The 61402-nt window shown below is 47.1% G+C and overlaps 1 long non-coding RNA gene across 1 annotated transcript; it reads left to right on the top strand.

The window, feature by feature from the left end:
- Positions 1–15013: 15013 nt before the first annotated feature.
- Positions 15014–49200, top strand: LOC113604935 (uncharacterized). Its single transcript, XR_008289679.1, has 5 exons — positions 15014–16432; positions 36650–36781; positions 40923–41081; positions 42762–42859; positions 47689–49200. It is a non-coding gene; the product is annotated as an uncharacterized LOC113604935 (long non-coding RNA).
- Positions 49201–61402: the final 12202 nt, after the last annotated feature.

The following is a 61402-nucleotide window of genomic DNA, read 5'->3' as shown; positions in this document are numbered from 1 at the left end:
GTGTGTTAAGATTACTCCACAAAGAGATGGTGTGACATGATAGGAAGAGCACGACCAACAGAGAAACCAGAGCTCTTGACTGGGTCTATGGTCAGCTTTCCCTCTTGTTTAGGGGGCCCCTGTCCTCTCGGATCTCAGTTATACTTTTGTCTGCTCTTATGGTGAGTTGCTTGATGATTTCACTTGAACAAAGGTTTCTGCAGCTGGTGAAAAATAAGGTTAAAGGCACTCAGTTTCTAAGGTCCTTCTGGTTTGTGCGGTTTACTCTTCCAAGAGAAGTCACAAGAGAGCAAGTTTCGTTCAGTCTTATCTTGACTGCAACCATCGTAAGTAGAATCCTTAAGACACAGACAAACATTTACTAAGTGTTAAATGATCAGTAGCTTGTTCCTTTCCTCTCTTTTTCTTCCTGACACATTTTACTTTTTCTCCCCTAATCTGGCGAAGCTCGACTAGATCTCTTGGTCTCAACTTAAAATCCAATAAGTTGCACTCTTGAGCTGCAGTTACTGGCTCTAGGCAAGGACAAGTACGATTAACCACAACACCCTAAGTTTGGCCAAATAGAATTCGTTGGCTGTACCAGTATCCAGGAGGCTTCTGTCTCCACTTGCTGCTGAAGGTTCTGGTGAATCCACGAGCAAAGCCCATCTTGGGATAAACTCTATTTCTTGGGCATTTTGGTTTTGGAGGCGGGCGGTCCTGAGCTGGCTTCACTAGGACTGGCATCTTTATCCTGCTACTTTCGTGCTCTTCTCTGGACTATTTGGATGGGGAGCGGTTGCTCTGATTTCTCCCCAGAAATGTGGCTTGCTGTTATGAGCTGTTTATTCAGTCAGCCCTTTGAATATTGCGCGAATGTTTTCCATCAGTTATTATAGTGGATTGCTGGCCATTGGGAAGGTAATAAAATCTCTGACCCAAGGAAAGAATGTTTCACACATACCTAGCAACCAGAGAGAACTCGTAAAAAGTTCATTGCAAGGCAACACCACGGGTCCTGGTGTATCTCCCCATGAGCATTGCCGCAGAACTACTCTAGAGCAGATGTCTCTCCTCTATAGCTTCCAGAACTTTATGGACGTTCCAAAACTTCCCTTCATAAAGCAGGGTACTTCCAGAACTTCCCTCCTTTGTGAAACTTCCAGAATTGTTCAATTAAAATGCATGTAGGTCAAAGATTCTCTGCTTTTCCTAGCCATCATATGTCCTTCCATTTTTCCACCTCTCACTTGCTCTAGAGGACTACTAGATCTTTCCTCTTCCCCCTTTTTCTCTTCTTTGTTCTAATCAGGTTGGAAAGAAGAACATCTCAAAGGAGGCCAGTTTCATCCAGGTGAGCCCAAAGCAGAGGCAGCTGTGCTGGTGAGTGGCTCCAGATCATGTGACGGTTGAGAAGCTGTGAAATGTATAAATTGAATATTTAAGGAGTATATTGAAGCTTTGAAGTTTAATGTGCTTGACATAGTAAAAATAAGCTGAGCTCAGAAATGAAGGAGGAATCACCTCTGATGTGCACATCACTTTATAAAGTCTCTCTTGCCATCTTGATGATGATACACTAATCCATACATCTTTTCCCCACTTTCCTGTAAAACTTAAAGGAGTCTGCTTCCTCTGAGTAGGAAAGATATCAAGGATAATCATTACATGTAATACACCTCCCGAATGAGAGGCAGCCCATTGACCAAGGTTTTGAAAAGTCTCTTCAAAGGAAATGCCCTGATGGAGAAATGCGGCAGTGGTGTTTTCAATGGACATGTAACACAAGGAGTTTCAAAGAAGATTTCCAGGAGGAAATAATACTGTAAAATTTCATTGTAAAAATGTAATTGCTAGTTTATTGTTTTCCTAGGTAAATGTTTCTCCTCTACGTGGCTGTCTGATTTTTTGCCTTTTTTGTGAGATATGATCTTGTGGTTTTTCTTCTTAAGACTGTTAATGTGGCTTATGTCGATTTACTTTTGAATATGGAACAAGCTTTGCATTCACGAGATAAACTCCACTTGATAATGGTATGTTCTTCTTTTTACATATTCCAAGATTTGATTTGCTATTATTTTGTCGAAGATTTTTAAGTTTCTTTTCAAGAGGATTCTTGGTCACTAATTTTCTTTTTTAGTGCTGTCTTTGTCTGGTTTTGGTATCAGGGTAATGCTTGTCTTGAAAAATGAGTTGTGAAGTATTCCCTCTTCTATTTTCTGGAAGAGATTGTGTAGCATGGATGCTGTTTCTTCTTTAAACGTTTCTGAAATTTATAAGAGACATCTTCTGGGCCTGGACTTGTCTTTCATGGAAAGTTTTAAACTACATATTTGATTAATTTCATAGTTATATGACTCTTTAGTTTCTCTATTTCCTCTTGTAAATTTGGGTAATTTGTGATTTTCAAGTAATTGTTCCATTTCACAGAAATTGTTGAATTTATGTTCATAATACTGTTCGTAGTGTTGTCCTATTATCTTTCAAAGATGGGAAGGGTCTGTATTAAAATTCCCTGGTTTATTCCTGATATCAGTAATTTGTGTCTTTTTTGTGTGTATGTGAGAGTTGCCACGCATTTGTAATTTCTATCAATCTTTAAAAAAAACAGGTATATTGATTTTCTCTATTTTCTGCTTTCAGTTTCACTGATTTCTGTTATTATTTCCTGACTTCTGCTTGATTTAAGTTTATTTTGTTCTTTTGTCTGTGGTTTCTTAAGGCAACGACTTCAGTTATTAATGTGAGAACTTTCTTCTTTTTAAATTCATGTTATAACTTTCCCGCTAAGCATTGTTTTAACTGCATCCGACGCATTATCAGATGTTGTAGTTTACTTTTGTGCAGTTAAAAATATTTTATAATTTCTCTGAGACTTCTTCTCTAACCCATATTTCTAAGTGCAGTTTTAGTTTTCAAGTATTTGGGATTTTTCTGCTACCTTTTTGTTATTGGTTTCTGGCTTCATTTCACTGCGGTCAAAGAACATGTGTGATTTCCAGGCTTTTAAATGTGTTGAGGTTCGTTTGATGACACTCGATGGGGTTCCATGCATATTTGAAAATAACACGCATACTGCTACTGTTTGGTAGAGTGCTCTATAAATGTCCGTTGGATCCAGTTTGCTGAAGAAGTTATTCAGCTCTCCTATATCCTTGCTATTTTTTTCTGCCAACTTGTTCCATCTATTACTGAATAAAGAGGGTTGAAATTGTCAATGATAGTTATGGATTTGTGTATTTCTATATTCAGTTCTGGCAGCTTTTGCCAGTTGGGTTATTTCTTTTCGATAGATTCAGAAAATACCTGCCTTTTAATTGGTATGTTTAGATCCTTTACATTTAATGTGTCATCGGCATATTATTACGTATGCCTTTCCTTTTACTGTTTGTTGTATTTGTTCTATTTTTTTTTTTTGTTCCTCGTTTCCCCCTTTCTTGTCTTCTTTTGGGTTATTTGTACAATTTTTAGTATTTAATTTTACCTATAGTGACCTTTGGTATAACTCTCTGTATAATTTTTTTAAGTGTTCGGCCACATTTTTCTGTAAAGGACCAGACAGTAACTATTTTAGGCTTTGCCTGCCATGTGGCCTGTTTTGCAAACTACTCAATTGTACCATTAGAGTATAAAAGCAGCCTCAGACAGTATGTAAGTGAGTGATCATAGTTATATTCCAATAAAACATCACTTACAAAAAATGGATGGCAAGCTGGATTTGGCCTGTGGGCCATAGTTTTCCAACCCTTGCTCTAGGTATTATAATATTCACATTCAATTTTTCATAGTATGCTCTTAATGTTTTATCACTTTAAGTAGAATGTAGAAATTTTGCCACTACGTATAACCCTTTCCCCTTTATGTTATAGCAGTCTTAAATACTATATCAACATACTTTACAAAGCCATCAATCCTATGATTTTTCCTTTCAACTGCCAAACATATTTTAAAGAATTCTATCGGAAAAGAATGATTTCTCGCACTGACTCAGATATTATTCTTGGCTGTCCTTCCTTCCTTCCTTCCTGATGTTACAAGTTTCCTTTTGCTGTCATTTCTCTCCTATCTGAAGAACTTTAGCAATTCTTTTAGAGTAGGTCTGCTGTCAATGAATGCTCTTAGCTTTCTTTTCTTTTCTTTTTAATGTTTATTTATTTATGTTGAGGGAGAGAGATAGAGCGTGAGCGGGGTGGGACAGAAAGAGAGGGACAGAGAGAATCCCAAGCAGGCTCTGTGTTGTCGGTGCAGAGCCTGATGTGGGGATTGGTCTATAAACTGTGAGATCATGACCTGAGCTAAAATCAAGAGTTGGATGCTTAACTAACTGAGCCACCCAGGCACCTCTCTTAGTTTTGTATCATCTGAAACTGTTTGTATTTTATCTTCATTTCTGAAAGATATTTTTGTTGGGCATAGGATTTTAGCTGGCAATTATTTTCACTCAGCACTTTAAAATAATGTTGTTTCACTTGCTCCTGGCCTCCATGTTTTCTGATGAAAAACTCACAATTGTTTGAATCACTGTTTTCTGTAGGTAACACATTGTTTTCTTCCAGCTGCTTTTAAGATCTTTCTTTGTGTTTCATTTTCAAGAATTTGATTCTGATGTGTCTGGATGTGCATTTCTTTGAGTTTATCCTATTTAGGATTCAATTAGCTTCTCAAACATGTAGGTACATGTTAGATTGAGGATTTTTTTCCAGCTATATTGCTTCAAATACTTTTCAGTAATGCACTCTCCTTCTGGGACTCTAATGACACAAATGTAGACCTTTCTTATTATCTCCTAGATTCCTGAGGCTCTGGTCATTTTTTAAATACTTTCTCTCTCTCTCTCTCTCTCTCTCTCTCTTGTTCAGATTGGATGAATTTTATAACTCTTTCCTATGTCATCTCTATTTTACTATTCAGCGGATTCATGGAGGGTGTCTATTTTCTTATTTTATTTTTCTATAGTTTTTGGTTCGTCTTTATGCCTTCTGCATCTTTGCTGAGCCTTTCTATTATTCCACCTGTTTAAAAAGCATTATGATTGCTTTCCAGTACATTTTTGTAATAGCCACTTTAAAGTCTTTACAGATAATTCCAACAACTGTATTATCTTGACATTGGCCTTTGGTGATTGTCTCTTCTCATGTAAGTTGAAATTTTCCTGGATCTTCGTTTGCTGAGTAAATTTGAGCTGCATCCTAGACATTTTGAGTACCGTGTTATTTTCAGATCTTTTGCAGTAGAGTTTAGATCTGTTCTGTGCATGCGCCCCACCCAGTGGTCTTTCTGCAGTTTGGGTGGTAGTGTCTCTTCTTTTATTCAGCTCTTGAATTTTTTGGTATGCTGTTTAGGATAAGATCTGCTATACATGTGCAGCTCAGGGGCGAGGCACAGGGTTTAGGAACAACATAAGGGGGTTGCTTTCCTGAGTTCCTCTCTCTCCTATCTCTCTGGTATTGTCTGTTTCTTTGGGTCTCCTTGGTTTTGGTCCTCTGGGTAGAAAGCTTGTGTTTTAGTTATTCTCTTCTGCCATACCCTTCTGTATCTGTGCCCGCATTCAGGATCAAGTGGTGAGAGAACCAGAGAGAGAGAGAAAAAAAAGCAATTGGGGGGGTTTCCTTTACCTGTTTGGAATCATATCTTTACTGGGGAGAAAGCTTTTCTTCCCTTGGAGTCTGTTATTGCCACGGTCTCTGCAGACATGGGATTGCTTGGAGGCTGTGGCAGGAAACCCACGGATTTCAATACTCTCTTCAAGTGTTAGGAGCTCCCTCTTCTATTCCTCAGACCAGAACTAGAGGACTTCCTTTGGACCTTTCTCTGTTTGTGCCCTGTTCTGCACTTCTGGGTTGCTGACACGTATCCAAGCCAGGGGATGCTAGAGAAAAAAGATGGTAAACATACTGTCAGGTCAATGGTACTCTTACTTCTAATCTTCTTCCCCATTCTGCCTGCTATTCTTTACTTTTCAGTCTCACACAGATGTTCCATGAGTTCTGTCTATTCTTTGTGGCCGTCTTCAGCTGGGGACATGGTATTGTGTGCTTGCCCCGCCTGACTCAGAACTGGAACAGAGAAACTTACCAGGAACTGGGCTCCAAAACTGCCTGCAACTCAGGGTGGCCGGGGCCAAGTGTGACTACGTAGAAGGGGGGACAGAGGCTACTGTAGGAGGTAAACATGTGGATGATGTGTGTCAGATTAAGACATTTCAGCTTTCTACTGAAAGCTATTGGACGATACTCAAATTTTGTGAGCAGGTGATACAAAATTCTTTGTACTGAGTATGGCTTTGGCTTACAAAGTGTGACAGGTAGTCTCCTGAGAGGAACTGCTTCTATTTGGAGGGATCTTTCAGAACTTCTGCTGTCTCAAAATAGCCACTCTCATCTGAATACTCTGGCTGGCCACCTGGACCCAGGCTGTGCCATCAGGCATTTCTGCTTATCGCCATCAGGTCCAGCCTTTAGCAGCTTCCGGTGTCCTGGCAAGGGACGATTCACGTATTTCCTCTTTCCTAATCTTCTTTCCTCGTTACATCTCTGGAAGACATCCCGTTCTTTAATGTTTATTTATTTTTCAGACAGAGAGAGACAGAGCATGAATGGGGGAGGGGCAGAGAGACAGGGAGACACAGAATCGGAAGCAGGCTCCAGGCTCTGAGCTATCAGCCCAGAGCCTGATGCGGGGCTCGAACTCACGAACCGTGAGATCGTGACCTGAGCCGAAGTCGGACGCTCAACCGACTGAGCCACCCAGGCGCCCCAACATCCCGTTCTTTAATATCAGCATGTGTACGTGTGTACCAAGCAACAGAACAAATATTGAGAAAGAAACATATGTGGAGGTTGGTGGAGTAACCCAGTGGAGGCTGGCTGGTGTCGCCCTTGGGTGGGCATTTGCTCAACACTCTTGTTGGCTGGACCCCAGGACAACACCCTTCTGCAAGGCCTGGTGATCCCCAGTAGCAAGTCTTTCTCCCGAAACATTTCATGAAGGGGCTCAGTCAACTGAAAACAACCCCAACAAGTGTTCTGTAGGTATGATTTACTGGCTAAGGCCTCAAAGAGACCTTGGTTTGTCCAGTTGCTCAGTTAGTTGATTTGTCATGTCATGTGCCCTTTCTAAGCCTGTTTGCTCATTTTCAAGTGGGGCGAGTGATGGTACCTATAACTTTGGGTCTTGGTGCAGATTAAGTGAGAGGAGGTCTGTAAGGCTCTCGTCAGGAACCTGTCCATGATAATAGTGCAACAGATATGAAACACCCTTAGCGATGCTGGTGCATTTGTCGCTTCCCCGCATCGTTGTCAGCTTGTCTGCCTCTTGAGACGCAGATTTGTGCTCCTCAGAGAACTTTTTACAGGAACTAAAGGTGAGGCAGGAAGACAACGGGAGTCATTCTTTATCCTTCATTACCAAGAATAAGGACCTGCCCATTTTTAACCTTAAGATGAGATAAAAACCCATGTTGGTGTAGCTTCTGTCCATCAGCTCTAATTCTCCTTCTTTGGGTTCTGCCCAACACATCAGACCCTTTGTCCACACGATGGGTCCTTTGGACATTTTAAGAAAGTGAATTTCAGTCCTTATTACATCCTTCTTTACTAAACAAGCACTTTGCCTTTCCCGGTGTAGTAAGATTATACCAGGATTCGTCTCTAGGCTCATAGGTTTTATCCGCTTTTTAGGCTGAAGTATCTATGTTTGCAGCCTCCAAATTCTCTACAGAAAGGGCAAAACATAGTGACACATCAACCTGCATAAATGCACAGAGTGTCGCTATGCATGACGCATGTGTACGTGGAGAAGAGAAGTGGCCCCACACTTTATAACATCCGGCCGAATCCTTTGGGGTTGACAGTGGAGGGTGAATCTCTCTGCATATTTGAGGGGTGGAGGGGGATCAGGGTTGGAGGCTGAGGTGGGCCTCTAGGGTTTACAGCACCGGAGGGATGACACTCCTTCCTCTTAGAACCCCTCATCAATCATGGCTGCTAAGGCCACCAGTCAAGGCCACATCAGGGCCACTGCCTATTCTTTTCTCTTTGTTTCAGACTGAATGTTTGGTCCGTCCAACGTAGACCCAAGGGCAAGTCTCAAGGACAGGAAAAAGCGCCATCTTCCCACACTCTGTTTCTTCCTCAATGATCTACCTTTTCTCAAGACGATGGGATTTTTCTCTTCTTTCAGGGGATACTCTGTCCTACCCACAGGGCTGGAGGCCTCTCCTTATATTCTGAGCAGGTCCAAAGCATTAGAGCACAAGAGCCCAGCATCCCCGCAAGGACCTCTTGATTATAGTTTGGCTTTCTGTGTGTTTTCCAATGGGGGTAATGCGGTGGTCATACTGATGTGACCTTGAGTTTCTGATCACAACTAAAGTCCTTCTTATCATTTTAAAAGTTGACATTCTACCCATTCCAGGGATCTTGGTAAGTGTGATTCCGTCCTGAGAGATAAGTGTACTTTTGGTGTTGGCTGTAAAATCATGTTATTGTCACAAAACTGATGGCCAGGCCTTGGATCATAGTAAATTTCCAGTGTCAATATTACTCATGGCTGCCATTCTCTCTTTTGGACACATTTGTCATACTGTATGCTTTGGCTAGGACCAACCTTTTTCATTCCTATTTTAAACCTCTCCAGATATCATTAACCTCATTTTTCAAATGGGGAAATAGAAGCTTAGGGACATTGAGCAATTTCTTAAAAATCACATGGCTATGGTGAAGCAGGTTTAGAATCCAGGCCCGTCTGACTTCAATACTCAGGCTGTGTCTCCCTCAGAGCTGACATTCATCTTCCTCTTTGGGCCCGGTATCTCTCTTACAACAACCTAGCATTCCATGACATGTTCAGTGGTGAGAATGTTGCCTTCAGATGTTTTGGCGATGGACCTGAATTCCCACTCTTTGCAAATAGATACTTCCGTAGAGGAAAGATCAACCTCCATCTTTGTGATCATGTACAATACTGTGTCACCAAACGTAAGAGTGCAATGGCCAGGGTCTCATGACTAAAGGCATTTTCAGATAAGTATGTGAAGTGCGGTGGTTGGAACACGGAAGGCGCTCTGTCACTGGTGGTTCTTTTCCCGATGGAGGCAGAGGTATAAGAAGATAAAAGAATGTAAGTCAAGGACTCTCACAGGGGTAAACACCAACAGGGTCGGTTGCTGCATAAAAGGTGCTTAGAAAATCCTTCCCAATCATCCACCTCCAATAGACTGTTTGCTCCCTTGAGCGGAGAAGGCCAGACCAGACAGATAGGGAAGCGGCAATCTGTGAAAACCATCTGTAAGCGCTGACGGGACTTTGGCAGGGAGGCGGACCGGGATCTGTTCCTACTGATCTGTAAATCCAGCTTTCAAAACTGCTCCCCATGGGAGGCCTGGGATGGCTTAGAATATTTCGTGGGTCAAGTTCAGGAACAACTGAGAGAGTGTTGCAGCAGGGCAGGAGGAAATGCCCCTGGATCCACTGTGGAGGACATTCCTCAGGTCTCATCTCAGAGGTCACCTCTGCAGAAAGGTCCTACTTGCTAGGTTCCCTGCTATGAATTGTATTTCTCCATATATTTCAGAGATCAACCACCTGAATCTTACTTACTTACTTAGCTTCTCCCAGCTATGATGTAAGCTTCATGAGGGCAGAGACTTCATTTGTCTTTTCTTGTCTTTATAGGAGTAGAGAGTCTGGCATATGGGGGACGCTGTAGAAATATTTGTTGATTGGTTGGTTGCATGAATGAAGGAGCGGGCAGAGAAGATGGTGAGGGATGGTGGGGAACCAGTGAGTGGAAGGAGCCCAGCATTTGGAAGGATACTCATTTGCTCCCAATCTCGATCCTAAAGTAACTGACGCATGACCTCAACCTAGAAAGGTTTGTTTTCTTGTCTATAAAAATCTGTTTCATGGAATTATTACCAATGCCGAATGACAGAACAGCGAAGTGACTGGCACAATGGCTGACATACAGGAGTACGACTAGACATTAGTGTCACTGTCTTCCCTCCAAGTACATAAGCACAACCACACATCTACCTTATGATAAGTAAGGTTCAAGTCAACATCTACTTCTGGTCCTCCCACCCTAAGCCCTTGGGATCTGGAGATAAGTACGTTTCAACCTCTGGCCTCTACACGCTCATAGTACCATTTAGTTAGAAACATAAAAATCAAGTTTGGAGCCGTGGATACGGAGTGGCATTTTCCTCATTAGTTAATAATATAAGTGCCTACTTGATATTTCACGCAATTACTGAATTTGATTTTATCTCCAAACCAAGCCTAAGAGGTAGGTAGTATTATCTTCATTTTGCATATGAAGAAATCGAGGCTCAGAGAAGTGAAGTAACTTGTCCAAGGTCACTTGTCCTTGGACCTTGTCCTTGGCGTCCTAAGGGCCCCATACAAGTTCCATCAATGTCAATGTTCTTGCGACTGTGTTTTACACCTGCCCATTCCTTACAACTCCATCGGTGACTTTAGAGAAATTTTGGTTCTTTTCTCACCTATTTGCATGGGCAACGTGTATTCTCCTGATTCTAATTGGACCTTTCTTCTTGGAGTCCATGGAGGTTTTGATATATGCCTGCTTTCATTTAAGCTGCTGGCTGCGACAGCTTGGTTTATTTCATTTATTATAAAAGATGTGCACATATCATGTATTATGCTCTAGGGAAACTTAGTGAATCATCCTGTGATTCAAAATATCAAACGAGTGGTTTTTTTTTTGAACTGCAGCCATCATTTGGTGCAATCCTGGTTGAGCCGTTAGGAAGTTTTCCCTGATGGCCGTTATTGTTTTACGGTGACAACCCACAAGCTAAATTGAAAAATAATAATAAAATGCATGGAGGATAAACTACGCCCACATCTAATAGCATCACACAAATTAAATGCCGAGTCAAACAAGCCAGGTACAGAAGATTCCATTCCCGTATAGTTCTACTTACATAGAGTTCCAACACAGGCAGAGTTAATCTATGGTGAAAGAAGTCAAGAAGGGGGGGCGGGGGGTGGGTGGCATCCTGAGGAGGCAGGAGGAGAGTTTCTGGGTGCTGGTCATATGCCATTTTTTTTTATTTGGGTGTTAGTTACACAGACACGTTCATTTTGGTATATTCACTGAGCTGTCCACTTAAAAACTTGTGCGCTTTTCATATACATGGTATAACTCCATAAAAGTTAAGTTTTTGAACACCACTATCTGCTAAACCCTACAGCACGGTCTGCACAACCTAATGAGTTCACAACTCTAATCTTGACAGACTTTCCAAGTTGATCTAGTTTATAACTATTTAACGGATGTAGAAACCGAGGCTCAGAGTATAAATTCACCTGAGATCCCATAATGAATAAATGATAGAGCTGAGCTTTCAAATCTGAGAGAACTGACTGCACAGCAGGCTGCCTTTCTATTTATGGCATGTTGAAATTGTTTAGCGGTCGTTTTGAGAAGCTTACCGTTGAAATTAGTGATACGTGCAAAAATCCGGGTGGACTAATTTTTTTTAAATGTTTATTTATTTTTGAGAGGGAGAGAGAGATAGAGAAAACAGGGGAGGGGCAGAGAGAGACAGAGAGAGGGAGAGAGAAAATCCCAAGCAGATTCCGGACTGTCAGCACGGAGCCCAATACAGGGCTTGAACTCATGCACCATGAGTTTATGACCTGAGCCAAAAGCGAGAGCTGGACGCTTAATGGACTGAGCCACCGAGATGCCCTTGAATGGCCAATGTTCTTTTCCCTGTGCCTTTTCACGCTGCCTCTTTGTAAGTAAGAGCTTACTGTGTGGACGGCAGCCTTTTCCAGTTTTGAGCCGTGCACGCTGCCTGCTCATTAAACAGAAAGATTTCTCCTTGTAACTTCCAGCCTCTGGCCCTTCCTTGTGTCCTTCGGTGTCACCTGGAGAAGCACGATTAATAGCTATTATTTACACAGGACCAGCCATGTGCCAGGGACTTTACATATTTTCCCTTTGAATTCTCATTAGCATCCCTCGAATGAGGGGCTGTATTTTTCCCATTTATGGATAAAAAAGATTGAGGGTCAGAAAGGCTCAAGTTAGGTACCATTTTCTCCCTTCCAGTCTTCAAGAAAATCGAGCATCAGAGACGTTAATAACTCACCCGAGGTCACACAGCAAATAGGTGGCAGGTTTGCAACGCAGGTCCAAGTTCGAAGCTCATGGTTTTTGAATCTCTCCAGTGCGCCCCCTCTCTTGCCTTGGTCAGTCTGTTAAATGCCGGACGAGCTGCCAGCATGTCCTGACCCCCCACTACCATCCAAAGTTTTTACTTCCCAGCACATTCTCCCGTGGACACCTGCTAGTTCCCTTCCTGCTACCTGGCTCCCACGGGAGCTGCCATATTCGTACGTGACCCTGTCCCTGGTCACAGCCAATTGGTTCATGGGGGTTCCTGCTCCAAGCGGCTCCTGGCCCCACCGGGGGCGAGGTCAGAGGTCTGCACAGAGAAAGGACCTTCTGAGAATTCAAATCAAACATCGAAATACATGAATGGAAACTAGACTTGCTTCAGAGTGTTTGGTAGTGACCGGAAACGCCCGGGTGAGAGGTTTCAGCTCAAAGGAAGCATTTTATCACAGCAAGAGAGACCCAATGCCTGGGAGAGGAGGGAGCTCCGGCGTTCTGATGTTGGCTCAAAGGCGGGCGTCCCCTTGGACGCCTGCTAGACGGGCCAGTCCAGCCAGCCAGGCGATGGGCTGAGCTGCTTTTCGGCTTCCAGGCTTCCTTGAACGTGGAGCACGTGAGTCCTTTATCACAGCTGTCCTAGCCTGCTCAGGCTGCCACAGCGAAATGTCACCGCTGCGGGGCTTGAACAGCGGAAATGTATGCGCTCCCGGTTGCAGAGGCTGGGAAGTCCAGGGTCAAGGTGCCAGCAGGCCTGGTTTCTGGTGCAAGCTCTCTTCTTGGCGTGCAGACAGCTGCCTGCCTGCTGTGTCCTCACACGGTGGGGACAGAGTCTGGTCTCTCTGGTCTCTCTTTTTTTTAATTTTTTTATTATTAAAAAAAAATTTTTTTTAACGTTTATTTATTTTTGAGACAGAGAGAGAGACAGAGCATGAACAGGGGAGAGGCAGAGAGAGAAGGAGACACAGAATCTGAAACAGGCTCCAGGCTCTGAGCTGTCAGCACAGAGCCTGACGCGGGGCTCGAACCCACCGACCGCGAGATCATGACCTGAGCCGAAGTCAGACGCTTAACTGACCAAGCCACCCAGGCACCCCTCTCTGGTCTCTTCTCATAGACACCACTTCTAGCAGATCAAGGCGCCACCCTTATGACATCATTTAACCTGAACTGTCTCCTAAAGGGCCACATCACCAAATAAAGCCCACCCTGGGGGTTAAGCTTCCGCGTCTGAATTCTGGGTGGGGGGCTGGTGGGACGCATTTCAGTCTGGAGCAACGATCCTGTGGTCTCTCTGTTTACCGGACAACTGAAGCAAATGTTTCACAAACACACTTCTGTTTTGTTACGCCTTATTTTATAGTATTTTTAAAATTTTTTTTAATGTTTTTATTTATTTTTGAGAGCGCAAGAGAGCAAGCAGGGGAGGGACAGAGAGAGAGGGAGACACAGAAACCAAAGCAGGCTCCAGGCTCTGAGCTGTCAGCACAGAGTCCGACATGGGGCTCGAACCCACGAGCCGTGAGACCATGACCTGAGCTGAAGTCGGACACTTAACGACTGAGCCACGCGGTGCCCTTGTTCTATAGTATTTTTAAAGTTTATTTATTTTGAGAGAGAGAGAGAGAGAGCGAGACTACGTGTGTGAGTGCGTGAGCAGGGGAGGAGCAGAGAGAGGGAGAGACAGAATCCCAAGCAAGCTCCAAGCTGTCAGCACAGAGCCCGACTCGGGGCTCGAACTCACGAACCATGAGATTATGACCTGAGCCGAAACCCAGAGTTGGATGCTTAACCAACGGAGGCACCCAGGTGCCCCTATTTTATACTATTTAAAAACATTCTCACCATGACCATGAAACTGAGTTCACGTTTACTTTGAAAAATACCGTGTTAGCTGGTGATGGCAATGATGATGACGAGTGTCACAGTCACACAGCGGTAGTGGTTAATAGCAGCTGCGGACATTTTTTGTAGAAGCGAAGAGCTTCAAAACAAATGTCTCCCTTGTGCGCAGTAGGTCTGCTTTCATCTTATGGACGCCATTAATCTTGTAACTGACCAGGTTTCTCTCTTTGCCTTGGCCACTAGGAAACTTAGAGCAAAGATCGCTCATCTGTGATCCAGGATCACATGGCATGCAGTCATACAGACTGGTCTTTCCCCTGCCTTTTCTCTTCTTATTCAAGGTTTCTCCCCTGTATTTATTTTTTATTTAAAAAAATTTTTTTCTTTTTAACGTTCATTCACTTTTTTTGAGAGACACAGAGAGACAGAGCGTGAATGGGGGAAGGGCAGAGAGAGAGGGAGGCACAGAATCCGAAGCAGGCCCCAGGCTCCGAGCTGGCAGCACAGAGTCCGACGCGGGGCTCGAACCCACAAACCACGAGATCATGACCTGAGCCGTAGTCGGACGCTTAACCGACGGAGCCGCCCAGGCGCCCCTCTCCCCTTTATTGTGTATTTAGTTTTCTTGCTGTCCCACTTCTGTTGATAAATGCTTAACACTTTTTATGGTGTGGCACCAACCGTGGTTAAAAAAAAAGAAAGCTAAATAACCAGACATTCCCTAATGTAATTATCACAGCAGGATATGATGAATGTGTTATGACTCTCATTTTATGTATAAGATGATGAATTTCAGAGAGGTTGGGTGCCTCTCTCTAGTGGTACAGCTTGTATGGGGGAAATCTTGGTCTCAAAAACGACTGATATTTCCCTGGAACTATCCAAGGCTCCCAACGTCCTCCTTGACGGTATCTTCTAGCTTTGAGAGGGTAGTATTCTTGGTCTACCTTTAGAGGGTGGGTGGCAGGTCCAGGTCCTTATTTGCAGTCATCACTGAGCCCCCCACCCCCAAGCAGCCCCTTCACACCCCACCTGTTCCCTCTCCTTGCATGCAGGGACCCTGGGGCTTGTGTGTTTCCTCCAGAAGCAACCATGGGACTTCGGAGGCTAAAAGAGTGTGGGAGCAACCTGCCCGCAGGTTAGGGTAGGGGCTCACATCTCTGCCGTTGTTACCTCGTCTGGAGCTACTTGGATCAAAGCAGAATCTTCTCTACTTCGCTTGATCCCTGAGCAGACGGTGGGCAGCTCCCGGGTGGGAGAGTATCTCCACCTCTGGGGTCTAGTACAGACCGGGGGCAGGTCAGTCTTCAGGGAGAGCATCAGTAAGCAAACAAGGACACCTCTCGTCGTACTAATGCCAATAATGTTGACAACTAACCTCATCGCATAATTGCCAAACGCCAGCTCTGAGAGCTTCCTGGATTGCTTTCGTCTAATTTTCATGTTAACGTGATGATGCAGGTCTTATTTTGATCTCCATTACCAAGTTTTTTTTTTATGTGTTTTATTTTTTATCTTTGAGAGAGAGAGACAGACAGACAGACAGACTGTGAGCAGGTGAGGGGCAGAGAGAGAGAGGGAGATGCAGGCTCCGAAGCAGGCTCCAGTCTCCGAGCTGTCAGCCCAGAGCCCGACTCGGGGCTCGAACCCATGGACTGTGAGATCATGACCTGAGCCGAAGCTGGCCGCCCAACTGACTGAGCCACCCAGGTGCCCCTTGATCTCCATTTTAGACATGGGAGTACTCAGTCACAGAGGGGTTACATAACCCACATGCTCCCTTCCACACGGCTAACGAGCGGCACCCAGAAGGTAAATGCTGGCACCCTCGCTGTAGAACCCGAGATCCTCACTGCTGTGGACACAGCCTCCTCTTTCCCCCCAGGCTCCTATCCTGGGTCTCAGGACTGGGCTCAGGGACCTCGGCTACGAGTCTAGTAGAGTTTACGTTGACCCTTCCGATACTCTGGCATTTCTTCCTGGGTATTGTATAGATTGGATGCAGTTCTGAGAGCCTCTCAGCGCCCTGATTACATTGTTGGTTTATGCTGCTTTGGTTTCAGGTCATGAGGCAAGAAGGAAACCGTCTCGAACTCCCGCCAAGCCGTTCTGCCCAGCGAGCCTCTTCCCACAAGCGTGGGGCTCCGGGCGCGCCCGAGGCCCCCGCCAGCCGAGGCGCTTTCCTGCCTTCAAAGGCCCACCTTGAGTGCATGCCAGAATCCGGCAACAGATTCTGGTCCAACTCATGCAAACCGCAGAACTCCAAGGCGGTTGAGGCCACGGAACACTGAGTTGAGATCAAGTGGCTTAATACCAAAAGAAAACATCTTCAAAGTTTTGTCGGAGGGAAAGCCAAACAGAGATAATGTTGAAGTCTCCAGCTTGCTAGTTCCTTTCTGTTTGGTCAGCGCTTGATAGGATATGATGTCTGAGTGCCCACAGCTTTATCGTCGGAGAGGTGAGCGCGTTTACGTGGACCAAGTGGACCCCAGAAGGGGGGCTTGGACCGCCGGGGATCGCCAGAGGCGTTTTCCATTCCAGGTCCGCGGGGCGCTGATTTTGCATTGTTACTCTTTGTTCCTCCTCAACACTGCTCTGTAGATTCCAATCTTTGGGGCCACATTTTATAGAGTTGGGAAGTGGAGTTCGCGGGAGAAGGAAGGAAAATAGCATTTCACTGATGGTGGTAGAAAGTGGCAGGGCTGGAGCCCAGATGGCATGTCCTGGTTCCAAGTCCGGAGCTTTGGAACCATGTCTCAGGGTCCGACACATTCCCCCCCTTTGCCGTCGGGGAGCCTCGCACCCCCACGGGGCTCCACGTGGGGTGGGAGCGTGGGGTCAGGAGGAGCATGCCCATCGTGGACAGCACGAGCAGAGTGCTGTCTTGGCTCCTGGTGCCGGGCCACCCTCTCTGGGCTTCTTTGTCACCAGCCTCTGTTTGTGCCCACGCAGCGTGAGCGGACGTGACGTGAGCGTATGCATTTCGGGGGCCTGGGGGGCAGAGTCCGGCATAGAGATCAGCGTGGGGGAAGTTTATCCATGAGCCCTCTTTAGATTAAGAGCAATTGGAAAAAAAAAGAATGAAAAAAGAAAGGAGCAATCAAAAGGAAGGACAGGAGCAGGGCAGGCAGATGGGGAAGTTCGACCGTGTTAAGCCGCAGAGGTTTGGGATTTGTGACCCAAAGCAGTTAGCTCTTACCTTAGTGAGGGCAGGAAGACGAAGAGGTTGAGGGACACTGGGCAGAAGTGGGGCGTGCAGGGTTGCGGTGTAATTGCACAGATGGGGGGGGGCCCGGGGACGACCCCCGAGGGCTCTGTGCAGTGGAGAAGATAATGAGGAAGCCGAGGTGGAAACCGAGCCCCTTCTCTTGCTAACCGGGTGGTCTGGGGCCGGTGTCGGGATGACCGATGGCTCTAGTTGAGGGGAGATGGCTCCCTGAGCAGCGCAGGGGGCCGGGCTCTACCCGGACCGACACCAGCTTTCCGGGGCAGGACCGAAGCTACAGAGTCTCAGTCGTCGGGGAGGGGGTCGCGAAATACCCCCAGTGGGTCACAGGGAGCCCTCCTAGAAGCCACGCTACGCTAAGTGGGCGGCTGAAGGTTAAGCTAATGCTTTTCCCTCCTTAGTGTTCAGAGTCCCAGCTTCCAAAGAGGAGCTGGAGGAAGGAATCCAAACGGGTCACTTGGCAGAAACAGCTCGTCTTCCCGGGTGCCCGCAGCATGGGGGTGCGCAGTGTGGACTGGCGGGAGACGAGGCGGGCGCATGCACCTCGCGGGGGGCTCTGAATGCCGTGCCAGTGCGTCTGGACTTGGGCGTCCAGCCAGCCTGCGCTGCCTCAGAGCCAGAAAGGTGGCGCGGGGGTGGCCTGTGACCTGAGACGGGCACATTTATAGAGGGCAGTGCCTCCAAGGTGGAGGCAACGAGGACGTAAAGCAAAGAGCAGCAGGGTGGCTTCGGTGCTGTTGGACGCAGGACACATCGCAGGTGAGGGATGGTCAGGGCTTAGCAGCTGATTTCGGGGGCGCGAGGAGGTGCAGGGACGACACGGCCAGCGACTGAGGGTGAGTCCAGGGTAATTAGGGTGGGAAATTCTGCAGCGTCCTCTGGGCCCTCCCTCAGGACAGAGGCCGTGCCTCTCCTGGCTCCGCATTGGCAACGCCTTGCCGAGCACGAGCTGGCGGAATGCAGCGAACTTCAGGAATGCCATCAGCCCCCGTCTCTTGCTTCCCACGGCCTCGACTGGACCAGGTGGCTCCTTCCCTCTGCCCGAGCCTCGCGACCTGACTGTGCCTGCCCGAGGTTCCCGGACTCCTGGACTCCAGATGCCGAGGACTCCTTGGCTTCTGTCCAAGCGCAGCTCCCAGCGGCCTGGGCAGGTGGCCTGGGGACGCGACGAACAGCGAGCGTCCGGTGTTATCGGTTGGGGACACGGGCCAGGTCGCGGGGGGCCGGAGTTAGCGAAGCAAAATACAGGGCCCCCGGTTCCGTTTGAACTTCGGACACAAAGGGAGTGCGTGTCAGGTAGTGCACGGGACACACTCCCTTGCCAACATCTGAGTTTCAGAGCTCCCTGGGTGTCCTGGGTTTTCCTGGCAAGCCTGCCTATGTCCCCTCCCCACCCCCCGGCCTGGTTTGCATGCACGGAGGGGACTTTGCACCTCCCGGTCCCCAGGGGTAGCTCTACCGATGGCACAAAAGGAGGCAGCAGACCCCCACCCTGGCCAGCCCCCGTCCTCGCTGCCAGCGGCCGTGTGCCTTCATTGGCAGCTGGGCGGGCGGCTGGGCCGTCATCCATCACGCCGCCACCAAGGCGTGCTAACAGACCGCTGTGGTTCCAGCACATTGATGACGGTTACCATCCTAATGAAGATTTGTGGCCCTGCCCGAGGAGTCCGTTTGTTGTCTCCAGCAGATGGGACGACGCCCTTGGGAGTGGCTGACAGGAGGGGAGGTTCCGGGCACGGGGGTGGGGGGGAAGGACACAGTGGCGAGACGAGTGCCTCTGCTCAGGATCCTGGTCGTGTCTTCCGCTGTATCAGGATGCCAGGCAGGGAAGGTTCCTCCAAGGAGTCAGCTGGAATCCCCTGTCCCCACTTTCTCTGTCTTCCCTGATGGGTTAACGCTTCGATGTTAACGCTTCGATGCCCTGCTTCGACAGGGCAATTCACACACTCCTTCCGTTGAGGGAGGGAGACCGTGCCAGGCTGAGCGCGCCAGCCCTGCCTTTGACCCACTAGGTGGCCTTGTGGAGGTCGTGCCTCCTCCTTGGGCCTGTCTCGCCCGCTCCAAATGCGGGCGTTGGACCGCACAGCCACCAAGGGCCCCTCGAAGCCAGAGACTAGATGGTGAAGTTCAATCCCATCGCACACTGGGGCAACTAAGGGCCCCGGACATTGAGCCCCAGGGCTTTCGGTGTAATCGAAGCATAGAACCCAACTGTTGGCTGTGGTCCAGGGTGAAATTTTGGTCCGAGCCCACGGCTTGCTCTGAGCAGCTCTTTACCATTCAGAACGGAGGTCATGATTCAACCCACGACGACATTACGGCTAAGGACATTTTGCTGAAGCCGCGTCCTGACTTCATAGCACAGCAGAAACCCAGATCCACAGGGAAGCAGCTGGAGCACGATGAAATTAGACAAGTTCTGCTCCGTGTGACCTTGGGCATGCCATTGAACTTAATGAGATCTCAGTATCTGCATTTGGAAACTGGAGTTGTCAATTTGTGAGCATTAAGGATCCACAAATGCAAAATGCCCAGGAGAATGTTTGCTTTGTGGGAGGGGCTGGCTCAGCAGGCGACAACAGGCCCCCCCGCCCAAAGGTGTCTCCCATTACTCTACCCCCATTCTCTGGGTTCGGGCCCTCTGGCCTCACTTCTGGGCTCACTGCTGTTCCGGGACCGTGCTCGCCCTGAGTGCTGTCCTATCTCAGGACCTTGCACTTGGGTTGCTTCAGCCCAGAGCAGCCCTCTCCCAGATATGTGCACGGCTCATTCCTCACTTTCTGTAGGTGCTCACGGCCACACCACATCGTCCAACCTCTCTAACGTGTCATTCCCTTGTCACAGTGCAACTTACTGTATGTTTCACATACTTATCTATTTGCCTGGTTACTTCCCCTTGGGTAAAGTGTAAGCTTCAGGAAGTTGGGGTTCTGGATGATTAGAAAATTTTTTTTAATGTTTATTTATTTCTGAGAGAGAGAGAGAGTGAGACAGAGCATGAGCGGGGGAGGGCCAGAGAGAGGGAGACACGGAATCCGAAGCAGTCTCCGGGCCGTCAGCACAGAGCCCGACGCGGGGCTCGAACCACCAACCGTGAGAACATGACCTGAGCCGAAGTCAGCCCCTTCGGCTGAGCCACAGTGAGCTCACGGACTGAGCCACCCAGGTGCCCCTGTAGATTTTTTTTTTTTTAATGTTTATTTATTTTTGAGAGAGAGAGAGAGAGTGCACATGTGTGAGGAGGGGAGGGGCAGAGAGAGAGGGAGACAGAGCACCTGAATCTCATGAACCCTGAGATCATAACCGGAGCCAAAGTCAGATGCTTAACCAACTGAGCCACCAGGCGCTCCCTCACTTATTTTTATCACTAATGAATCTCCACTTAAAACAGTGCCCAGCACACAGAAAACACTGGCAAATATTTGTTGAATGAGTGAATGAATGAAGGAATGCACAAGTGATGGGAGGGAAACGCTCTCGAAGCAGCCGCATGGAGGCCAGCATTGGGAGGTAATGACTAGGAGGCAGGAGGCCACAAGAGTCATGCTCTGCAGGACCCTCAGAGCAGGGAGGGGGCAGTGGGGTGACAGGGGGTGGGATGGGTGGGCCGCTTTCTGGACACGGAGGTGATAGGATAAGCTGAAGTGTCACTTGGAGGGGTGACAGACAGGGACGTGTCACAGAGGACTCCAATTGTGGGTAAATGCAGGTTCTGAGCTGGAGATCGCCTTGGGGGGCAGGTTTGCAATGGCCACATCCGGGGGCCTTTCTGACAGGGGATACTGGAAGGAAAGTGAACTGTACCTCCCTCGGAGGAGCCGGGTTCTGCTTCAACCTTCAAGGTGGGGCCACCATTCGACCTGAAGCCATGCGGTTCATCTTCCAGGGCTGCGGATGGTTCCATCACGAAGGGACGGGGAAGGTGTGATAGAGCCCATCGGAGGTCCGTGGGTCCGTGTGGCACCCCGGGCAAAGCTAAGCTTTAAAGTTAGACCAATCTGGGGGCTCCTGGGTGGCTCAGTTGGTTAAGCGTCCGACTTCGGCTCAGGTCGTGATCTCATGGTTTGTGAGTTCGAGCCCCGCGTCGGGCTCTGTGCTGACAGCTCGGAGCCTGGAGCCTGCTCCGGATTCTGTGTCTCCTTCTCTCTCCGCCCTTCCCCAACTTGTGCTCTGTCTCTCTATGTCTCTCAAAAAATAAATAAAATGTAAAGTTAGACCAATTTGGTTTCAAAGCTAACCCTTGTCACTTACTAGTTAAATTTCACTGGACTCCGTTTCCTCATTCTCTAAAATGAGACAGTAATTCTGACCTCATAAAAATGCGAAGTTCACGTGATGCCATGTCTCAAACCCTGTGCCAGGCACACAGTATAGAACGAATAATTCGCTCATTTCCTTCCTCCTGTTCCTGGCTTTCCATAGGACACCCAGATCCTGATTTCTCTGCCCCCACTAGCCACTCACCCCTATGCTGATGGAGTTGCATGATACAAAGCTTATAATGCTCTTAACCCGTTCACACCTAAGAAACTTAGTATTTCCATGCCAACGTGCCCCACGGATTATGGCGGAAGGCCGCTGAATATGTAAGAGGAAAAGCTATTGCTTTGCTCGGTGTTGCTTGACTGGATTACATAGAAAGGGTAAGAATTCTACCCTTCTTTCTCTGCCATCACCTTTCTGTTAGATTTTTCTCACACCAGGTGTCCAAATCCCAGAGAGAACTCCTCTTCTTCCCCGTCTGACATTTTCAAATGTGTTGATACTTACCCAACGGAGTGATTCTCCTGGAGACGGTGCCACTCAAAGCTCCAACCTGAATGAAGAAGCCCCCAGAATTCTATTTATGTCGTAAGGAACATGTTCCACCTCAGAGCGTCAAAGACTTTGTGAGCACACCTGCCGCAAAGAGCGCAGTACGGCTCCAGAGTGATTCGAATTTTCCTTCCACCAAAAAAATAATTTTGGCAGCTTGGGATCAATATCTTCCCTCCCATATGTTTCATAGTCTCTGTAAAGTATAATTGAAGACACCCTTCTCAACAGCACTTTTCGGTGTGAATGCATTCCGAAATCCTAAAAAGGTAATTTGAAAAGGAAGGAAACTAACGTTTGGCTTGTACCTAGCGCGCAGCGAGATAGTGTTATTATGCACCTTGCATTTGCGATCTCATTTAAGCTGCACAGCTGTGAGAGAAACATAGTATCAGGCTTCTTGTGCAGAAAGGGAGGCTGAGGCTCTGTCAGCTTAGGTTACTGGCCTGAGGTCCCACCGTCAGCGGTGGCGGGATCAGGATCCGAAGCCCGTGTTGTCTGACTCCAAAGCTCGCCCTCTCTGAACGTGGCCTTGGACTCTCCACACCGCGTTCCGAATTCTCCACCCTTCCTACCTTCGGGCCTTTTGTTTTCACCGAGAACAGAAACTGAATCAGTGGAGGGACCCGAATCCTTGAGACCAGATTTTGGAAGAACGTTCTTGGCCCACACTTCCAGGCGGACCACGTCCAGTTCGTCTTCACTTAGACGGCATTGGTGTCCTTATTTCCTGGCATGGAAATGGAAGCCAAGTTGGACAGGGGAGCCCACGACCTTGGACTGAAAGAGATTTGACTCTATTCTAGGAAATGCCTGCCTTTCTCCGGGAGGTGAGAGGGAAGCGGTCCCCGCCAGGGGAGACGGATTCTTTCCGCTGTGGCTCTGACAAGCCATCCTGGCAAATGTCCCAGCCAAACTTTCTGGGCTGCTTTCGTGCTCCCCTGCATGATTCCTTGGTCGGGTAGGATTTGGCTCCGTGGCTCCCTCCGCCCATCAATCTTCATTTTCGTTTGTTGCTATAAAGATACATCTTGAAACATTCAAGAGGCGAAGGAGGAGTTCATCCGTGTCACAGACAGCATGCTTCAAGGGTTGCTGTTTTGTCAACCTGGCCAACTTGAATGTCAAAGAACGTGCTCTGGGAGGAAGTGGCCTTGGAAACCTTCCTTGCTTTGCATTCTGTCCCCGTCCCCACCTCCAAATTTATCCAGAGCAGCAATGACCCATTTTATTGTTGTGGCCGTGACCACGAGGACAGGAATGCCTTCTGTGGCCCTGGGAGCTGGGTGATCCTTTGACCCCGTGGTATTCCCAGTTGGCACAGCCCCAGAGCGTGGCCACCGTGTGACGTCTGCTTCCTGGAATTCAGTGGACTTCTGTCGGCGGCTGGGGGATTTCTGCACGACTCGGCAAACGCACTGGCAGTTCCCTCAGCGTCCACACAGTGATGATGTTAATTTCCTTAGTGCCAGGACCTGTGTGACTTCTAACTCTCACGCATTGGTGAAACTGATGAGTGCCACCAGTTGTTGACTGTCCCCTAATATGTCCTGCGTTTCTGGTCGTGAGGAACTCCAGATAGAGGAAATGTTCTGACAACTGGAAACTTAGTTGCATGCGTAAGCGCTTCCTAGGAAGTAGAGAACTTCTCACTCAGGAGAATGGGAGCCCCTGTGTGCTGCGCTCCTGAAGTTTGGCTTCCAGGGAAATGTCTTCATGGGGGCCCCGAAGAACAGGGGATTAACATTAACTGAGTTCCTGCAGTCGAGCTCCTATGTTTGTGACCTCTGCTACGTACTTTATTTACACGATCTTACTTACTTTCTGGCAAGCAAATTCCTATTCTACAGAAAAGGAAACTCGTGCTCAAGGAAGGCAAGGGGGTGATAGTGTTGAACTTCCAAATGGGACCATACGCAGAAAGACTGAGCAAAACCCCTTGTCAGTCTGCTAAGATGTTTCCCAGCGGGGTGAATCCTGAGGCTAAGTCTCCATCGTTTAAGGGAGGACCTTTAATCGTGTTTTAGTTCGCCAAGATTGTGCTCTATCCCTCGGGACAGACTCGCATTAACCAAACTCATAAGGCTGATATAAAACACACATCCATTGCCAATATATTAAATTAGTACGGGAGGCATAACTACCACAGTGGCCAAGATGCTTGCAGTGGCCCAAATGGCACCTTCTCTTTTTGTGGGCAAGTTGCACGGGAAAGCAAATTACAATTGGAAAGATCCTTCGTAGAAATGCATTCAGGGTGTGCATTATATGCTATGCAATTTAAGTGTCCTGTGGCCTTAGACTCTAGAAGCTTCTTCCATCAGTTTTCAAACTAGAGCCAAACTTGCCCCAGAGCCTGGACAGGCTGAATCCCTAGACCTGGATCCCTCTCCCTTGGCTACTGCTGGCATGGGCACAGCTTGGTGACTGTCCCTTTCTCTACTTCCAGGAATGACCAAGCTCCTCCAGCGTAACTTTGTCAATGGCTCCAGCCGCAATAGCTTGGCTTACAAGCCATTCTGGTTTTTTATTTTTTCTGCTAAATTTTAATATCCCAGCTTTGATCTCGTGTCTGTGGTGCTATTATTAACTCTCTGTTATTAACTCGATTTTTTTCTAATTTCCAAGTTGTTGGCCACCCCCATAGCTGTTTCCCTGCAGATATAATATCAAAGCTGTAGGATTTGGGGAAGTCTGAATTAGACAGCATAGAGGAATGAGTCCAGCATGAGGCAGCTGGTTCATTAATTCCATGCCTTTTTTTTTTTTTTTTTGCAAGAGGGTTAAAACTGACCAAAATCAGCTACCCAGATCTCTCTCTCTCTCATTGACCTCAGAAGACAGTGTTAAATCATCATTTCTTTTTGCCATTCATCCCAAACTGGGGAGCAGGGGCAAATTTTTCTTTAAAAAAATTGTTTTTAATGTTTATTTATTTTGAAGGAGAGAGAGAGAGAGAGAGAGAGAGAGCATGAGTGCGGGAGAGGCAGAGGGCTATGGAGACACAGAATCTGAAGCAGGTTCCAGGCTCTAAGCTGTCAGCACAGAGCCCCATGTGGGGCTCGAACCCACAAACCATGAGATCGTGACCTGAGCCAAAGTCGGACACTTAACCGACTGAGCCACCCAAGGTGTCCTGCAAGTTTTTCTTTTAAAAAAGACTTTTAGCGGCGTCTGGGTGGCCCAGTCAGTTAAGCATCCAACTCTTGATTTTGGCTCAGGTCATGATCTCATGTTTCCTGAGATTGAGCCCCGTATCGGGCTCTGTGCTGACAGTGTGGAGCCTGCTTGAGATTCTCTGTCCCCCTCTCTCTCTGCCCCTCCCCTACTTGCTCTGTCTCTGTCTCTCTCAAAATAAATAAATAAACTTAAACAAAAAGACGTTTTGCTCATAATAATGGTCTATTTTTTCCACGAATGTGACTTTGATTACATACCATAGAATCTTTGAGCTGGAAGCCATCTTTCTCGAACTCCTTTCCTCAAAGTTGGCTACAATGTCATCAGAAGAATAGAATCCACATCCCTGGGGAAGGAGAACTTGGTACTTCCTTCTGCACACACAGTAGTTTTGAGAAAGCCTTTACGGCTGTCGGACTTCAATCTCCATGGTGGTAACTTAAGTTTGGCTTCAGTGGGGGCAAGAGCAAGAATGATGCCATCCAATCGTCCATACAAGGCGTCTTGGTATTGGCCAAGATGGACAGCCAAGTTTTCTGTGCATCCTGGACTGTACTTGTCTCCCTAAAGGGTGAGAAAATGATTTCGTGATTAAGAACTAACATTTCAAAGTGTTTTGTTTTTGATCATCACATTTGACCCCTGATGAGGGGGTTATTGATGTGGTTCCCATTTTGTAAGTTAAAAAACTGACAGCACATAAATCGTTTGGCCAATCATTTGGCATATAGTGCATGTCTCTATTGACTTGAAATTCAGGACTGTTAGCAGGATTCCATGATTCTTCCTAGTTTCTATGCTTGAGTTCACCTCTGGCCCTTAGAATGAGTTACACATCACAATTAGGAAAGAAATAACCATATGCCACTGTGGAGGTCAACTTAAAAAATTTTTTTTTTATGTTTATTTGTTTTTCGAGAGAGACAGAGACAGAATGCGAGTGGGTTAGGGACAGAGAGAGAGGGAGACACAGAATCCGAAGCAGGCCCCAGGTTCCGAGCTGTCAGCGCAGAGCCCGACGCGGGGCTCGAACTCACGAGCTGTGAGATCACGACCTGAGCCGAAGTCGGACGCTCAACTGACTAAGCCACCCAGGCGCCCCTGTGAAGGTCAACTTTATGTGTCAACTTGGCTAAGCCACAGTACTTAGATTTGGTGGAATATTATTCTAGAGGCTCCTGTGAAGATATTTTCTATATGAGACTAACGCTTAAATCAATAGACTTTGGGTAAAGCAGATTGCTCTTCATAATATGGTGGACCTCATCCAATCAGTTGAAGGACTTAATAGAAGACTACTGACCTTCTCCTGAGAGGAAGGAGCCCTGACAGAGACCACATTTTAGACTCAAGCCGCAACTCTTTTTTTTGGGTCACCAGACTGCCAGCCTACCCTGTAGATTTTGGACCTGACAAGCTTCCACACGAGCCAATTCCTTAAACGAAATCTGTTTATGCACACCCTCTTGGTTCTACTTCTCTGGAGAACCCTGGCTAATATCGATTTTGGTGCCGTGGAGTGGGGTGTTGTTAACAGGTACCTCAGATTACTCAAGTGGCTCTAGAACTGGGTCGTGGGGAGAGCTGGAAGAGTTTTGGAGGTGCCTGACAGGAAAAGCCAAGGTTACCTTGAAGAGACTCTTGACAGAAACAAGAATGTCAGTGGTGCTGCTGGTGAGGTCTCAGGTGGGAATGAGGAACATGTTATTGGAAACTGGAGGAAAGGTGGTCCTCGTTACGAAGGGGCAAAACGCTTGGCGGAACTGGGTGTGGTGTTTTGTGGAAGGTAGAACTTGTAGGTGATTCACTGGGATATTTAGCAGAGGCGATTCCTTTTTTTTTTTTTTAAGTTTATTTATTTATTTATTTTGAGAGAGAGAAAGCACCAGCAGGGGAAGGGCAGAGAGAGAGAGAGAGAGGGGGAGAGAATCCCAGACAGGCTCCGTGCGGTCAGCGCAGAGCCCGAGGCAGGGCTCAAGCCCACAAACAATGGGATCGTGACCTGAACTGAAATCGAGAGTTGGACGCTTGACCAACTGAGCCCCCAGGCATCCCTAGCTGAGGAGATTCCTACGTAGAGCATTGTGGCTGCTGCCTGGCTTCCCCTTGCTGCCTGATAACAAAATGTGACAGGAGAGACATAAATTGAAGAAAGAATTGTTAGGCCAAAGGGAACCAGTACTCGAAGATCTGGAATGTTTCAGCCTATCTGTATGGCCCCAGATGAGAACGCTCGGTCTGGAGAGAACACCGAGCATGTGGCTGGACAACCATTTGGCTATCAAGTGACTACAGGTATGACTCATGGATCCAATTAGCTGTCTCAGCAGAAGGGCTTGGACCGAAGGGCTTGGCCAGCTCGGACGGAAGGGGATGGAGACAGGACACGATGAAGGAACGCTGCTGGGCTTCTGAGATTTTGCAGGACGAGCCAATAGGGCTCTCTGGCTGTGAACGTGTGTTGTCCTTCCAAAAAACACGGAACTCCTGCCCAGGGCCTCAGGGCAGGGCTGCCTCCCTGGGGGACCAGAGGGTAGAAAAGGGAGCCAAAGAGGCTTATGACCTCAAGCCTTTCATCTTCTTGACTTTTCCCCTTTGAATAGTAATGTCTGCCCTATGCCTGCCCCGCCGTTGTGTTTTGGGAGCAGATCCTTTGTCTGGCTTCACAGAAGAATTTTGCCTCGGGACGTGTCATACCTTGAGTCTCACCCATATGTGACCCAGTTGGTATTTCGATGAGATCGTGAGCTTGGAGTTGGTGCTGGAGTGGCTTAAGGTTGGGGGGCTGTTGGGATGGGGAGAGTGTGTTTTACATTTTAGGGGGCCCAAGGGTGGCATGTTATGGGCTGCACTGTGTCTTCCCAAATCCACATGCTGAGGTCTTAACCGCCCCCCCCCCCCCCCCCAGTTACCTCACAATGTGGCCACGGTTGGAGATCAGGCCTTCCCAAAGGTGATGAGGTAAAATGATGGTAAAGTGAGGCACAATGAGGTTGTATGGTGGGCCTAATCCAATAGGACCAGCGTCCTTGCAGGAAGAGATTAGAACCCAGACACATAGACTGAGAGGCGACCACGTGATGACACAGGGAGAAGGCAGCCATCTGCGAGCCAAGGAGGGAGGCCTCAGAAGAAACCAAACTTCCCAACATCTTGATCTTGAACGTCCAGCCTCCAGAACTGTGAGAAAATAGACCTCTGTTGTTGAAGCCCTGTGGTATTTTGTTATGGCGGCCCTAGTAGACTAAAATGGGCACCAGTATCAATTAGATAATTTAGTGGCGGGGTGAGGGGGGGGGGGCGCAAGCCACACCATGTTGTTGGCGTTAAGAAGATAGATCTTGGTTATTTCACTGATCTTGTTATTTTAAAATTGATATTGTGTAGACTCCACTTTGATTACATGTTCCTCCATCTCTGATTTTTTTTTTTCCATGTAAAATTACTTTCTCTTTAGTCTATTGCCTTAATAGCTTGGGGGGAAATATTTGCTCCTGAGGGTCATGGTTCAAATCTGCTTCATTTTGGTCAGACTATCTTTCTTTCCTTGTAAACAAAATTACACTGTGATTTTAAGTACAGAAACGCTTAGAAGGAAAAGTCTTCTTTGGATTCCAAGAAAGTTTCCTCTTATTATATTATTATATTTCATCTTTATTGTAGACTTCAGGACTCCTATTTTGCTTCCAGACACTCCCTGGAACCAAGCTCTCCCAAACCAGTGTCTTCCCCCAGAAAGAATCGTAGGACCAAGGACAGTCCTTGGTCCCCCCCTCCGGCTTCTCCCCAGGAACACTCTAAAGAATCCCACTTTTATTTGCCCAGATTCCAACATTTAAGCACACCTACATATGAAAAAAATAACTGAAAATTCCCAATTGGCATCTCATCTTCTGGCTGTAGTTACCAACCCTGAAAGAAGAGAAGTAGCCGTGAAAAGGTGAAAGAGAATCCCGCCAATATTTGTCGATAGACTCAACATCGTTTCTGCGCAGTAATGACACGAGTTCATGAACATCTCCTCTTGTTAATTTACTTGCCTGGTTAACCAGAAGATCTCTCTTGTTTCACCTCAAAAAAAACTGTCAATCTTGAAAAGTTCCCATGCTAAGAAAACTCCGTGTTCAATAAAATTGATTTTTTTAAATGATTGTTCTCTTGGCTTTATATTCCTGTTAGAACGATAAAAGCTTGTCCAGAAGAGTGTAGGAGATTGAAATGCTCAGGCAGGAAATGGGGGGTATTTCCATTTGCCTGGGATGTTATTTTTTCTATCTTTAAAGTAGAATGTTCCCCCAAACTCCTCTTTTCCCCTGCAAAGAAAAAAACATAAACAAAACTAGACCGTTATAGATCCTGGTTAAGTGGGTTTCAGGAGATTTTGAACTTCCGGGATTTTTGTGCGTCGTTATAGCTCTGGTTGATGGTACATTTGATGGACAGGTTGCAGGTGAATGACGGAGCCTGACTCTGTCACATACTCGCTGTGCATCGAGGCCAAGTCATTCCGACTCCGAGCCCTGATGGGGGAACCATAATATCTGCCTCACAAATTTTCATGTGCATCAAATGAGATAATGGATGTGAATTTACTCTTGAAACCATAACGGGGCTGTGCAGATGTTAGTCATTATTTTCAAACAGCATCTGTGACCTAGTTTTGATTGTGGTTTACTTTTGGAAGGAAGAGCATTGTAACTGCAGCTTGGCTCTTCTGGAACGAAACTAATTCAGGGACCTTAACTACCAGTGATCACATTACAGGCAGATACCCTGCTGTCGAGGTAGACTGACCCCAAGGATGATTGTTCCTTGCTAATTAATGATCAGAAGCATCTCTGTCAGCGTACTAAATTCTGAAAATCCGTTTAAATAAAAATCATACTCGTCCGCAGAGCATCGCCTCCAGATGCGGTCGCTGTGCTCTGTTTAGAGAAGGAAAATACTCGTTGGAGGTTTTCCATGTTCAAATATTTCCATCGTTTGTAAGAACTTGCTTTTGTCACTCGTGCATCCTTTCTCAAGCAAATTTTTTGATCGTTCTTTCATCAGGTACATTTTCCTATTAGATGGTTTTATAGAAGGGACTGTTTTTTATTGCCTAATTGCCATATGGAAGAGATTAATCATTAAAACAAAAATAAGAGGGGCGTCTGGGTGGCTCAGGCAATGTCTCTATTGCTTTCCTGGCCCAGGGAGGATTTGGCCTTTCTGGCTTGCCCATTGAGTTGACCTTTGCTTTCTGGGCATAGTTTAATCCCGACACCTTTTATCCGTCATCAGGAAAGTTAGTTTTGAGTCTTTTACGGTCACATCGTTTTTGCTGCCTTCCCCAGATCTTATCCTACAAATCAGCACTGCCTTTTCTTCTCTTGGCCACCTGGTGTGGGTGAACCTTCATGAAGCAATCCTTCCCGTGGGGTTTGTCTGCTTGAAGAGGACCTTGTGTGGTGAAGAGAAAGGGAGGGGGCTGGGCTCCGGGGAACCCGGGTTTCTGCCCCAGATTAACTCCAGAGTGTTGCCAATGTGGCTGGCACGCTCTGGGCCTCTGTTGATTCCTCTGAAAAATAAGCCATTTGGAGGAGCTGTCCTCCAAGATTTTCCCCCAAATTTAGCTTTTCCATAGTTCTTGGGCATGTAGGATGTGGAAAGAATACGTGCTTCAGAGCCTGGCAGACCTGAGCTCCCAACGACTTTGAGAGAAGTTACTAAAGTTCGTTGAGCCTCAGTGTTCTTGTCTGTAAAATAGTGTCGATCACGCTCACCTCAAAATTATAAGCATTAAATGTACAGGAAATACTTCAGTATGGAAAATGCCACAATATGGAAAAGAGACAACTATCGTTTCCCTTCTCCTCTTCCCATCGCCTCCTAAAAAATTAAAGAAAAGCGACACATGGAAAGGAAATCGGAAGCTATCGGCATATTTTGCTGCAGAGAAGGAATGTGCCCGAGGACTGGCCCTTGCCCCTTGCACGCTTTTGGAGAACGCGGGGCTGGGATGAGGCTCGCAGAAGCTTCTGGTCCACTGACCCTCTAAGAGACGCTGGGTGGAGCATCATTTGAAGCTTCTCTAGTAACCGTTGCAGAAGGAACGGGGGACACATGATCCGACAGAGGACACGGGGAACGTGGGTAGCGTGAAGACAGAGAGACGTGGGAAACATAGCGACAACTGTGACTCCTAAGGACGTTTTTGGTGACTCTTGCAAGACAGCGGAGCAGAGAGAGGATCAGAAAACTGAGGCGGCTCCAGGAAGGGGCACCTATAGCCATCGCGCCTCGGTGGCTTTCTCTCCTCCAGTGGAAATCACGATTAGGTTCCAGGGTAACACGAGAAGGTCAGAACTGACAGCGGCCTTTGGAAATCTGGTCTCACCTAAAGTCCACGTTTTATTTCCTCCCCCATCTCCCGATGGCGTAGTGCAGAACCGCTCTGTCTGCCTTCCTCTCAAGGGGAAGCCGGGACACAGGAGTTCAGGGGTGGCGCCTGGAGCGTAAGCCTGGGGATGAAATGAACGTAGCGGTGGGAAACGCAAGCATCTAAATTTAAGTAAAATGGAAAATTAAGCCCATTGTGCTAGTGCAGTTTGGCAGACATGGGGCTTAGCAGCGTAGCTGTGAAATAAACGTCTCAGTGCTTTGAGGTGCCTGTGCACTCTCTATAAACCAACCATGCGACACGGTTACCAGAAAAGTAAACTCAAGAGTAAAATGCATTATCAGAGGATTTTTGGAGCAGACAGAAGGAGAGACAGAATTCCAAGCAGGCTCCATGCCAGCAGTGCAGAAACCCCATGCGGGGCTCGAACTTACCAAGCGCGAGACCATGACCTGAGCCGAGATCGAGAGCTGGACGCTTAACCGACTGCACCACCCCGGTGTCCCTCCGGTGTTGTTTTCACCGTCAAGGTTACAGATGAAAAGGAAATGGGGGTCATACTGGCCCAGGAGGATCACTGGGGGTTTGCCCACGCCGGTCACTTTGGAATGCCTCTCCCAGGCTGGTGCTCAGGGGGGCGTTGTTCCTCCTTCAAGACCCTCGCGGACATCTAGACCTTCTGTGCGCCAGCCCATGCTGTACGGTAATCCACAGCGGTCATTCACACACAGCCCCTGTTCAAGCCAGGACTCCGGGGGGCACAGACCATTTGTCGTTAGCCTTGCATCCCTGTGGCCATTCGGGAATACCATTAGAGCTCTCTACCTGTTTGTCGAATACCCTGATTAATGAGAAGATTTTCATAAGCATTTAATGATTCATCTACCTGTTTAACAGTACTGATGGAGCTTTTACGAGGGTCATGAGGTGACTGCACCAGATTAGATCATGCACAGACCCTATCTCAAGGCGCCTTGGTCCAGCCGAGATCCGTCATACTAAGAGCGGCTGGAGGAATTGGGGATACTTAACGAGGGTACAAAGGTCTTAGGAAGAGCTCGGCAGGGCTTGCAATATTAAAGGGCTGGAAGGGAGAGCGTGTGCAGCCTGGGGGATTCCAGAGAGAAAAGTCGGTGGGAGTTTGAGGGAGGGAGATTCCAAATAGCAGGAAGAGTCCCAGGGGTCGATGGAATGGTTTGCCCTGCAAATGGCAAACCGCGCCAGAGTGGCACTGTTTGTGGCCGACACCTGTGACGCCCACCTGACCGGAGGGGATGTCTGCTAGGAAAGAAGATGCACAGCCAAGCCCTGGGGGGGTCTCCTCTGGTCCCAGAGAGTCTTGTGTTTTCCCTGGAAGAGTGGTTTCACAGAGCGGATGTTTGGTCCCAAGCTCTTACCTTTTTCTGCTAAAAATAAAGCCCAAAGGCAAAAGGCAACGAAAGGTCTACATGTTGAGGAACATTTCCAGGGGCTGCTCCAGTAAGACCCAAGAGAGAGTTCAGTGGCCTGCCTGACATAGACTCACAGGGTCTCCTCGTTTGTCTCTGCTTCTCCGGTAGCCGTCAATCTAATGGGTGTGAAGCTTTATGTATGGACAGAGCATCCTTCACAGGGACCATGTTGCTGTGCAAACTGCAGTGGGTTTGTCACTTCTCTGGGCTTTAACGAAACAGCCCTCGAGGGCCCTGCTAGCTCTCACACGCCAGCCTTTGTGTTTTATTCCAAAATGTCTTCTCTACCGACAGGGAGGCCGCTGACTCAGTCAAATAATGCCCTCGTCTGTGTATTCATGAAGATAAATGCAATCCCTTGCTCACCCATGTAAATCGGGCTCCGGAAATAAATGAGTAAGACGGTTTTGATGGCTATTAATTCTTCTTCTTCAGGTACCTGCAGAATTATGGAGAGTTTTACATTTGCTGGAAGGGAGAGAGGTCATCATTTATTCTTTCTCGCCAGCCAGATCTACGAATTCTTTTCCTCTTCTCCCTGGATTGTTTTTCTGGCATTTCCCAACTCCAGGAAACACATGAAATATGTTATTTGAGAAATTTCGCAGGCGCGTTTCAAAATTGGGTGGACACAATGTAGAAAAGGATATCTTTGTTGATTCGGAAAAATAAGTGGGACTTGGAGAAGCAGAAGTTATTTCGGATTTAAGGGTTTGAATGACATTCCTGCGCAACAACCTGGCCAGCTCCTTTCTGTTTTTTAAATTTTTTTTGGCAAAGGTTAAGATTTTGAGCACGTAGACTTTGAATGCAAAAGTCGTCTCTTATTTTTGTCCCAGTTCAGATTATTGACTCTGATAGGCCCAGAAGAGATGGAATTGATAAAAATAGCAAATTGCTGTTGTTTTTACATCTCGGAAAGGACAACATCTATGGCTTCTGACAACTATTTCCTAGAAGGAGCTGGACCGCCCTAGAGCAGCCTTGCGAAGAGCTGCGCCAACACTGTCAGGTTAACCGATGGCCGTTTGTGGACTTTGGAACCTAAGTCGGCTTGATGTCTGTGGCACCACATAGACATCTACACCATCTTAACAGCAATTTGAAGTACGTTCACGTCCATCATCTACTTTTCATTTTGAAGGTGGCACCTGTTAATTGCATCAAATTTGGAAATATACTCAACATGATGCCCATAAGGCCGAGCAGCAGAGACTTAAAAACAACAACAGATGCAGCCATGTCAGACTACTTTATGACTTTATATGACTTTTGAGGGCTTTGAGACCAAGCCACATTGCGGGGGGCAGAGTAGGGGGTTCCCCACTGAGGGAATGTTCCGGTGCTTAATTATTCTGGGATGATGTAAATCTTGGAGCAGGGAAGGAGATGGGCCTTGCTCATGGCTTACAAATTAATTCTTCTAGGACAAACTCTCTGGGGTCAGAGGTCAGCCTGGCCCAGTTTCTGAAGCACAGAGCAATGTGGTGCGGGATAGTGGTCGGTGACCTGCCGTTGTCCTGGAGGGTCAGATTGGCAGCCAGTCACCTGGGAGATGGCCCGGGAAGGTGGGTGTGGACCCAGGACTGCAGACATAAATGCTTTTGTCCACACCAGTTCCCCTCCATTGTCCCTAATGCTCTGTATCTTGTTGTGCATAGCAATCTGGGCTTGGGGGTGATCGTCGTAGACGCGGGGGTAATACCAGCAGTCGTAGTAATGACAATGACAATTAGACTCCCGTCTAGAGCGTGTTACATTCTAGGCACTATTCTGAATACTGGGCGTGAACTCATTTTGTCCCCACGGCACCGTTATGAATTAGGTACTGGTATTTTCCCAGTTTGGCAGATTAGGGAACTGAGGCACAGGCAGGCCCCGGCAGGGAGGGTCCCGGAGGTGAGCGCTACACCGTAGAGGCTCTGCGGGGACCGGACCCCAGGGAGTGTGCCGCAGTACCAGGAGGGCTAAGTGATGCGCTTCCCCCGGACAAGAGTGGGGAGAGGTGGCAGCTACAGGGGTGGGGGAAAGGGCGCAGCCAGCTGCCGCGGAGGCCGCCCAACAAGGGTGTGGGTGTCAAAACAGAGGGACCTGGCCCACCCACGGTCAAGGCAGCATCGGAAGCAAGCAGCGGCCGCTTCAGGAAGTTGAGATTCTCGCTAAAGAGTTGGGGGCAGGGTCACGGGGTGTGGGTAACATATCAAGTGTATAAAACAGAACGAAAAGTCTGGGGCGCCTGGGGGGCTCAGTCGATTAAGCGTCTTGACTCTTGATTTCGGCGCAGGTCATGATCTCACGGTCCGTGAGTTCGAGCCCCACATCGGGCTCTGCACTGACGGCATGGAGCCTGCTTGGGATTCTCTGCCTCCCTTTCTCTCTGCCCCATGAGTGCGCGCTCTCTCTCTCTCTCTCTCTCTCGCTCTCGCTCGCTTGCTCTGTCTCTCTCAAAAGTAAATAAACCTCAAAAAATAACAGTACGTAAAAATCACCCATAGAGTCATCCCTGAAAGGTAACGACTGCACATTTTGATATATATACACGTTTGTGTGGACATGTGCATAAAATGTGTCTCCCCTCGATTTCATATTATAAAAAGTTTTCAAACATATTGCACAGTTGAGAGAATTATGGACGAACGATGCTTTTTCATGTGGTTTTACACGCTGAGCCTGTTTCTCACTGAAATTTGTTATGAACATGGTTTTTAGTGGCTGTGGAATACTTTATTGGGGAGCTCTCCCACAGATGGCCTTAGCAAAGGGAAGAAAACTTCCCAAGCTCCTCTCCCCACTACTCTTGCCCACCCTGGGACCCCTGTGCCCCTGCGCTCTCCCCTCTCTGTTGTAACCAGGAAAGAACTTCCCAGAAGAACGGTTGACCTGAGCAGGTGGGCAATACATATTTATGGACTAAATGAACTTAACCAATGCCTGTTTTGGCAACATTCACCGTCCCCGGTTCTGTCCATCATCTACGTAAGCCTGGAAAGGAACGTACTGATTTGCATTTTTACCCTGTTTCATAAGAATGATCTTTCAGGGGCCCCTGGGTGTCTCAGTAAGCGGAGCATTAAACTCTAGACTTTGGCTCAGGTCGTGAGATTAAGACCTACGCTGGGTCTTATCTCTTAAGATTCTCTCTCTCCCTCTGTACCCCCCTTTCTCCCTCTCTCTCTGTCTCCAAAAAAAAATTATCGTTAAGAAGTCGTTAACTATTAAATCAAGGGTTAGGAGCACTTTAGAGACTTCTTGCTGTGTTTGGCAAACCGTTTGTAGAATGCCTTTGGGAGAGTGCTACTGTCCTCTATCTTTGCAGGATTTAGTTTTATCAGCGTGGAAGCACTCATCAACTCAGCTAGCCGTATTATTCAAGATGTCATGTGAACTTAGCTGCAAAGAGCAATGCATTGAGTTGGGAGTAAGTGTAGATACTCGGCTGGATTTTGAAAAGTGGTTCTCCTGAGTGATTTCTCTCTTCTCCATTGCAAACCTGCTTCAAAAAGAGATGCTACCTCTCTCCTCGGCGGATTCTCGGTCTGGGCTCACATGAACTTGCCTGAGTGGGACCCAGGGATTCCGACCTAGAATTCCTTGTAACCAATCTAATCTCTTCGTCCACAGCCTCTGCTTTGCTGGGTCCAGGACGAGGGTCATTCCAGCTCAGCAGTGAGTGAATACTCTTGACCATAAAACTCTCTGCCAACGAAAGACATTGTAAATATAGAGCAACGCAGTCTGGTGGTCATGGCTAAGGTGAGTAGGAATGCTGATATGATTCTGAGCAACATTCTCAGTGCCTCAGTGTACAAATGAACGGGATATTGAATCCCTGAAGATCAGAAGGCTTCTTAAATGCAATGATCTATTCTCAATCACCTAGCAGTGGGAGGCCAGGTATTAGACAACTGAACTCTAAATATGATTTCACACACTCACGTCACTGCTCAGGTGTCATACCTCTCTCTTTACCAAACTTTTTTTTTTTTTTTTTTTTTTTTAATCTTTTCTCCAAAGCTCTCAAACCACACAATTCAGCTCCTAACCGAGGCTCACCTTTTTGGATTTCCCCTGCTGTACTGTGGTCGAGGTGCTAATTAGCAGGGAGAGGGCCAAATGGCAGGTGGCCAGAAGGAAAAGAGACGTCAAAAGACCCGCACAAACCACAAATGGGACAGCCTGTGCCCTTGTAAAGTTGAGACACGCCTCTTAGGAGCGAAGCATAAAAGTCCCCCGCCGCCCCCCGCCGCTTCCGAACATGGTCAGGTTCGGCAGCGGGCTCCAGCCTCCTCACTGGTAATTGGGGATTGGAATAACACCCCTCCTCCAGCTTGCCAAGAGGAGTAAATAAAATCAGATAAGGGGCAGCAGGCTAGGAAGCGATCCCCTGTTGAGCACCCCCGTTGTGCCAGACGGTTGGCAATGCTTTCCATTTAGTTCTCCCACCGGCTCCGTAAGGCTTGATGGATGGGCCAACCATGGCGGGGACACCTGCTGAATGTCACATACGAAGTGGCCGGACCTCACTGCAAAGCCTTTGCTCTTGCTGCTGAGCCATGGTGAGGTGCGTGGCATTTTGTGGACACTCGGTCATGTCTGTTATTATTGGAGAGGACGGGAAAACGATGATCCCCTTGTTATGAATGAAAACAACAGATATTTAAAGCTGTTGGGAGCCTTTGCGCTCTGGGTTTCAACATGGGATTTACCTGTCCTATTTTAACCAGTTCGCATGAGCATTTGTTGTATAACCAGCACATGCTGTTCCTGCATATAACTTCGGTTACATAAGTCTAAAGCCTGCTGACTGCTGGCGATCTTTAAAATGTAATGAGCTGAAGGATTCGTTTTGAGCCTTGGGGCAGGATGGCTGTAACCATTCCCCGAGCTCAGCTTTTAGGAGGATAAGTTTGCTGCATCTTTGCCATAATCCAACTGAAGCCTGGATTCCAAGCAACAGTGGATGAGATTTAAGTCTCTAAGAACGATATAAACTTAAATAAAACAAGGCTTAAGCGTAAAGTCCCTGCAAAGTCCCCGTGTCCACATTCCATCAGGATGACGTAATAGAAGTTTGGAAGCAGGCAGCCTCTCCCTTCGGGTCCCCTGACCGCTCCGCAAGACGGAAGTCAACGGGGTGGTGATCCGTGACTCTCAGAAGCCACAGATCACGGTGGGCTTTCTGAAGCCGGGCGTACTTGGCTGTTGGAGGGTTTCTCAACTACAAAGAAGATCTCTGTTAAAAAGAAAAAAAGCGAACTAGGAAGAGTTTTGGGTAATTGAAATCAAATTTTGTGTCAAAAGAGGAGCGAAGTACGAGTTAGCTTTCTTCTCATTGGAGAAAAATCTCTATGTGGATAAAAACATCCTGACGTTTAGTCTCGTCTATTTTGCTGGTGAGTCGAAATCAGAGCAGTGAGATCCAAGGAACGGAAAGGATTTGGGAGCTTTCTCCACCCACCCCCCATCTCCCATGGGATTCTTTCTCCTCCATTGGAGCCAAAACGCAGCAGATCGTGGCCATGTGGCCCCCAAGCTGAGGACAGATGTCACCTCAGCCTCCTGTTGTTCATTCATATGAAGAGATATAGGGTGCGACCTACACTGGGTCACTCAGCCCCTCCGTGTCTCACATTTTTCATCTGCAGAATGGGATAATAAAAGTATCTACCTCAATGGGTTGCATGCAGATCAAATGGGTTTTAAACATTAATTCAATGTGTAAGTTTAAATTAAATGGGCAACTCTCTCAGAACGGACCCAGGCACATTGTAGGAGCGAAGGGTTTGCGATTCTTTTGTCGTAAAGACGAGAGCGTGGTCCTGGGTATGTGTGAAGTCTTTGGAATCCACCTGACCTGCCTCCAAAACCCAGTTCTACCATATGCCTGACCTTGGTTGGCCAAGTCGCCTGAAGTCTCTGAGTCTCTTTCTTTCTCAAATTTAAAAATGGAGGTGTCGATTCCTAACACTAGTAGCATTTTGAGGAAGAGGAAAGGATTGCATTTGACGATACGCGATGAGCCTGGTATCTGGCCCATGGCTAATTCTCTTACGAAGTATTTGTGGAAGAAAGTGCCCCTGTGGCTGTAAGCACGTATTCCCACACACATCCAAGTACAATCATGTTGCACTACTTTCCCTATTTCGTTTTTAACTTTTGGATACTTTGTAGAGAACCCAACTTAACATCCCCAACCCGGGGAAAACCTAGGTTTCCTTTTTTGGCAAATGACCTCAGAAAAGAAGTGTATTAAGTCAGCTCAGGCTGCTATAAAAAACACCAGAGACGGAGGGGGCTTAAACAGCAGACATTTATTTCCTCAGCTCTGGAGACTGGAAGTGCAAGGTCAAGGTGTGTCCGGGCTGCTTTCTGCTGAGGTGTCCCTTCCCGGCTGGCAGATGGCCGTCTTCTCCTGTGTCCTCACACAGTCTTTTCTCACTGGTGAGCCTCTCCAGTGTCTTCCTCTTCTCAAATGGACACCAGTGTCATTGGATTAGGGCCACATCCTTATAACCTCATTTAACCTTAATTACCTAAGTTAAGGTCCTATCCCCAAATATAGTTCCCCTGGAGGTTAGGGCTGCAACATGTGAATTTTGGGGTTCAGTCCATAATAGGAAGCTTTTATATCACTTTTTCTTTCCTCATTCATGCTGACTCACTCATTCAGAGAAACATCGTGTTGTATTTAGCCATTTGGAAGCCAAGGAGATCGGCCTCGGAAATCCCATCAACCTTTTGGTTGAGGATCTCTGTCTTTGGCCCTGGGAGGAAATACATTTCTGTTGTTCAAGCCACTTGGTCTGTGGTTCTCTCTTGTGGCAGCCCTCACAAATGAATCCACGCCCTTACTGAACTAATATGTACTTTTAAAAATTAAGCACTTACTACGTTCCAATATTGCTTACGATTCGGAATGTGTGGGTCCTGCTTCAGATTTGACAAATTGGAATTTGAACCCCAAAGACCTGCCCTGCCTGTTCTTCCACGTCTAACCTCTGATCATCACATCACGAGTCTCAAAAATCAGCCATCAGATACTTCTGCCTTTCAGTGGCCCTCACAGCACCTCATCGGGTCTTCTACCTAATTTCTCTAGTTAGCAACGGAGTCTGGAATCGGGATCCAGTAGTAAAAAGAGGAGGCTGTGTTTGAGCTAGGGTGAGCCTCCCCTGGGACCTACGGCCTGTTTTGCCAGAGACATTCCAGACTTTCTCTTGTTCTGAAACATGCAACTTTTTGGTTGAACTTATGGAACTGTTTTACTCCTGAAAATGTCCTATAATAGTTGGTCCCGCTGGCTATTGGGAAAGCTTATTGGATGCAACAGAACTGACTCTTTCGCCAAAAACTAAACATGCACTCGGTTCACTTTTGCTTGAGGAATGAATATCTCACCCAGCTTAGACTTGTGTGAATCAGCCTTTTCTTGTGTGGGTTTCTGTGGTTGAGCTCCTGGTGAATGTGTAGCTCATCTCCTTCCAGGCCGTCCCTGACACCTCCAGGTTTACCGTACCCTTGGCTCGGATGTCAGGCGAGTCACTAGGTTTTTCTTACTCTGTGTAGGTCGCTGGGCTGGGGTGAGGTTCAGGCGAGCTCATGACCATGAAAGCATTTTGAGATCTGAGATGTGATGCCGATTGTTACTGTGATACTATCTGGAAGGGTACAGTTTGTTATTTTCCCTAGTAAGCCATTTCTTCACTTCTATCATTATCTATAAATATCTCCTATTTACACTGTCGCTTCTGACCGTGTCTGTATAACTAACTGTTAGATCAAAAAAGACTCCTGAGGCTGGATCTTATTTAATTACCCTTGACTTCCAGCAAGGCGGGCCTAGGCTAGGGGATAGAGAAGCTTCTTACCATTTTTTTTTTTTTTCCCGATACAGGGACTTCCAGGCCATGGTGGTGGATGGAGTGCAGGATTTCCATCTCTTGAGGACCAACCCGAAGAACAAAATTGCAAAAGCCGAGAAAGAGTCCCAGCGGCAAAGTAATCAAGCATGAGAAGTTGCAAAATGTGACGTTGTATCCCGTCAGAGGCAGGGGTAAGGAGGGATACAAAGTTCTTGGCACATCTAAGTATTGCTCTGCCCCATGCCCTCACGTTATACACAAAGACAGGAATTTAGAAGACTATGTGCATTCCCCATCAGTGCCCCTAAACTTAGAGAAAGCGTGAGAAGGTCTTGAATAAGATAAATCCCACCCCACGGGAGATGCTGGAGGCTTGTCTCCTCCAGAGGCTCTGAGCCAGAGACAGAGGAGTTTTCTGGGAGAAAGCCTGTGGCGTGCTCAGACGGGGCAGCCGAATGCTTAGTTAGCACCTGCGTGTTATGGGAATCCCAAGCTGGAAAAAAAAATGACCCAGAACTGGGGGGGTCTGTCTTTTAAAACTTTTGGGGAGAACACATCAGAAGCAGGTGGAAAGCTGCTCTGTGGGGCCTCTTCCACCCAGTGTTCGAAATCAGCTCATTTGGAATTTGTTGAGTCTTGGTTTACGGCTTAGTAGATGGTTAAGTTCTTGCGACCATCCTCCCTATGGAAGAGAACAAGTGTATTTTGCATCGTCTTCTCCTACTTTTGCTCAGTTGGGCGCTTTCCGCGTCTAGCTACTACCTGTCCTGGTTTCTACTTTCTCCCAACTTCAGAGGTTCACACTTGTGAATGTGTGCGTGTGGGACTGAAGGGAAGTTTCTGTCTGTTCTCTATTAGGACTCTCCTCCGTGACTCATTACCTTCAGCCGAAAAGTTCTTCTAAGCAGATTCAAGCGATTGTCAGAGAAAGTACAGTTTGAGGTTATTTTGAGCGTTTGGGTGTCTCCACGTCCAGTCGAAGGCCTCTGAAACCTGCCAGCAGTCCGTCCCACTTCCTCTGCATTAGATCTATTTTTATTTTTTTTTTTATTAAAAAAATTTTTTTTTAACATTTATTGATTTTTGAGACAGAGAGAGACAGAGCATGAACAGGGGAGGGTCAGAGAGAGGGAGACACAGAATCTGAAACAGGCTTCAGGCTCTGAGCTGTCAGCACAGAGCCCGACGCGGGGCTCGAACTCATGGACCGCGAGATCATGACCTGAGCCGAAGTCGGCCGCTTAACCGACTGAGCCACCCAGGTGCCCCTAGATCTATTTTTATTGTGATTCTTGCTCTTATCACCAGAAGACTGGACAACTCTCTGGTGAAGGAGGAGGATTCTGGAAGATGAGAACTGTTCGTTCTCAGATTTCCCCCCTTGTTTTAGGGCCAAGTGCAACTCACCCAGCCTGTTTGTGATTGCCAGGGGCCTCCCCGGGGCCATCAGAATCTCAGGGTCAAAGACCTCCCCCGCTCCCCCCCCCCCCATGCCAAGGATGCTGCCGCTTGGGGTTCAGAGTCCAGGCTGCTGGCTCAATCATCTCTCCTCACGCAGGAGTTCTTGTTTAGGGTCCACGTTCAGTGTCTCTGGAATTGGTTTCAATAGGGGATTTCTTCTCTGTCTAGATTACATGTCCCTCGAGGGTATGATCTTGAACTTCTGTTATGGCGAGGAGTCAACTGACATCCGCTGGATGTTTCCTTTGCTTTAGACATGTTCAGTAGCTCCCCAAGTCCTCAGGACAGTGAGCGGAAATGATCACAGAGGGATGAAGAAACTTGCCCGTGGTCACACGGTTGTTAGAGGAAGCACCGGAAACCGAACCCCCCCGGCTTGTGTTCTTTCCACCTTGTTGTCTGTTCTGCAGGCTGCCATTGAGGTTGACCGTCTCCACAAGTGTTCACCAGATGGTCCATGACGACGATGGTCACAGGGTAGAAAGGATGGAATTCTATGAATTTCTTGGTAAGTGAGGATGAATAGCTTCGCTCACCAAATCTCAGGATGTGTCACGGGGGACAAGCCCTTGGGCGCAGAGGACCGGAGAAAGGGGTGTCCTCTCTGCCAGGTAGAAATCTTCAAGAAGGAGGTCTCAGAAGGAATTTGGGGGGATAAGGTGGCTCTGCAGGCCAGATCTCAGAGCTTCAAAGTCAAAGATGCGTTACTTACAGGATAAAGTCCCTGTCAGTTAGTGCGACACATCCTGCTCACAATCGGACCGTTGTCTGTGGGTCCGGCCGCCGTTTCCCCGGCCCCCACCCTGCCCCACACGGACAGCCTGCTATTGACCGCTGCCCATGCTTCCCCTGCCTAGAATGTTCCTGTTCCCTCTGTATCTCTCCGCACTTTGAATGAGGTCTACTCTTCCTTTAAGTCTGAACTCTGCTGTTTCATCAAAAGCCTTTTCTGGGCACAGTCCTGATAGAAGCTTTTCAAGGGTACAGATGACACTCCGTTTCTTTGCCCTCGGGACTTAGCACTATGGATAATGCACAGGAGACCCTACACTGAATGTTTCTTGTGAGGATGAATGGATAAATTCCTGGCACAGCAGGGAGAGGCTGTGTGGGGCTGAGATATCCTGCTGATCAGGAGACCTGAGCTCCCGTCCTCACTCAGCCCCCTATAGGCTTTGTGCCCTCAGGCAAATGACTTACCTCCAATACTGAGATTTCCCATCTATGAAATGATGTTAAAGCCTTGCTCACCAGGTTTATGAGATGAAAAAATAAGACAAGAAATGAACACTTTATACTGTGATGCAAGATTGGCTATGGGTTAAAAATCCCATCCACCCACACGAAATTAGAAACTGATAAATTACACTGCATTCAAATTAAGAGGTTCTGATCCCCAAAGGACACCATCAAGGAAGTGAAAAGACAAGCTACAAACTAGGGGGTCCTAAATGTGACGTCAGTAACTGCCCACCTCTAGGAGTAAGAACCCCTCGAGCCAATATAAAAAATCTCCCCAGTAAATACGGACAAACGCACAAGCAGGCCTTTTGCAGAAGAGGAGACACATCGGATGAATAAACGTATGGAAAGGGAGATCGAGAGCACACTGAGATGGCTTTGGGATCCATTTGACTGGCAAAATTGATATTTCTGTGTTTTGCAAGGAATTTGGGTCAGTGGTGTTCCTGCTACTTTGCAGTGGAAACGCAGTCATTTTGAAAAGCAACTCGTGATTGAACCAATGGGGAGACTATAGATGCTGGCGAGGATGTGGAGACACGGGAACCCTCTTGCGCGGTTGGTGGGAATGCAGACTGGTGCAGCCACTCTGGAAAACAGTGTGGAGGTTCCTCAAAAATTAAAAATAGACCTACCCTATGACCCAGCAACAGCACTGCTAGGGATTTACCCAAGGGATCCAGGAGTGCCAATGCAGGGGGGCACTCGTACCCCAATGTTTATAGCGGCACTTTCAACAACAGCCAAATTATGGAAAGAGCCTACATGTCCATCAACTGACGAATGGATACAGAAGATGTGGTTTATATACACAATGGAATACCACGTGGCAATGAGAAAGAATGAAATCTGGCCCTTTGTAGCAACGTGGATGGAGCTGGAGAGTGTTATGCTAAGTGAAATAAGTCCTACAGAGAAAGACAACCTCTGGTGGGGGAGGGGAGACAGACGCTGGTATATGGGAGAAGCACAAGATAAATGTTAATTAGAAGTGTCTAGTTCTGGGCTTGGATGGTAGGGTCAGGGAGTTCTTTCTGCTTTTTTTTTTTTAATTTAATTTAATTTTTTTCAAATTTTTATTGAACTTCTATTTAGCTACCATAATATTGGTTTCAGGAGTACAATTTAGGGATTCGTCACTTACATATCACACCTAGTGCTCATTTTATTTATTTTTAAAAAATATTTACTTATTTATTTTGAGAGAGAGAGAGCATGAGCACAGGCAGGGGAAGATCCGAAAGAGAGGGAGAGAGATTGAATCCCAAGCCGGCTCCGTGCTGTCAGCGCAGAACCGGACATGGGGCTCGAACTCAGGAACCGTGAGATCGTGACCTGAGCCGCCATCAAGAGTCAGATGCCTGACCGACCCAGGGGCCCCTCCAGGGCTCATTTTAAACAAATAAGCCCAGACAACGCAAGGTCATGCAAAGCTCCATGATGACGGGTCGGTGTGCCATTGCTGACTCAATTCAGTTCAGCTCAGTATATCTTTTCCTTAAATACCTTCGTTACGTTTTCTACTGTGTGTGCACGTGGGTCCATGTTCCAAGTGTTTGGGTGGTAGGAAGAGGAGTAAGAAAGGTGGAGTGACTCTGGGTCAGTTTGTAATTGACCACAAACGTAGAATGATCACTGTAAACAACGTATGATCTCGGGAAGAGGCACTGCCCTTCCGTGCCTCAGTTTCCCTGTCTCTGAAGAGAAGAATGGACCCAGTGGCCTGGAATTGCCGAGTTTCTGCGGCCCCTCCCTCCATCCCGCCTCACTGCGCTCACCTTTTCCTCAGCCTTCTCCTCGCTCCGGGATGTTCTCCCCAGTGGCTCTCTCGGGGAGCCTGGGGACGACCAGCGGAGGGCCACGTGCTGAAATCTGGCCGCACCTCCCCGCTGGCATGTAGCTTCCTGCTCCGTCCGTCCAATCACGTTTGTTAATCACACAATTTAGTGCCCTGTAAACACGGCCACTGCTTCATTTCCCCGCAAGCGTCCTTGGCACCGGTGGCCGGGGAAGATTTGTTTCCAGTCATGAACCAAATATGAAGGTCACATGATTTCGTGATTTTTTTCCTTTCCAAAGAAATATGGGAGGCTTACGCAGGCCAACCTTCCAATTAATCCTGAGAACAGCTGCCTTCGAGGTGGGTGAGCCTGAATATTATTCACTCTCGCGGTCATTTATCAAAGAAAAGGAACTGTCTGCCGGCCTCCGATCGCTTTGATTCACTGGAGTCTGGAATGTGGTGCAGCTGGAAGATCCCTGTTTCACGGGTACGATCCAGGTCGTTACTTGGACCTGCGTGGGCTCTCGAGTAGCCAGGACGGTGAACCTTCTGTGCCCGTGGTGCGGACTGCCCTGCGTACTCACACGCGGTGCCTGAGTCGGCATCCACCTGCTGGTCACGGGGCTTTGGGACACCCAGGAACCCCCCAGTGGCCCTGCAGGTGCCTGTTTACGCCCGGTGGCTCTTACATCGCTTGCCTCCTTAGCTACGGTGAGCAGGGGCTCTGTCCGTCGTAAGTGCCACTGGACAGATGGTGGGCCACCTCCTATAAGAAGAGCACAGGAGGAAAGCATCAGAGAGAACCTGTCGCATCAAAAACAAAACCAGCAGGGGCCCCTGGGTGGCTCAGTCGGTTGAGCGTCCGACTTCGGCTCAGGCTCGTGGTTTGTTGAGTTCGAGCCCCAGGCCAGTCTCTCTGCTGTCAGCATGGAGCCCCCTTCGGATCTTCCGTCCCCCTTTCTCTCTGCCACTCGCCCGCCCGCACGCTCTCAAAAATAAATAAACGTTTAAAAACAAAGCAAAACAAAACAAAACAAAACAGTATGTCTATTGCAAACAGCTGTATTCAGGATCCTAGGAGGATTTCACTTGCCCCTAAATCTATATAGGCAAGGAGATCTCTTTTAGTGCAGGTTCCCCCAAATTCTGCTTTGTCCTGTCTGATGGATGGATTCCCCGTGATCAGAATGGACCGAAACACAGAAGTCCTCCATGGTCGCAGGAGATAAATCCATTAGGAATGGGGTGGTGAATTATGTTCTGGAACGGCAGGGACCGGGGAAATTAGGTGGTAGCATATTGAGGGAGCACAAAATGAAGCAGAGAGAGAGAGAGAGCGAGCGAGTGAGCGAGCCTGAAAGTGCTGAGCAGATCCTGAACAATGGTCAGGGCTCCAGGTAAGAGGGCAGCGCTCTTACATGGATGTGATTAACTTTTTGTGGGTGGGGCCATCTCATAGAATCTCTCTCTGGAAGGTGACTTAGGAATTTTCATCCCGTTCCCAGGCAGGGAAATGGAGAAACGTCTTCTGTGCTTGGAGGGGATACATCCAGGGTCACATTCCTCAGGGCGTGTGTCATTGGCTTCTGACCTAAGCAGACTGCTCGGTCCTTGACCGTCTTCCTGGGGTATCCAGCCCATGCCCTCAACTGTCACACACTTGCTTGGGTCCTCACATCTCTGGTCTCATCCCTGATCTCACTCCTGGGGGTTTGACTCACACATCCAACTCTCTCCTAGCTCTTACCTGCCTCAGATTTCATGTCTGAACTTAATCCACTTGCCCCAAAACCTGCTCTGATTTCGGGACTATCACCAATTCCCCTCACTGAGGCTGGAATTCTGATGTCATCGTGTATTAGCCCGGGCCTTCAGAATCTACAGAACAGGATGTGTACGTATAGAAAGAGATTTATTACGAGGAATTGACTCATGCAACTATGGGAGCTGAGAAGTTTCAAGATCTTCAGGTTTGATCAGCAGGCTCGAGCCCCAGGAAAAGCCAGTGTTTTGGTTTGAACCCAAAGGCAGGAAAAGGCCCAAACTCCAATTCGAAGGTGGGTCAGGCTGCAAAAATCCTCTCTTATGCAGGACTGTCAGCCTTTATGGTCTACTCAGACCTTCAACTGATTGTGTAAGGCCCACCCAGACTAGGGAGGACAATGTCCCTTACTCAGTCCACACACAAACAGTTAATCACATCCCAAACACCCTCACAGAACCACCCAGAATTGTGTTCGACCATATATCTGTGCACCTGGTGGCCCAGTCAGGGGCCACATAATAGGCTAACTTGTCATTTCGCTGCACAGGTGCTCAGTTTCAACTCAGCAGGCAAGTCATCTTCTTTCAGATGCTCCCATCCCTCCGCTCTGTGGCGTGGCCATATTCTCGAGAGCGCTCGTGGTTCATTCTGCACCTTCAAGGGCTGATAAGCAACCTGCCGGACCTCTCTGCTCCCAGAGTCGAATAGGCCACTCACACATCTTTGCATTTTGACCCAGTGGTCTCTTGGCTGTGTCCCCAGCGTGCTCTCTTGCAAATGTGTGCACATGCCTCATTCTAGAAGATATGATTACGATGTGGGACCCTGTGTCTCTGTGCAGCTTGATGCATCTCCCAGCCAAGAATGGGCATGAGAAGCCGGGAAGACCCGAGTCTGAATCCTGACTATATTAATTTCTAGCTGTGTGATCTGGATGGAGCTACTTAATTTCTCCGAACAGCAGATTCCTTTATCTGGACAGCGGTGCTAAAACCCTTTCTTCCAGCGCAGGGGACTGTTAAAGAAGATGCTCAAACGGTGTCTGGGTCCTAGTACACGTCAAAAACTTTTGTCTGATCCAAGAAGTGGACTTATAACCTTTCTCTCCTAACATTTCATGAAGTCATCACATGCTGGATGTGCAGTCCTCAGGTATGATTTTCTCCCCATTTTAGTGGGGATTTCCCCCAACGCACTCTATTTTCTACATAATTTTTGGAAGCATTCGAATATATGTTCAGTGTTAGTAGTCTCTTTCTCTCTCCCCTTTCTCTTACAGCCGATGACCTGGCCCGAGTCTTCACTTGGGAGTAAGGACCAGTGCTAAAGTTCTAAGCTACAGAAGTCTGCAATCTGCAGTCGCCAGGCACGACCTAGCGCCATTCTACTGTTGGCGTGACCCCCGTAAGACCAGAGGATGCTGCGCTCTGGGCCTCGAAGGCACCAACGTGAATCCCTACCCTGATTCTTCCCAGGAGACGCGAAGCGTTGAAAATTATATTCAGCTGCAGGAGTTTTCAGCCTCACATTCGGAAAGAGCAGAAGTTGCTAGAGGCTATTTTCAGAGAACTCCTAATAAGTACAGAACCCAAATACAGACATGGTTGTTAACACCCTGGGAAATGCCAAATCCAAGCTGGATCGCAGCCAGCAGAGAAATGGAAAGTCCTAGATAGCTTATCTCAGAGCCAATCTGTATTACGCGGGAGGCGCAAGAGGCAATTGCACGGGAGGACACGAGCTCTCCTTCTAGGCTCTGCATCAGCGCCTTGGACCAACAACATCAAGGTGCATCGGGCATTTTCTGAATCTGCGAGTAGGTCCCTTGTCCTGCTCTGGGTTCTATCCTGTGCTTCCAGCCTTCTTCTCCTTCAACCCACCCGTTCTTCTGACCCGTTTCATTCATTCCTGGGGCTTCAGGAACCTTCTCTCCCTCAACAAATGACTCCTTGTGATAGATCTCCAGGCTTGAGTTTTTAAACAAGTTTATTCTATTTATTTGTTTGTTTGTTTATTTATTTATTTATTGAGAGAGAGAGAGAGAGAGGAGAGAGAGGAGAGAGAGAGAGAGAGAGAGCACATGGGGGAGAGGCAGAGAGAGGCAGAGAGAGAATCCCAAGCAGGCTCCATGCTGTCTGCATAGCCTGATGCGGGGCTCGATCCCACGAACCGGGAGATCACGACGTGAGCTGAAATCAAGAGTTGGATGCTCAATCACCTGAGCCACCCGGGCCCCCCTCAAACTTTTCAGAGTAGGGAAGGGAGTCAGAGTTATGTGGTCCGTTTCCGCTCGTGTTTGCAGGGGGGTCGGCGTGAGGCACTGTGCACAATGCTTCTGCCTGGCACCCGCCACGGCAGGTTGGCGTCCTTACCCTTTCCCTCCTCCTTCCCCTGCCCACCAAAATGCTGTCACCTTTACTTGACGTCTTCTGTAGCTTAAATATGTGCATTTTTAGTTTTGCAACATAGACACGTTTGTATTAAACGATGAATGAATACCTTTCTCCAAATGTCTCCCTACATGTCCGTGTCCCTAAAGCTTCCCACTTAACCCTCCCAGGAAGGTGAGCGCCTCTCTAGGTCGAGACTCACCTGCTAAGGAGGTGATAAATCACAGGCACTGTCAACTTTTAACATGTGGTACTCTCTTTTTTCTGAAACCCTTTTCAGTGGCTGTGAGGGCACAGAGATGACCTTCAGAGGTCAGTGCTTCCAGGATGCATTCCAGGGCTGAAATCCAGGTCCCCCATTGGGATGTGATGGCCTGGATGCATCAGGGGCAGAGGGATGGCCCTGATTTTCAGCTGACCCAGGCTCACTGGCCTGCGGGTACTCTCCAGCCCGGTCCTGGTGCTGCTTAAACGGGCAACGCGTCCACACGGGGCCAACGTGATAGTCTTGGTTTTAAATACAAAATCATGGTGCCAACAGAAGAGGCTACCTAGCCAGTGTAGGTCAATGGCTCTATTGATTCTGTGAGTTGTATCAACACTCTGGGTATGATCTATTAATAAGGATTTAAAAAGGAAGGGGTACTCACAGAGAAGGAAGCAGAGGTGCAGGCTTGATGGTAGAACTTACATAAGACGTGTTGCACCCCAAAGCGGAGGGAGAGACAGAGCAGCAGTCTTGCCTTGGGCCATGGATGAGGGTGTAGCAATGGGTAGCTGGGGTGCCCTGGAAACTGGGGAAGAGTGGCCCACGGGCATCATCTTCTGGCTGGTGGTGTAAGAAGGAACAAAAAGGTTGTATCTTGTGTTTTGGAAAGAAGAACAGGAAAATTCCAGTGGGGTAGTGTTTGAGATTCCAACTTCAATGGAATCAACGGGCAGAAACCAAGGGACCGAGATGCAAAAGGATAAAACGACATTTGTATCCTTTCCTTGCTGAATCCAATCTACCTTTGGTGGCTTTGTTTTGATGGCCAGGAAAATAAGTGAACAGGAGACTTGAAAGAAGCCGGATGCTCCAAATTTTTCCATAAAAGGAAAACAGATGGGAGATCCAAGTGGTCTGGGGGTCTCAATGAAAATTTAGAAACTCATCAGGCGACCACTAATTTGGGGATAATAAAGGGTTCAAGATTTTTTTCTGCGTGCTTCAGAATGTAATTTCCCCTTTGGCACCTTTGAGAAAAATCCATTCAACATTAATAGGCTTTTCAAAGCTTTTACTCTTCCTCTTTGGGATCAGGGATGTCTCTTGAATTCAAGGTGGCGTAGTAGAGTGGTTTTGAGCACAGGCTTTGTAACCATACCTCCAGAGTTCATGTTCTAGCTCCACCACTCATAGCTGTGTGATCTTGGGCAGGCATGGAACTTCTCTGTGCCTTGGTTCTGTCATTTATGGAATCTGATCGTTGTAGTGTCTCCTTGATAGGGTTGTTGAAAGGAGGAGACAAGGGGGCTACTGTAAAGCCTGGGACACGGTGCTGGGACACAGCGCGTGCTAGTCAGTGGGGCTGTTGAGTTACCATGTGGCACCTTGTTGGCGTTAACTGCAGTGTGGATTCTAACTCTGTGTGGGAAGTGATTATTTTGGATTTTCGACTCACACCGAGTGATGTTGTTTATAAATTATTACCATAGAATGAAGTCAAGAATGCATCTTCAACATTTCTTTTCTTTTTCTTTTTTTTTTAAATTTAAATTCAAGTTAGTTAACATACGGTGTGGTCGTGGCTTCAGGAGTAGAAGCCAGTGATTCGTCTCCCACTTATGACACCCAGCGCTCATCCCAACAAGTCCCCTCCATAATGCCCATCAACCGTCTAGCCCATTCCCCCCCACCTCCCCGTCAGCAGCCCTCAGTTTGTTCTCTGTATTTAAGAGTCTCTTATGGTTTGCCTCCCGCTCTGTTTTTATCTTAGTTTTCCTTCCCTTTCCCTATGTTCATCTGTTGTGTTTCTCAGAGTCCACATAGAAGTGAAATCATATGATATCTGTCTTTCTCTGGCTGACTTTATTTCACTTAGCACAATACCCTCTAGTTCCATGTATGTTGTTGCCAATGGCAGGATTTCATCCTTTCTCATCGCTGAGTAGTATTTCACTGCGTGTCCATACCACAACTTCTTTATCCATTCGTCAGTCGATGGACGTTGGGCTCTTCCCATAATGTGGCTATTGTCGATAGTGCTGCTATAAACGTTGGGATACACGTGCCCCTTTGAATCAGCATTTTTGTATCCTTTGGATAAATTCCTAATAGTGCACCTTCAACATTTCTGTTGGCTCTAGGGAGCAAGGAGGTGGGAACTGACCCAATAATGAGCCGTGACGGCCCTCAAAATCCCTCCCCAAAGAGAAAGAGTATCTGGAGAGGATGTTGAGATAGAAAGCAGAAGTTTTTTGTTTTGTTTTGTTTTGCTTTACGAAGGTAATCATGATAATCAAGACCTGGCATTTCATATGAAGAGCTTCACTTATGTAGCATGATGTTAATTCACTTGTGTAAGAAAACCAAAGAAATCACGTTACAAAATGGATGCCCACCTTGTTGGCCAAGCTGAAGGCCTTCTGGAAGGGGAGGGGTTCGGTGGCCCATGAACTTGGACTGAGTCAAGGGTTGCTCTGCTGTGCCCGCTGACAAGGGGGCCCTCTGGAGCTGGAGCTCTGGGCTTATTGCTGATGGGAGACGTGGAGGAACACAGCCAGGCGTGGATGAGCAGAACTCAAGCCCCTGGTAGGAATGCAGAGGAGGGCTGCCGATGGCAGATGACGCAGGTAGAGAAGCAGCGGAGGCTGCGGGAGTATCTAGGGGACCTGCCTTTCTGACGTTCTATGTAGCAAGGCCACCAGGGCCTCTGAGTCCGTGGCACACTCTCTGAACCCTTGAGGCAGAGTGGACAAGCGTGCTGACCACTGTCAGGGTGCCTGGGCACTTCATGGCCACCTGCGGGCAGGAGGCAGAGAAGGTCCTTCTCTCAATACGTGTTTCAGTAAACGCTTCCACAGTAGGTCACCCGGCAGGTCCCTGGAGGAAGTTTGGAGAATCTGGATAAGCCTGGGTCAGGGGAGTGCAGAACTGACTGAGAGCCAAACCTTCCTGAAGGAACCGATTTCCCCAGAGACTCAGGCGGCCCTGGATGTCCCAGCCAGCGGAGCTGATCAGAGGAAGGGAAGAGAAAGAATGGCGTTTCCTGGAGAGAGAGCCACAAGAGACACAGCTGCCCTCTCAGGTACGGGAGCCGACTTGGGCAACTGGAATGTGGACACAGTGCCCAAGGGAAGTGGTGGCAAGGCCGGATAGATCACTGACCCCCACCGGAGGAGCCTCAGAATCAAAGCCCCTGTTCTGTCTCTGGCCTCCAATTGGTGAGGGCTGGGTACAAACAGGGTTCCTTCCCGATTCCTGGAACCCACGGGACCAGCGTGGGGTGGCCCATTGCTGCAAACACTGCCCTGCCCAGGCCTTCTGTGTGTGTAGACGCCCTTGAATTCGCTCTGCGTGTGGCACGAAAGGAGAAATAGGACAGCCAGTGGCCAACAGCATCCAGAATGGAGGGTTGGAGACACCTCGTCATTCTTTCCTTTCTATAGAAAGAACACACCTCCTCTTTGTGAAGGTCTGTAGAGTTTATCAGCGTTGATCCCAGAAGGGACAAAGATGATCTCTGTAGGTGGCCCCCACCTCTTGTCCCAAGTCTCTCAAAAAATACTGAGAAGTGAAAAGGTCCGGAGTAACTTTTGGATGCGTTTTGTGTGCTCCCTCCCATGAATCTACCTCAGGAGGCCTCAGTCAATGTTTGCTTTCAGGGCTTTCTTTGGCTGGGTATTTCCCTTGCCACCATGGTCACAGAGATTGGCCTGGTAGAACCTAGGGAAAGGGGACATCCTAGGCCAAATCAGGAAACGGAAGTCAAATTGTCTATCTTCGATTCAGTTGATGCCCAAGCTTATGTGACCCTGAAACTTTTCTCACTGAAGAGCTGTGCACACCTGGGTTCCTCTGCACCCGGAGAGCGGAGAGTGCCTGAGGTCATACAAAACGAGCATCGTGGCCAGCGCTCAGCACAGCCAGGTGCTCTCTGTGTTTGGGTGCTAAGGGAGGAGTCTGCTCCTGAAGGTGGGGCCCCGGCTGGGGACAGATGAGAGGAAAGACACCAAGAAAACAAGGGACGAGCCAATGGTCAGGAACTGAGTGGTGGTGAAGGGACCATTCACTTTCGGGAAAACAAGGGCTTTCTATTGTCTTTAGTTATTATCAGTTTGTTCTGGTTCCGACTTCTAAGTGACATTTTGACCCAGAATTTGACTTAGAACTGGAAGGCACCCCAGACTGTCTGACTGTAGAAACACTTCATTCTTGACAGGCAAGGAAATGGTGGCCCAGAGAATGCTTATAACTGGTTGAGGCTTACAAAGATTGGGCCAGAACTTTGATCCACTAGATTGAATGATATCAACGTTTTTTTTTTTTTTTTTTTAAACATTTATTTATTTTTGAGACAGAGAGAGACAGAGCATGAACGGGGGAGGGGCAGAGAGAGAGAGAGACACAGAATCGGAAGCAGGCTCCAGGCTCTGAGCCATCAGCCCAGAGCCTGACGCGGGGCTCGAACTCACGGACCACGAGATCGTGACCTGAGCTGAAGTCGGACGCTCAACCGACTGAGCCACCCAGGCGCCCCTCAAGGTTTTTTTTTTTTTAATGTTTATTTATTTATTTTTGAGAGAGAGAGAGTGAGCGTGAGCAGGGAAGGGACAGAGAGAGAAAGAGAGGGAAACAGAGAATCCCAAGCAGGCTCCACACTGTCTGCATGGAGCCCGGTGCAGGACTCTTAACCCTGAGATCATGACCTGAGCTGAAACCAAGAGTCGGACACGCAGCTGACCGAGCCACCCAGGTGCCCTGAATTATATCAGGGTTTATTTGGAAAATAGACATGAATTTCTTACTCTGCTCTAGACGTATTTAGACTCATGTTAAGAAGTAAAGAGTCTAGTTGGAAACCTTCACCCATGCCACATCAACCAAGAAAAATCAATTTTATGGTCATAATATTCCTATTTTATAATGTATCAAAAATTTTCAAGTGTTTGAGCTCTATACTTGTGAAGATAGATATTATTTCCCTTTTAGAAAGAAGGACACAGATATGCTCAGTATAGCTGAGTGGCTTGGCAATGAGCTTCCCATCAGGAAAGAATGGGGGCAGGATTAGACACCTGTGTGAGCTTGACTCACTGGGCCTGCCCTCATCTCCCAGTAACAGACTTCAGTGGCTTTCTGCTTTCCAACTTGATACTTCTCCTGGATGATGGGACATTTATCCATGGACTGGTACATGCAGAGGGAAGAAAAGACAATTTTTCTTGAGTCTTTCTCTGAGCTATCTCTCTGTGCTATTTTCTGATTTTTTTCCCTGCTCACTCATATTCCTTTTTTTATCACTTATTCCTTTGTATGTTTCCCATTATTTTTTTTAAATACAGCAAAACCTTGGTTGACGAGCACAATTCATTCCAGAAACGTGCTTGTAATCCAAAGCACTCGTGTATCAAAGTGAACTTCAAGAACCATTGGCTCAGTTGCGATCATGTGACGTTTGGCCTCATGTACTACTCGTATTGTAAGACAGTGCTCGTTGATCAAGTTAAAAGTTATTAAAAATGTTTGCTCATCTTGTGGAACACTCACAGAACAAGTTCCTCGCGATCTGAGGTTTTACTGTATTTCAAAAGTGCAAAATGTTGAAAGACTAACACCGAAGCTGGCAGACGATTTCCCACTGCCTGTTTTTTAAAACAAAGTTAAAAAAAGAACTTTATTGAGTTACAACTTATAGACCATAAACTCCACTCCCATACAATATACAGTTCAGGGGAATTTACTGTGTTCACAGTTGTGCAACCATGACCGCTGTCTAATTTTAGAGCAATCTTATCACCCTGCCAAAGAAACCCTATACTCATTAGCAGTCACTTCCCATTAGCCATGTCTTGAGCACCCAGCCCTAAGCAACCACCAGGTTCCTTTCCCTTTCCATGAATTTGTGTATTCTGTACATTTCAAATAAATGAAATCATGCAATGCGTGGTCTTTTGTGACTGGCCTTTTTCAAAAATCATGATGTTATCAAGGTTCATCTGCGTTGTAACACGAGTACTGCTTTTTTTTTTAACTGCTGAGTAATATTCCATTGTATGAATATGCCACATTTTGTTTGTATGTTCATCAGCTGATAGACATTTGGGTTATTTTCATCTTTTGACTCTTATGGATAACGCCACCGTGAACATTCACATACCAGTTTTCGCGTGACACATGTTTTCGTTTGTCTTGGGCATCTACCTTGCCGTGGAACTGCTGACTCACACGCTAACTTTATGTCTAGTATTTTGAGGAACGGCCAAGCTATTTTGCAAAGTGGCTGTTCCATTGAACAACTCCACCACCGGTGACTGGAAAATTCCAGTTTCTCCACATCCTTGCCCAAACTTGTTATTTTTCATTTTGTTCGTCAGTGCTTTTGTGGGCTGGTATTTTGTCTGCCTTTTTTAACTTTAGTCATTCTGGTGGGTGTGAAATAGTATCTTCCTGTTACACATTTCTTATCGATGCGTGATTTGCAAGTAATTTCCCTTATTCTGTGGGTTATACATTCACTTTTATGATGTTTTTTGAAACACAAAAGTTTTTAATTTGTATGAATTCCAATTTATCTTTTTTTTTTTTTTTTTTTTTTTTTTTGTCACCTGTGCTATTCTTTTGTCTCTTGTGCTTTGGTGTCATAGCTAAAAAACTACTGCCTAACCCCAGGGCACCAAGATTTATTCCTATGTTTTCTTCTGGCAGTTTTATAGTTTTAGCTATTATATGTAGGTCTATGGGCCATTTTGAGTGGATTTTTTTCATATGGTGTGAGGAAGGGATCCAACTTCACTTTTTGTATGTGGCTATCCAGTTGTCCCAGTACCACTTGTTGAAAATGGTATTCTCCCATTGAATTGTTTTGGCAGGCATGTTAAAAATCAATTGGCCTAAGGTCAGTTGTGTCACTTCCGTTTCAGTAGCTCAACATTCTCATTCACTATTTTTATACAGTAAAACCTTGGATTGCAAGTAACTTGTTCTGCGAGTGTTTTGCAGATGAGCAAGCATTTCTAATACACTTTAACTTGATAAATGAATGATGTCACAATATGAGTAGTACATGGGGCCAAATGTCACGTGATCACAACTGAGCCAATGGTTCTTGAAATTCGCTTTGATATGTGAGTGCTTTAGATTATCAGCTTGTTTCTGGAATGAATTATGGTCGCAAACCAAGGTTCGACTGTATTTTGTTCTACTCAAGGCAACACTACTGGCACACTAGTGAATGAACAGAGCAAAGATAGTCTAAAAGTTTGAATGAATTTGTTTTTAGAGTTGGAAGAGGAAAAACCTCTCTGAGTAGGATAGAAAACCCAGAAGCTATAAAAGAAAAGACACATACAGAGAAATAAAAATTCCGAATTTGTGTTGGACACAGAGGAGCTAACACATGGTAAAACAAACAAATCTGGGGCACCTATCTGCAACACACGTGATGCATGAAAGGTTAATTTCCTTAACTTTCAAGTCTTTAAAGCTCATATAAATCAATAAGACAAAGTAGGAAAAAAGCCAATAAAGAATATGCGCAAGTGAAAAAACAAAAGGGGCGAAATGGACAAGAATCCCATTAAAAGCTGCTCAGCACATCCCTTAGTTAAGGAAGTTCTCATACACATTGAAATGCCACATTGCTTCATTAGCGAGGCAAACATTAAAGTGCTGGTTCCTGCAAAGCTCTGCTCATACTGGGGCAATAGTGCGAGGAAAGGCACTCTCACGCGTTCAGAGACTGTAGGTAGGCTTAAAATACCCACATCTTGTACCTTAGCAACTTCACTCTCAAGTGTCTAAAGATGGCTGGGTGATGGGGCTATTGGAAGCCAGATGCGTACTAGAGAATGTTGTTAGCTATTGACACGCATCTGCTCATTCATCTGAAAATTGTGGTCAGATATTCATAACACGAGCTTTCTCATTTTAACTACTCGTAAGCGTCTAGTTCGGTGGCCTTAAGTACACTCATATTGTTGTGAAACCATTACTACGGCCCGTCTCCAGAACTTTCCACGATCCCAAACTGAAACTCTGAACCCATGAAACCCTCACTCCTTATTTCTTCCTCCTCCCAGCCCTTGGTAACTTCTATTCTACTTTCTGACTCTATGAATTGGATTATGTGAGATACCTCTTATAAGTGGAACCATACAATATTTGTCCTTTTGTATCTGGCTTATTTCATTTAGCATGATGTCCTTAAGCTTCACCCATAAAGGAAAGAGTTTCCTTTATTATCAAGGTCAAATAATATTCCATTATATACATACACTGCATATTGCTTAGACATGCATCCCTTGATGGACACTTGGGTTGCTTCTACCTTTTGGCTCTTGTGAATAATCCTTCTGTGAACATGGATATATAGGAGTCTGCTTAGGTTGCTGCTTTCAATTCTTTTGGGTGTGGACCCAGAAGTAGAACTTCTGTATCATATGGAAACTCTACGTTGCATTTTTTGAGGCACCGCCATAATCTTCTCCACAGTGGTTGTGCCATCTTGCCTTCCCACCAGCAACATACAAGGGTCCTAATTTGTCCACATCCTTGCCAACACTTGTCTTATGTTTTGTTTGTTTATCTTATTATTATTATTATTATTATAGGCATCCTTATTGCTCGTTCTTACAGCAAGCATTTACTGCGAGCTCCCAGGGGCCAAGTCTTGGGCGAAGCAGAGACTCTAGAGCTGTATAGTCCATGATATGCAGGGAGACGTGAGATTACAGTGGGGAGAAAGACACACAGATGCAGACTGGCCTTACCCCCATCAGCATGAAGTGGGCTAGCGGCACGCGCCCAGTCCGACGGGAACAGTGCGGTAATATGGCTTGCCCGTTTGCTCTGTCATCTCTGGTAGTTACCAGCAAGCTAAAGGTAGTGAGTGCCACACGTGGACAAAGAAAATTACGGAATAAAACTTAACGTTGAGAAATTTCTCCTCGTTTGCTTATTTTTCTCCCTGCGAATTGGGAAGACGAGCTTTCTTTGATTTTAGTATTGGAACCCCGGGGTTCTTTGGAGTGTATGCTGAGCACTGCAGACTTAAAGGAACCATGGATTTCCAGGGAGATGAGAGAAAATGGAGGGGAAAATACCCCTTTGTAATTGTTTCATGTGCAACCTTGGCCGTGATGAGGAACAGTGAAGGCGGTAATAATACCACCACCTGGCAATTGTGGAGGGCGTGTAACTCTTCAAAGCACCGCCACATAATCGGAGGAGGGGTGTCCATGCTGCAAAAAGTACTTTCTTTTTTTTCCTAATCTATAATCACTCATGTGCTACATGCACCTGGTGGAAATTATATTTAACAGCACATGCAAATGCTTATTGCCCGAACGGGCTTATATTTTGCCTTGTTACTGTCTACGGTTTTCTTAATTTGGACTTTGTCAGCCACTTTTTGTACATTGCTGTCAATATCATCCTCTTGGGTAGTACATCTTCCTTGATGGATATCTTGGAGGTACTGCATAAAATGTATGTTTTGCGAATATCATCAAATGCTTCAAAGATCAGCTTTTAAACAAACAAACAAACAAACAAACAAAGATTTTACAGTCAGAATAGGAGAAGTCTAAGCTGGTATTTCTTTGTGATATCACGGGTTGATAGGCAACACATAAGTAATTGGTGCATTTAAAAATGTGATATTCGGGGTGCCTGGGTGGCTCAGTTGGTTAAGCATCTGACTTCGACTCAGGTCATGATCTTGTGGTTTGTGAGTTGGAGCCCCGCAAGTTTGAGCCTCGCGTGGGGCTCTGTGCTGACAGCTCAGAGCCTGGATCCTGCTTCGGATTCTGTGTCTCCTCCTCTCTCTGCCCCTCCCATGCTCATGCGTGCTCTCTCTCTGTCTCTCAATAATAAATAAACGTTAAAAAAAATTTTTTTTTAAAATGTGGTATTTTTCACGATAATAAGAATTCTTCCCAGTGGTCAAGGAGGGGCTCTTAGATTTGTGTTCTTAATCCTTTTTAAATGACATCCAGAGCTCTCAATCTTCTTTATAGAGCTGTAAAAACTGCTCTGGGTTTTTTTTGGAGGAAAGGAAGTGGGATTTGATAGCTAATAAAAGAAGAGGTTTTTTTTTCTCACTTTCTCTACTTGGACAAGTAGAACTTGGTCATACGGTAATTCTACATCTTTAATTTTTCAAGGCACTGCCATGCTGTTTTCCTCAGTGGTGGCACCATTTTACATTTCCAGTATGGCGGAAGCTTGGGCATATCTGACTGACTTCCTCAGGCTGTGGGAGGAAGGCGGAACGGTGGTACTTCGGGATCTAAAGTGTCCAGAGACGAGTTCATGGGGGATTACGTCAGAAGTCCCGGGAGGATCCATTTGGTCCTTGATTCATTCAAGAAATATGAGTTTATTATCTCTGTCACGAGTTGAATGTGTGGTCCCAAAAGATATGGTGGAGTCCTAATCCCTGTACCCGTGAATATGATCTTATTTGGAAATTGGGTCTTTACACATATAATCAAGTTAAGACGAGGCCATTCTGCATTGGGGTGGGCCCTAATCCAATATGAATGCTGTCCTTAGTAGAAGAGATACAGAGAGCCCCCCTCGTGTGGAGATGAAGGCAGAGATTGGAGCGGGGCATTTCGAAGCCCAGGATTTCGGGTGAACCCTCAGAAGCTAGGAGAGAGTCAGTAACAGTTTCTCCCTCAAAACCCCCAGTAGTGCCAACCCTGAAGACTTCCCACCTCTAGAACTGGGAGGAAATAGATGTCTGTTGTTTTAAGCCACCTGGCTTGTGGCGCATTGTCACGGGTAGGAAACACCCTGGAAAACGGCATAGAACTTCAAAGGTAACACGGGTCTCCACTTACTGGGGAGTACCACGTGGATGGGACAGTTCCATGCCACTGCCCTTGAAGAGGTCACACACCGATGGGGAAACAGGTGTGCTGGGAGCAGTGGGTGTTGTGGAAGACAGTGGGCTTTGGGGTCAGACAGTCGTGACTTCCAACCCTGAGCTGGTTTCTTAAATCTGTCCGGACCTTTTGGTTCCTCATCTGTACAGTGCAGGGACCTGATACTTTCTTATCAGATTTTCGGTGGGCGCTTTCCATCTGCTGATGGATTTGAATCCTCTTGTTCGGCACCCTGAGGTCCTCAGCTGGCATTTGTTGCTAAAGGCCTGGACATGTTTTCTCTCCTTAGTCGGGTCATCCGTTGAGAGTCAGTCTCTGTTCTTTGGATTCCATCTTGGTCGTTTCTGTCCTTGCACTGTGTTTATTTAAGGAACCGTTCTGTTGGGTGAAACCTCACAGCATTTAGGTTTTGGCTCAGTGCATTGGAACAATCTAAAGGGTATTTATAGCTAAAGACGTTTGTGCCCCCAAACCACATGATTTTCATCTCCTGACACCAAAGCAAGTCTTGGGTTGGGTGGGATCATTAAGCCTTCCTGGGGTGTGGAGGACAGCGGGTTGTTCAACAGCTGTCCTCGTCTGGGTAAATATCTTGGTCCTACCCTATCTGGTCAGTCCACACCGTGGACTTTATCCGGTGATGTACATGGCGCCCCCAATTATCATAATGTGGGCCGATGCTTTGTGAGGAACTCTTTGGCCATTGTTGGCAGATATCGGGCAAGATATTTTCACAGCTCATGGCTTGCTTTCTCTGGACTCACTTGGGGTGTCTTA

This window comes from Acinonyx jubatus, chromosome A3 (genome assembly GCF_027475565.1).
Source record: "Acinonyx jubatus isolate Ajub_Pintada_27869175 chromosome A3, VMU_Ajub_asm_v1.0, whole genome shotgun sequence".
Taxonomy (NCBI): domain Eukaryota; kingdom Metazoa; phylum Chordata; class Mammalia; order Carnivora; family Felidae; genus Acinonyx; species Acinonyx jubatus.
This window is presented reverse-complemented; position numbering and strand designations above follow the sequence as displayed.